Raw genomic sequence first — 72,089 nt, forward strand, 5'->3', positions numbered from 1 at the left:
GCTCTCGATGAAAAAGCTTCATAAATAACCAGCAGTGAAGGAGACTCTGCATCACTTTTGAATATACTACTCTCGGCATGGTCTCGGCACTATTCTCACTGTCAGTGCTTCTGTCGATGAAAAAAGTTCATAAATAACGAATAGTGAAGGAGACTCTGCCTCACTTTTGAATATACTATTAAAGTACATAGCCAAAAGGGACGCAATGTAAAACATAAAAAAGCTCATAAATCACTGACAGTGCAAAAGACTGTGCATCTCCTTTTAGTTTTTGTTAAAGTACATAGCCAAAAGAGATGCAATGTAAAACCGAAAAGCTTGATAAATGACCCCCAATACAGTAGACTATGCTCAAATACATAGCAAAAACGGATGCAATTTAAAACAGAAAATCTTTATAAATTACCCACAATGCAAAAGACCATACGTCACTTCTAGCCAAAATGTATGCAATGTAAATCCGTGAGCTGCCATTATCAAAGAGTTCCTAAGATCCCTTGGGAATTGTTTTCAAATATGAAAATATTATGTGAAAGAGACTCTGCCTCGCTTTTGAATTTTCGGTAGAAATACCTAACCAAAAGGGATGCAACGTAAAACAAAAAAAGCTTCTTAAATTAGCCACAATGCAAGAGACTCTGCATCACTTTTGAACTTTCTATTCAAATACATAGCCAAGAGGGAAATAATGTAAAATAAAGAAACTTCATAAATGACCCATAATGCAAGAGACCTTGTGTTTCTTTTGAATTTTTTGTTCAAATTCAAATACATAGCCAAGAGTGATGCAATATAAAACCAAAAAGCTTCATAAATGAAGCCACAATGTGAGAGACTCTACGTCACTTTTGAATTTTCTGTTAAATAAAATGAATGCATACTGGATTCTTGCTCACCCACAATGCAAAATACTCTGTGTCGCTTTTGAATTTTATGTTCAAATACATAGCCAAAGAGGGATGAAATATAAAACAAAAAAGCTTCATAAATGACCCACAATGCAAGGGACCCTGCATCTCTTTTGAATTTTTTGTTCAAATTCAATATGTGGGCAACAAAGATACAATATAAAACAAAAGAAGCATCATAAATGAACCCACAATGAAAAAGACTCTGAGTCACTTTTGAATTTTTTGTTAAATAAAATGAGTGCTTACCAGATTCTTGCTCACCCACAATGCAAAAGACTCTGTGTCGCTTTCAACTTTTCTGTTCAAATACATAGCCAAAGAGGGATGGAATATAAAACCAAAAAGACTTCATAAATAACCCACAATGAAAGAGGCCATGCATCTCTTTTTTTTTGTTAAATAAAATGGATGCTTAATGGTTTTTTTTCGCTGCGACTAAATAAAATTACCGCTTACCAAATTCTTTCAGCCTAGAATGGAATGTTCACCAATTCCTTCTGAGCATTGTTTTCTCTTAGCCAAAAATACATATACCTGAACAGGAGGAACCATAAACAGTGATTCAAAGGCAATAAAGAGAAAATAAGTGAATTTATTAAGGACACTCAATTCTACCATGCGTACAGACATGTATCAACCTGACCTCATACAATGTACACAAGATGTTTTAGGAACAAGTGATGAAGAGAAAATGCAATAACTGTATCTAATATTTCCATTATTTTAAAATATTGGTAAGTAGTAATGATGACACAAGGAAAAACAATGTTTTGTGGTTTTCATTTTTTTCTAAACTCTGTTAGATTTAAAGACACGGAACTTATGGCTTCCCACAATTTTACATCCCCAACAATGATAGAGTCATTCAATCATGATTCAAAAGGCCTCCATAGTGAGATGTAAATGCCTTAACATTGGCACAAGTGGTGATGGAAGTCATTGGATCATGCCTAAACCATAGGTATTCACAAGATCTCCCTCGTACGACATAAGTGCATAAGTTAGCATAGAATGTGGAGACTAACACAATGGTGATATTGATGGTGGAAATTTTTCTTGTGGGTTTTTTATTATTCCTTGCCACAGCAGGGTAATAATGCATTCAGAATGCATTGATTTTGACATTAAATCTAATTTGACTAAAAATAAAAATAAGTTTTCTAATGTAAGCATTAGAAAAAACTTTAATTTTTTTTTTTTTTAATTTTTTAAATTTAATTTTTCTCAATTTTGATTGGGTAATTTTCTTGGGCTCTTACTTTTCCATCATTATATTTCAATACTTTGCAGCATAGTGAATCATACTGACAGATTTCATATGAATTGTGATTGTCCTGCTAGTCAATCATGTCGTTGTGGAGGTAGAAGATGTGGAGAGTCTCCAGCATATGGGATAATTGCAACTGCGCAATATGGCATAATTGCATTCAACATTTATTTCTGGGAATCCATATTTCCAACAATTCTCGAGCGCTCTGGCATGCCCGTATTAAGTCGAATATGATGAGAGGTGATTATTGAATGCTCAATTCCATATCATGGAATGGAATATTAGTGCACCCAGATTGTGTTACAGTTCTGTCGGAATGAGGTTCCCCATGTTCAATATGCCTTGCACCACCCTCGCATTTCCCACAAGATTCCGGCACCACTGTGACCCCATCTCATGCAGGGAAATTCCCTTTTGGCTATCAAAATTGTTTCATGAGCCTTCTAATTACAATATACAAAGTAATTATATATTGTAACGTACCATCGAGCTAAGATAGCACACAAAATTTATGTCCTAAGTCTTGCTATGTACTATACAATGTTAAAATAAACTTGAATATTGGAAGGTACAATGAAAGCAGATTCTAACCAAAACAAGAAAATACCTATAGTAAAAAAAAATATGAATAGCATGTGGGGGATGCACTTTTATGCAATTTGAACTTGGGTCGCTTCGCCAAATCATTCATCGCCTCCATCTTCTACCATTTTGAATTTACTACATCACCAGAATGAGAAGAAATCCTCTTTAGCTAGGTCACTGCAATTCATTCTTGGGTTCATTTGGTAAGGAAAATAGCATTACCACATCCCTCGCCCTGCTGTGGGATCCCTTATTCCTCCTTTGGCTCCATCAATCTCTCATGCCTCAATGCTACTATTCACTTATTATAATTCAGCTCAGTTAATCTTTTCTTGAGGATTCTGACTTCTGGAGATTGTAAAGAAAAATTATCATTTCTGGTGCGACCACTCGAATTCCCCACAGGGGGTAGGAGGAGGCAGGATGTAGGAAGAGGCAGTGTGATGTAAGGTAAATCAGTGTGAAGATGCATGGATGATATCTCGCATCAAGAATCATGGGAAGTGTCGAGTGCCAACACGTGCCAGTGATACATGAAATCTATTAAACTTGAAAGATAATTTGGTGTAAACTTTGGGTAGAAAAAACTATAGGATATAAACTTCTCGTATATTCATCTGAGAAAAAATGAATCCAATGTTGATATGCATTTAACATGAGAGAAAAAATTGGGTATGCATTTAACATGGCTTGAATGAACGATTGAGGAGAGTTTATAAAAGTTCATTTATGCAAGGTTTGGTATCAAACTTTCCGCAATAAGACCTCAAACCTTATTGTGCAATCATGTTTAAAATAAAAATAATCAATTTTTATTATATAAATAAAATATACCAGCTTATGTTAAAATTTGGGATGGACATATAATTTTAAAAGTCAATGTTAGATTAATAGGTGGTCAATGTTCTATCGAAATCTATAAATCGGAAAGACATATCTTCTTTTCAAGGATTTCGACCATTTCAGGAGTGATATGAAAGGCCTAGCAAAGGCTTCCAATAACCTGAGAAGGCCTCTCACTGTTATAAAGAAATAACGTGTAGAGTACAACCGTAAAATCCTAGATATCAAATTAATAAGAGAGATATGGAGCAAGGACCAATCAGTTTGATGGATCTATGTTTTCTCAGTAATATTTTAGTAGTATTCATTAACACTGAACTCAATAGTGAAACAAAACAAAGATAAATTATAGAATTGCACTTGTCATTCAAAAAATATTTGTATTGAGAGAGATATGTTACAATTACAAATAGTATTTGTCCATCAAATTCACAAAGAAAGACAAAGCTTACAAATTTTTATTCTCTCAACTGCTTCCGTTAACCATCGAACAAATTACTGGGCTGAAATAATTCATGCCATCTAAACCTTTAATGTGCTTCCCAATCTCTCATACTGACAATTATGTAAACCTTATTACAAATTTTCATAGACGCATACCTAGTTTGTAGAACCTTGCACCACCATCCTTGGGTAGGGGAAGGTAAAATCCAAAATTTTATTAAAAATTAAAGTTTTGAGAGCTAACATAATCCATGAATTCAAGTGGGAGTTCGAATTTTGGACCACCATCCTTGACCAGGTGAAGGTAAAATCCAAATTTTATTTAATATATAAATGAATTTAATATGGTTAATAATAATTAAATTATATTTTTAAACACTAAGATAATAATAAATACAAATTAATTATATTCTAATATAATAATAAGTACAAAATGAATTATTTTAATTAGAGGATTAATAATGATCTAATTTCAATCACATAGTTAAGTTTTAGAGACTAAGCTATTAAAAAATTATAATTTTATCTTTCTTTTTTTAAATAATAAAAAAAAATGTTTTCTTTAACTACAATATTCTTATAATCATTTAATTTTGCAAAACAATTTAATAAGGTATAGAAAATAATATATTTAAAAAAAAAAACACTATAGCTATTGAAAATGTCCATGGAAATATATTTTTATATTATGTGAGGGACTAATAACTATTGTTGTGGTTGAAAAACCATAGGAGTGATCAGGGAAAAGCGAACAAAGTTCAGCGCACGTAGGGGCAGTCAAAGAACCCTATGAAGGGTGGCAGAGGAGGGGGCTCCACTCCCTCCTACAAGGAGGCCATGGCCAGCAGGGGAAAGAAGCCTCTGGAAAATGTTAGGGAAACAGGGGTGGAAGGAAAAAAAACACGGAAGAGGGAACAGAAGAACCCATAGAAAAGGATCAACATGGCACAAAAGACAAGGAGGTAGAAGACAAAAAATAGGAAACTAAAGACAAGAAACACAAGGGGCCCTGCAAACCCAAAACAGATATAACTCCCAGAGTGATTTTAAATAATCCAGAGCTGCAGGCGTACAGGGAACACATGGGGACATATGCCATCATCTGTAAGTTCATGGGACTATGGCCCACTGAAAAAGCCCTACAGTCGTGGATCAAATACCACTGGAAACCTAAAGGAAGCATAGATCTTCATCTTGGGTCCAAGGGTTTCTTCACGGTGGTGTTCACAAATATTGAAGACAAGGACAGAATATTTGAAGGAGGGCCCTACTTCTATGCTGCTGCAGGGCTCTACATGAGACCATGGATAATGAACTTCGTCCCAGAAAAGGAGACTTTTACTTCAGTTCTAGTCTGGGTAAGGCTCTACTCTCTACCTCTTGATTACTGGCAAAATGAATCGTTAGCGGCCATAGGCAATAAATTAGGTCGCTATGTTAAAGCCTCTGAAGCCACTAGAAGAGGAAAATACACTTCCTTTGCCAGAATATGTGTGGAAATGGATCTATCAGGAGCTCTACCGGAGGAGATAATCCTGGAAGTTTTTGATGAAGAATGGGTGCAAATAGTAGATTATGAGCACATTCCATTCAAATGTCACAAATGCCATGAACATGGACATCTCTTCAGAGATTGTCCGCTCAACAAATAAATAAACAAAAGCAGAAGCAATACAGTGAAAGAATCAGATGGATTTCAGAAAGTGGTTAACCAAAGTAAAGGAAGTAAAAGAGGACCGAAAAATCAGCAGCGCGAAGGACAACAGTTTAGGTAGAACAATTTTCAAGTGCTTCAGGAAGAGGAAGAGATTACTAAAGAAGATCAAGCAATGGAAGGGAGTTCTGTAGAAAAGGAGGAAGGGAAAAACCTAGAACAAACACAAAATGATGAGTACCAGAAAGAAGCCACTATGAGCAATGTTGAATAGGAAATAGATCAGGAAATGACCCAGAATGATACGGACCCAGAAGACCATGAACTACTAGAAATTCTTGACAAAGAAAACCTAGACCTAGAAGGCTTCTTGAGGTAGGGTACCACAGGGGGAGTGGATTTGCTACCTCAAGAGGAACTCAGCAGAATACAACAACTGTTTCTATGGAGATCGCAAACTGGGAAGCCAGAGCGATGTAACAACATAGACAAGCAGGACAACAAAGGAGTGAAAACGATGAAAACTACACTGGGACCAGTTAATAGAAACCCAGGCAAGAAAAGAGGCAGGAAAAAGTAGAATGAACTCTTGATGGAGTGTGGAAAGTTGATGATTGATTCAGGTAAGATGAAAGACCTAGCCAACTACTCCTTTACAAATCTTTTATAATGAAGTTGACATTTTGGAATATTAGAGGTCTAGGGAGTAAGAGAAAGCAGAGAATGCTTAGCAACAGAATGAAACAATAAATGTCAGATATAATGTTTATCCAAGAAACGAAATGTTCCATTCAAAAGGTAAGACAAATCCATAGTAAATGGCTTAGCAGCTATGAGTTTCTTGAAGTAAAAGTAGAGAATACAGCAGGGGGTTTACTCACTCTATGGAATCCTCACAAAATTGGCATTCTGGATGTTGAGGCATCTAGAAATTACTTGTCAATTGTCATTCAACTAGTATGAGAATGAGATACCTTTCTGGTTACAAATGTTTATGGTCCTCAGAGAATAGATGACAAACTTAAGTTTCTGGATACCCTGGTGGATCTCAGGAGCAGACATGCAGATATACCCTAGATCATGGGAGGGGATTTTAACATGATTAAATCCCTTTCAGAGAAGAAAGGAGGAACAATATCTCTAAGTAAAGACTCCATGGCTTTCCAAACTTTTTCTGGAAACATAAATCTTGTTGATACTAATTGGAATATTGGCCTATTTACTCGGAATAATAGGAGAGGAGGAGATGCCCTAGTTGCCTCAAAGCTAGACAGATTCTTCATCTCTGAGAATCTTATGCTAGATGGGAAAGAGGTAACAGCACGAGTTCTTCCCTTTGGAGGCTCAGATCATTGGCCAATCCAATTGGAAATCAAGGGTATAGGGACTCTGAAAGCAAGTAAGAAACTATACAGAGCTTTGGTGTACAGGGGCCCTCTGCAACCTCAGCTAGTCAATTACTTAGTCACAAATCGAATTCAGGAATGTTGTCTTCTCATATATTAAAGTGCAGTAATAAGACAAAGTAAAGCAGAGTACAGTGGGCCGATAACAACAGTCAAAATTACATCTGAAAAGCTAACTATCCAGCGTATACCAACGCGTTATTTATAAGTGAAAATGCTGCAACTAATTCCTAGATTTTATGCTGCCAAGAGACACATAAATCTCCATGGCCTGAGATCTAGCGTTATGGTCATCATGACAGTTGAATCCATGGAGTGGTGGCTGCTCGATTCAGTTCGCAGGCTGATCTACAGGTGTGCCAATACCTCCGGAAACTGAGGATCGTGCCACGCAAACCTTCATGTGGGCAAAACAGAGTCGTACCACTGCAAAACTCCTTGTTTGGCCCTTCCTTTGACCGTCGTTGACCATGACCATTTATGAGTGATTTGGATGAACTGAGGGGACACACTCCATGTACACGTCACTTGAAGCTTGCCCACGTGGCTGGTTTCTCCATTGGACACCTGTAACATAGCCTTTAACAAAATGGCTGCGGAAACTTGAGCTGGCTGCGGAAAGTGACAAGTTTCCGCAGCTGTTTGAACAAAAATCTAAATCAAACAACAGTCATAAACATAGTTAGGAAACCATTTCATAAGCTCCTTTTAGACTAATATGCAATGATTTGACAGCTAGGTGGATGAAGTAAATGGAAAAAGAAGGCTGAAAGGGTATATAGGGAAGTAAAGGTTTGGGACTCAACATACCCCCACTGTGAAGGTGTTGGATGTCCTCATGCAACCAAAATTTAGTCATTCCCCTCTAATCCATATGTTATGATGCTTCTGCTAGGACATCTAGCCCTCTTTTCTTCTTGTTTGGTGCTACCACCATCCTTGGTTTCCTTATTAGACATCTGAATTTGAGATTGATTAATGCTCTGCTCAACTTTTTGCACTTTTTCTTCAGTTTCTTGTTTTTCTTTTGCCATAGTCCCAAATGAAGCATAGTGTTATCATGAATAATTGTATCTACTTTGCTCTTCTCCTTGAGTACTTCATTTTCTTGCTTGATATGCCTGTTTAGGACTTCTAATTCAAATACCTCCTGCTTTAAGGATTGAACTTGTGCATCTAGTGGCAGAGTGGTACTTGGACCTGCAACTGATTTTTCTAATGATTCCAAGTAGTCATATACCTCCTGTTGATTGGGATCTACTTCAGGTGTCTTTCTTGGACTGAGTTCAAAATCTTGTGGAGGAGGAGGACTGCTCTCTAGCTCTGGCCGAGAAGGGCTTCCATCATGTGGAGGACTAGTTTCAATGCTTGGCTGAGGACGAGGTGGACTACGGCCAGCTGGAGGTTTCTCGGGGGTCTCTCCACGCAAGTCGATGAAGTGGGGCTATTTTATTTGTGTTTTAATCCCCTTTCCTCTTAGCCTGGTGCTTCTCCTTAAGTATGGTGGACTAGTACTCTTTTCTTGTATACTCTGTTTCCCTTTTCCCTTTTTCTTTGCTATAGCAGCCTGAAGATGTACTAATCTTTCTGACAGTGGTTGATAATCCTCCTCTATGGATGGCTCAGGTGATTGGTAGACTTCTTGGATGGTCCTTTTGCCTTTCTCTTTTCTCTGTTTCTTGTCTTTAGTTCTGTTTTCTTCTTCTTTTTGACCAACTTCTTGAGTTTCTGTAGTAGGGGAGTCTTGGACTATGGTACTCTTTTCTCTTCTCCTACTTTTTCTTGGTGTCTTTGGTGTACTACTTTCAGAGGCCTCAGATGGCTCTTGGAAGTAGTTTCTTATCAAGAATTGTTCCCAGGTATCTTTGTTTTTCTTCAGTTGGTCCTCAATGAGAATTTTTACAAGTCCATGATGATATAGATGAGGTTCTATATTGCCTATGTGTTTTTGGACTGTAATACTCATCTTCTTCAAACTCAACAGTAAGAAATAAGGAAAATTAAGAGTCTGATTCTCTAAGAAATTCATCAACAGTCTAGCATGGTACATGTACATTGAACCAAAGCGTCCTTCACAAGTGACAAATTTTTGGATAACTAACAGCAGACTGGCCCATTCTTCCTTCAATGCATGAACAAGAATTCCTTTAGTAAACACAGTGGTGTCCATACCTGGGTTTCTTAGCATAATTCTCCATGCCTGTTCATCCACGCTTTTGTTTTTGAACCATCGCTCACCTTCTTGGGGTAAGCCTGTGGCAGCTGCTACTTTTGTTTCGGTCACCTTGAGCTTCAAATCTCCAATCTCCACCATTTGACCGTCAAAAGACCGTGCAAAAGCCTTGGTTACCTCTTTATTATAGCCTTTAAACTTTTGGATGAAGCGTAACCATTCGGCCTTCTTCAACAAATATTTTGCTTGAGGGTAGCCTTCTAAATATTTCGGTCCTTCTGGCTCTACCCTTAGTAGTTTTCCCATTCCTTCCTCTGTTTTGAATTTCAACTGAGGATGCAATTGCGTGTGAGGATTTAGCAGAGGGAAGGTAGCTCGGTTGCAGGGTTTATGGTAAAATGCAGTGGCTACAATCGGTAGCAGGTAATGGGAATGCTTCAGATTACAGGCGGAACAGAGGATAAGCAGCCGCAAATAAGTTCACAAATTGAAATGCGTGTATATGAAGAGGATGATCTTTAATGAAATGGTAAGTGAATGGAGTGGAGTCGAGATCTTTTTTTTTTGAATTAACGGCTACGTATAGGATATCACATGTTTTGATGGATGGCTGCGGGAAATGCGGTGGAGAGGAGCCGTAAAGGGATTGGTCACATCTCATGAGTGCAGGTGGCAAATGAAAGTGCAGTCAACTTGAGTTTAAACCCGAAAATCAATCATGAGACCGTTAAGAAATGAATGCATGGTGTGTGGAGTAATATCGTGGAATAGGAGTGGGTAATGGAGCTATCATATCGAATCATTGCACATAGTAGAACTTTTTATGGTTTGATAACTATGCATAATCATGACTTTAATTGTTATTTGATAAAAAAAATTGCTCATACCTTTGGAAACTTTGTCATTTCTTTGCTCATAGCTTTTAACCAACTGTTCTTTCTTGATGTCTTGGAGATGCTCCATGTCTTCATGGCATTTTCTCAATTACACCTGCATTTTCATGATTATTGCACTAACATTTTGACTGTGAATTTGAAAAACAGAGTGGTGGTAGCTGCGGAAATCATTTCTAGCTGCGGAAACTGTTTCTGGCTGCGGAAACTGCTTCCAGCTGCAGAAACTGGGACAACACCCACTTAGCTGAACAAAAATGGTTAGAGAAGAACTAACTGAGTGAAAAATAGTCCTGAAAGGAACTTTTATTGATGAAATGAAAATGAAATGAGTGGAATGGAGTGAAAGTGAAGCAGAGTGAAGTGAAGCGAAAATGTGAATGAGATGGAGATGGAGTGAAATGGCAAATGAGGTGGAGTGAAGATGGAAAAAGAAGGAGAGGAGAGATTTTTTTTTTTGGAAAATATAGAGTGTCAGGTGTCCCTGATTTTCACTCTATATTTTTTGTATAAGACCGCCAATCTATGATTGGTTTTCAGGCTTATACAATTTATTTATTTATTTTTTTAACTGAAAGAAACAAAGGCTAGGCTGGTGGGGAAGAAGGATTCTTCTCCACCAGCCTTATTGCAGAATTCTCTTGGAACATCTTGACAAATTCCTCTTTTGAGAGTGGCTTATGATAAATTTTCAATAGGTGGCCATTCACAATAAGAGGACTCTGAAATTCATCAATGGTCTTGATTCTTACTGCTCCATTGTTAAAGACTTTGTCAATTTCATATGGCCCAAGCCAATGGGTCTGAAATTTACCTTTGAAGTCTTTAAACTTGGAATCAAACAGTAGCGCCCAATCTCCCTCTTGAAACTTTTTCTCCTTGATGTATATGTTATGCCACTTAGCTCTTTGATGTTGAACTAGATCAATCCTTAAAATTTCTCCTTGTCTGATCTCATCTAGCTCATTTAGTTGCTCCATTCTGTGCTTTTGGGCTTCTGATATATTCATCCCCAACTGGACTGCCATCTTGAAAGTCTTGACTTGAAACTCAATGGGGAGCAGGACTTCTTTCCCATAAACAAGTTCATAGGGAGAATGTCCTGTTGTATTCCTCCATGTAGTTCTGTAGGCCCATAAGGCTTCAAGAAGCCTTTCTGCCCAATCCCTTCTGTGTAGATGGACAGTTTTGGTGATGATGCTCTCAAGAACTTTGTTTGTAGACTCCACTTGGCCATTTGCTTGCAGATGGTAAGGAGTAGATTTTCTCTGCTCGATTTTGTATTCTTCCATCAGCTTATCCATCAAGTTAGATGTAAACTGACTTCCCTGATCTATCACAATTTCTCTTGGGACACCAAAACGAGTAAAAATATCCTCATAAAGAAATTGAACAACTGAATTTTCAGTGGCAGAAGGCAATGTTTTGGCTTCTACCCATTTAGTGACATAATCAGTGCATACTAATATATAATTCTTCTGTTTAGATGGTGGATCAATGGGTCCAATGAAATCTGAAGCCCATTTTTCAAAGGGTTCGATGAGTACCTATGGTTGTAATGGCATTTCATTTGAAAGAGTCGGTCTCCCAACTCTTTGGCAGCTATCACACCTTCTGACATATTGTTTTGCATCTTTGAAAAGGGAAGGCCAACAATATCCTAAAGAAATGATTTTATAGGCCATCCTTTTGTCAGCAAAGTGTCCACTGCATGGTTCATCATGACATGCCTTAAGGATGTTAGGCATTTCATCTTCCTGAACACATCCTCTGATCACACAATCTAGCCCTGTTTTAAACAATTCATTAGAAATCCATGAATAATTTGAACTCTCCTCAATAATTCTTTCTTTTTCACTAGGAAATAAATGTGGAGGTAGCTTTCTTGTAACCAAATAGTTTGCAATATCTGCATACCAAGGAGTCTTAGTAGTTACTGCAAATAAATACTTATCTGGAAACTTATCCTCTACAGGAGAATCTTCATTAGTATTTTGGATTCTAGACAAGAAATCAGCTACTGTATTTTGTTTCCCTGGTCTATCCAACACAGTAATATCGAATTCTTGTAAAAGTAAGAGCCATCTTATAACTCTGCCATTAGTAACAGGTTTGTTCATTAGATATCTAATTGCAGAATGATCAGTATGGACAAAAGTTTCATAGCCTGTTATATAATGTCTAAACTTATTTATTACATGAACAACAGCTAAGAACTCTTTTTCAGTCACAATATAGTTTAACTCGATGGGAGTCAAATTTTTACTGGTGTAGTAAATGGCATAAGGAACTAAATCCTTTTGACCCAACACAGCTCCTAGAGCTGTATTTGAAGCATCTGTGGAAATATGGAAAGGAAGTTTTCAATTTGGCCCTCTCAAAATGGGTGCTTCAGATATTCTTGTTTTCAAAGTTTCAAATGTAGACTGACAATCAGGATCCCATTTGAATTCACAGTCTTTTGTAAGTAATTTGAAGAATGGAGATTCTATTTTGGTGAAGTTTTCAATAAATCTTCTATAGTATCCAGTAAATCCAAGAAAACTTCTAACATCTTTTTGACAATTTGGAATAGGCAACTTGGAGATGACTTCAACTTTTGATCTATCAACTTTAATCCCATCCCCTGAAATATGATGTCCTAAAAAAATCCCTTCAGTAAACATCATAAAGCATTTTTCATGACTCAATGATAGGTTTGTTTCTTTACACCTTATAAGGACTTTTTCCAAATTCTCTAATGCCTCTTCAAACGAATTACCATAAACTGTAAAATCATCCATATAAACCTCTACACAATCATGGATTAGATTAGAAAAGATTCCTAGTATTGCCCTTTGAAATGTTGCGGGTGCATTACATAATCCAAAAGGAAGTACTAGGTAAGCAAAAGTTCCCCATGGACAGGTAAATGTGGTCTTATCCTGATCTTCAGGTGCTACCTGAATCTGATTATAGCCACTGAAACCATCCAAAAATGAAAAATAATTTTTGCCTGCTAAAGTATCTAATACCTGATAGATAAAGGGTAAAGGAAAGTGATCCTTCAAAGTTGCTTTGTTCAATTCCCTGTAATCAATGCATACCCTCCATTTACCATTCTTTTTAGGTACTATAACGAAAGGAGAAACCCATCGGCTATCTGAAATTGGATAAATGAAGTTTACATTGAGTAGTTTTTGAAGCTCTTCTTTCACTATCTCCCTAAGGTTTGGATTCATCCTTCTCTGAGGTTGTCTGATTGGTCTATTGTTTTCCTCGATGTAGATGTGATGAATGCAAGTCTTAGGGTCAATACCTTTCATATCAGTATACTCCCATGCAAATGCAATAGAATGTTTTTGCAAGATTTTGGTTAGCTCTCCCTGTTGTGATCTTTCCAAGTTTTTGTTGATATTCAATGTTTTACCTGGAAAGATCTCAATGGCGGCACTACGAAACTCTTCCATAGAGAAAAGAGACATTTGTCTAGATGATAGATACTCAATGACAGAATCTAACTAAAATTGTGTGTGGTCATATTCTGAAGATGTTTCAAAGTTTTCTAATGTGTTCAGAATTTGACTATCTTCACTAACTTCAGAAATGGTAAAGACAGGTTGTATAGTATCCTCATCATCAACCCACTCATTATCTCCTATTTCTGTAATTGCTTTTGCTGGAGGATACAGATTGAATTTCTTTGTCGAATTACCATCAAAAATATACATATCCCCAGACCTACAACTGATAAAAGCATCAGCTGTGGCTAGCCAAGGTCTTTCTAAGATGAGAGGGTGTCCTCCTAAATTACTCTTGGGAGTTAAAATCATGAAATCTACTGGATATTCCCAAGAGTCTAAGGAGACCGAAATGTCTTCTAATACACCATCTGGTTTGATAATTGATCGATCTGCAAGTTGCAGTAAAGTAGGTGTAAAAAGAATATTAGGAAGTTTCAGTTGTTCCATAGTCTGTCTACTCATAATGTTGATAGCAGCCCCTAAATCAATCAAATTATTTGGAATTTCTACCCCATTGATATGTGTTTTGACAACTGGACTACCGGGATCTACATACTTCTGCATAGTAATTTTTCCCATCATGATATCTACAATTTTTCCTACCAGGTGGATTCTTCTTGTATCTCTTGGTTTCCTTCCTGGTCTTTTAAGACTCAACTCCTTTATTATTTTTGATAGAATAGGAATCTCTCTAATGGCTTGTAACAAGGGAATATTGATACAGACATTCTTCAATTCATATAGAAAATCATAGTCAGGAAACAAGATTTGTTTTTCCACCCCTTTGTCAATTTGTAATCTTTCAGGAAAAGGAGGTGTCAATGAAGATGCAGGTTGCTCAACTATAGGAGTTGTGGGGGTTAACTCTTTTTCTTTTTATTTTTGAGTGCTTGGGTTTTGAAGAGATGCTTCAGAACCTTTATTGGCTTTAAGAGAATCTTCCTCAGAAATGCTTTGCTTTTGGGCATCTATAGAAGGTTTATCTAAAACTCTACTAGATCTGAGTTGTACATCATTAAGAGGAACAATCATATAGGTAGGAAATTGTTGACCTTCTACCATGTAAGCATTTTGAGGGTTTTTATTATTGGGGTTTGGCAATGGCTAGGAAGGATGTTGATTTGGCTTCTGTTGGAATGGAAGAAAGAGTTGAGAATTTGGATTCTATTGAGAAGGTTGTTGTTGTTGTGGAAATGGCAATGATAGTTGTGGATTTTGATTTGGAAGTTGTGGAGCTTGTTGGTTTTGAAAAGATGGAGGATATTGATAAAATTGAGCAAATCTCCCATAAGGATTTTGCATACCTTGTACGCATGATTGAAAAGGATTTTGAGGTTGGGACCAAGGTTGTTGCCAAGGATTCCAATTTGGTGGGGTTTGAAAGTTCATATAGTTGTTAAACCCTTGGTTTTGTTGCCCCTACCAAGGTCTCCTTCCAACAAAACAGAGAGACTCAATTGTATTTGGATCTTCTTGAAAGACAGCTTTGAGCCCAGGAATTGAAGGACAATCCTTGGTCTCATGATTCTCTGAACAAATCACACATGTTTCTACAACTTTTGCATCCAAGGGACATTCCCTTAGAGCATGTTTCTTTCTACATTTTGGGCAAAAGATGGGCAAAGCTTCAGCTTCTGCTTTCTACTTATTGTGTATCTTAAGGGTGTCTAGTTGCTCACTAAGACTCCCTAAGATATCAGTTTTGAATTCATCAAGCATATTGCCAATCTCAGCCCTACTTACTAATCCAGTTGCAGATTTGTTTTCTCTGATGAGAGAAGGATCTCTCAGCCCTTTTCCAGTTTTAGATTTTCCCCTTGAGAGATGGACACATAGCTCTACTATATCATGAAGTGGAAGTTGAGATATATCTCCTTTTCCCATCATGTTCAAAATATCTATCCATTCATCTCTAATGGCTTTTAATAGAAGGGATTTCAAGGTTTCCTCAACTAAGTTACTCATTTTTGCTCTTTTCAGGTTGTATTGGAATCTTTCAAGTAAATCCTCCAAGTTTTCATCCTCTCTTTGCACCATTTTGAATACTTCATCCTTGTGATTGGTGGGCATACAATAATCCAGGTATCTATCCAAAAATGTTTGTTTCATATCATTCCAAGTCCTAATGGATTGGGTGAGTAATCCCATGAACCATTTCAAAGCAGCTCCTTTCAATGTTGAAGGAAACAGTTTGAGTTTTTGAGAGTCTTCCAGATAATCATAAGTTCGACACACGACCTCAAACTCAAATAGAAATGTTTCAGGATCCTCATTTCTTAACCCATGAAAGTTTGGGAGGACAGATGGTGAAATATTTTTCATTGTTGCTTGAGAATCCTCATCGACTATAGGAAATCCGAATGAGTTATCTCCATCCCTATTTCCCCCATTGTTACCTCTACCTCCTATATTGTTTCCTCCTCCCCCTCCTCTACCTCTACCTCTACCAAATCCGTTAACTACCTCCTCTGTCATGATAGCTTCCTCAGAGACTTCAGAGTCCTCTGGTTCCTCTACTAATGGCGAATGAGGAGGAATTTCTCCCTCTTCTTCCTCAGGTGATTCTACTTCTTCAATTACAATGTGTCTCCCTGTAGAAGGAAAGAAAGGATCTTTTCCTAATTCAGATTCGATGGATGGTGTGGGAGAGTCTCCTAATTCAACTACTGCCTCTTGAATTCCAGGAATCCTAAGGCTAGGAGTATGAGTTGGAGATGATGGAGGTGTCTCTTGTCTATTCCTTGAAGTAGATGGAGTTGTGAAAATCGAACTCTTGGCTCTAGCTAAAAACCTTCCCCTAGAATCTCTTGCTCTATGCATGTCATTTTTTATTTTTCTTCAAGTCGGGCTAATAATTCTCTTTCTGATCTTCCAGGTCACTCTAGGTGCAAGAAGAGAGCATACTCAAGAAAATATTAAACCAATAACTTTCTCTTTTCTGATCCTCCAGGTCACACTAAGTGCAAGAGGAGAGCATACTCTTAGAGGTTATCAATTTTCTTATTTTTATTTTTTTAAGAAATTGGCTACCTAGTTTCACTTCCCCGGCAACAGCGCCAAAATGTTTGGTCAATTTAGTGTGTCCTAAATTGTTATTTAAAATGTCAATCCAGGAGTCATAAACTGATGAAGTGAAGTGCACTGTATGTGCAAGATAACCGTTTTCTTAATCTTTTGTCGTTTTTGAGTTTTTTAGTTTGTTTTTGGGTTTATCTTCTGTGGATTCCCTAGTATGAGATGGTGAAATTGAAAGTTAAGTATGGATGGTAATGGTGATTTCTACAATGATTTTCCAAAATTAAATTTTCTCAAAAAGAAGGTTTCAAACTGACTGTAATGAAATCAATTCTCAAAAGGAAGTAAATGTACCAAAACAGTGAACTAGTGACAATGGCCCAATATCCTTACTGCTGTATGAAAAAGAAAATAAAAACTGAACTTAAAGCAACTCAAAGACTGAAAGCAAGGCAAACTAAATCACACTACTTCAACCCACATTCTGACCCTTCACCTTTCGACTTGCTCCGGCTATAGGAAGTAATCATAAACAAGCTGAGTAATATGATATCTAAATTGCAGGAAATTAAATTGCATAAAAGGAAACTAAGATTTAACTACTCATTCATATTTCAACTCTTGAAAATGACATAAGTAATTCAATCTCTAACTTGCAGGAAAGAAAACTAAATCATACTACAACAAGTAATATTCTGATTGCTTACTAATTGAGTCGCTTGGCTATAGAAAGGAAATCATAAACAGATGAGTAATATGATGTCTAAGTGGCAGAAAAGTAAATAAGCAAAACAAAACTAAAAGAAATGACAATGCTGGAATTAAACTCAGTAAATAAAAATCAGCAGAAAGGACAAGATGATCTCATGTCAGTAGTTATCAGAAATATGTAAATTTGCCCGGGCTGCCTACAAAAAACCTGTAAAAGAAGCACTGATCAGCTAACAGTTATGGAAAAAAACATAAAGGAAATATGGACAGCAATGAACATCAGAACAGCGCAATATATATACAAGCAATGATTATAATGTTGGTATTATGATTCAAGTGTTGTCCTTGATGGCAACTCACTCAGAGGTTGGTACAGGTGCTCAGAGGTTGGTACAGGTGATGGCAACTTAATCAGAAGACAGATCTTAGTACAGCATGCCAAGGAAGTTCATATACGCAGGTTCGTTAAGCCCAAGTCGCGTGTACACGCTAGTTGGATTCAGAAAAAGCGCGTGTATGTGGAAAAGTACCTTTGGTCCATGGTGGTTAGTCCTTGGAAGTTGTGCCTATGATTTCGGACCATTGTGTCTCGACGGGCGTGTCGATCCCTAGTTTTGAAGTTGATGGTATTGTGTTACTATGGTTTTGGCTCTTGGTATTGAGCAAGGCCTAAGGCTATATAAGGAGAAGAAGATCATTAGGCAAAATCATCTTTCGACAAGGCTTGAATATCTAAGAGAGAAAGAGATCTGATATGCAGGGTCTGGGTTGCTTGATATGAGCTAAGGAGAAATCACATCGGTGGATGGAAGACTAGATCTAAGGATAACTCGGGATCTAATGGTTTGAAATGCACTATTATGATATGGTTGATTATGCGTATTTCTAGATCTGCATACTGTCGCAATATTATGTTCTGGATCTAACTGATGTCTGGTACAGCTGCAAGTTGAGAGAATCTATTTTTAGATCTGTACGCAGGTTGGCTTAGGTAAAAGCGCGTGTATACGCGGGTTTCGCTCATTGAAGTAGCGTATATCTCTTAAAGCTTGATTTTTGGGTTTGCAGTTGGATCTGTCTGTTATTACAGAGTTCTGTAGACTGCTCTGTGTTCTGGTATCTGGTGATTGACAGGGTTCAGTGGTTCAGTGATTCAAAGTTTGATAATACTAGTATTGGTTGTTTTATGCTTCAATGATCTGTTGTGAAAGTTGAATGAATTGGGGTCTACAGATTGTAATGTTGTGCTTCAGGAATATCCAGTCTGAAAATGTATGAAAGGTGGTACCTGAAGGAAAGAAGATTGTAGGTCAGCACCTACGTACTAGTATCTTGGCTAGTACAAGAGCAAAGGGGGTTGGAGCTCCCTTCCAAGGAAGTTTGGAGAACGAGAGAAGGTTGTAGCCTTCTGCAGGTTGTAGCCTGCGTACTGGTATAAGGCTGCACCAGTACAAAAGATTGTAAACTGAAGTTTCGTATTAAAGAAAGATAGAGACAACTTGCAGCAGGTGGTTTTCACCCACATTGGGTTTCCACCTTACATCTTGGTGTTCATGTGTGTGGCTTTTGATCTGTTCTGTTATACTGCACCTGTTTACTGTTAATGTGGTGAATAATGTCCTGATGAACTGAACTGAAGAATAAGCTAACTAAATTATGAGTTTTCTTCTTATACGCTGTTTTATTTAGTCACAGTAGCGTGTACACGCTGGTTCACCTAACTGAAGTAGCGTATATGTTTCTGAGCATTGAAAAAGTTTGATTGATCTGATAATACTGATTCACCCCCCCTCTCAGTATTATTTCCAACAATTGGTATCAGAGCAGGTCCTTCAGAGAAGCTTGATCGCTTGAAGGTAGATCATTCATCATGGGCAACTACGAGAAAGAAGCATCAATCAGGCCACTGATTTTTGATGGGACAAATTTCAATTATTGGAAGGTAAGAGTTACTGCATATCTTCAATCTCTTGGTATAGAAGTTTGGAACATTGTAGAAACAGGCTATGCTTTTCCTTCAGCTACTCCTACAGATCCAACTGAGAAAAAGCAGTATGAAACAAATGCAAAAGCAGTCAGTACTCTATTAGGAAGTATATCCCAAACAGAATTCATGAAGGTCATGCACTTCAAATCAGCAAAAGAGATATGGGACAAAATGATCACTAACTATGAAGGAGATGAACAGGTAAAGCAAGCTAAACTTCAAACTCTCAGGATTCAATATGAGACTCTCAAGATGTATAATGATGAAAGTGTGGCTAATTATTTTCTTCGGGTAGATGAGATTGTTAATTGCATGAAAAATTTGGGTGAAGAAATAAAAGAGACTATAGTAGTTCAAAAGATTCTAAGATCATTATCCCCCAAGTTTGAATCTAAAGTATCTGCAATAGAAGAAAAATAAAATCTCCGTGTTCTCACTATGTCTCAGCTACATGGAATTCTAACTGCTTATGAAATGAGAAAGGGAGGTCCATCTGACAGAAGGGAAGCTGCTTTTAAGGCATCAGGAAAAGAAGATTACTATGAAGCAAGCCATGTTCCAGAAGAAGAGGAAGAAGAATCAAATTTTGTCAGAAATCTTCAAAGGGGTTCTGGAAGATTCAGAGGTAAGCTACCTTTCAAATGCTTTGCTTGTGGAAGAGTAGGTCATTATGCTGTAAAATGTCCTTATAAGGATAAAGGAAAAGAACCTGCTAGATGGAACAAGAAACAAAGTGCAAATAAGAAAAGCTACTACACCCATGAAGATAGTGATGGCTTATCAAACAGTGATGAAGATGAACAAGGTAATAAATATAAGCTGTTAATGGCATTTGAAGATGATGATTATGAGGATGCTGTAGATGTGGATAATCTCTATAATGAAATTACTAGACTCAAGAGATGCATAGAAGAAAAGAGTGTGATCATTGATACTTTGCAATTTCAAATTGATGAAAAGGAAAAACATCTTGAAAAACTAGAAGGTGAAATTGTTGGTCTCAGAAAAGAAATTGAGAAAACAAAAGCTATTAATCTTAAGTTTGTCAAAGGATCTGAAACTTTGGATGAGATTATCAATGTGCAGCGGTCTCCTCTAAACAAGACAGGTTTGGGCTATAATGGAGAAACCTCTCAAGCATCCACCTCAAAAAGTTATCTTGATGCAGCAAGAAGAAATGAGCAGAAGAACAATGAAGATAATCAGGTAAATCAGGGACAATCCTTCTTAAGGGTGAACAAAAGCTACAACCAACCACAGGTAAAATCTTCTCAGTTTGGCTCAAGAATAGATGAAAATAGAAATTACAATCAGTTGGCTGGTAGATTCAATAACCGCAGAAGCTTCTTCAATGGACAATGCTTTTCTTGCCATAACTTTGGTCACAAAGCAGCTCAATGTGTTGCATATAAAACAATCATGACTAGGGAAGCTCAAAAACAAAGAAGTATGACAGGGATTACAAAGAGGACCTATAACAACTTTTCGGTTCTTGAAAATGAAGTTGAATGTTCTATTTGCAATAATTTTGGTCATAAAGACTCTGAATGCAGGAGCAGGTTTCAGGAGAAAAAGGAACAAGCCACGAGCACCAAAAAATGGAGAATAAAGGAACCTCAAACAGAAAGATGTGGGATAGCTTTTTATGCAGAAGGACAGGAAAATCTATGGTACATTGACAGTGGATGTTCGAAACATATGACAGGTGATAAAGAAAAACTTGAATCTTATTCTACTTTAGAAAAGGGAAAGAAAGTTTCTTTTGGAAATGATACTCCTGCAACTATAAAAGGAAAAGGTATTGCTCCTTTGAAAGAAAAGGTCAAGGCTGGAAATGTTTTGTATGTTGATGGATTGAAGCATAATCTACTAAGTGTCAGCCAGATGTGTGATCAAAAAACCGAGGTTATTTTCAGATCGAATGGATTTCTTGTTCGTGATCTTGATACAGGTAAAACAGTTCTCAAAGGCAAAAGAACTCCAAATAATCTGTACATATTTGAAGAAGGACAACAACAATGCTATCTTAGCAAGGATGAAGAGCACTGGTTATGGCATCGAAGGTTGGGACATCTAAGCTTCTCACAAATAAGGAAAGCATGCAAATATCAGGCAGTTCGCGATCTTCCAGATATCAAAATTCCAGACAACACCATATGCAAATCTTGTCAGTTTGGAAAGCAAACCAGAACTAACTTTCCAGAGAAGGAAGGATCAGCTAGCTTGCCTCTTGAGCTAGTCCATACAGATGTATGTGGTCCATTTAGGAAAAGGACACCTCGAGGAGAAGAATATCTGATATTATTCATTGATGATTTCTCAAGGTTTGTTTGGTTAGGGCTTATGAAGCACAAAGATGAAGCATTCGAAAAATTCAAATCCTTCAAAGCATTGGCTAAAAATGAATCAGGACACAAAATTAAGTGCCTCAGATCTGACAGAGGTGGGGAGTTCACATCAAATGAATTTTTCGATTTCTGCGATGAACATGGGATAAGTAAAGAATTCTCTACAGCTAGAACTCCTCAGCAAAATGGGGTTGTGGAAAGAATGAACAGAACTATCCAACAAATGGCTCGTGCTATGCTCGATGAATCAGGTACTCCTGCAACCTTCTGGGGTGAAGCTGCACATGCTGCTGTTATTATTCTTAACAAAACAAATGTCCGAGTAAACAGCACTCAAACACCTCATGAGCTTTGGAGTGGTAAAACTCCTTCCGTGAAGCATTTCAAAATCTTTGGGAGCAAATGTTATATTAAGAATACTGATGAGCAACTTGGCAAACTTGAACCTAGAGCAGATGAGGGCATTCTTCTTGGTTATTCTCCACATAGCAAAGCATACAAGTGCTACAATAAAAGACTTGGCAGAATTGTTGACAGTATTGATATAGTGGTTGATGAGAAGGGATATATTCCCAGGCAAGTTCATCATGAAGACATTGAAGAAGATGAAGGTTACTCTCAAAGGCGAAATGATGAAGAAGAAGAACCTCAAGAAGAAGAAGAATCTCAAGAAGAACCAGAGGAGCAAACAAGAATAGAAGAGAAGACTCCATCCAGATATGTTCAAAAGAATCATCCAGAAACTCAGATTGTGGGGCAGAAAGAAGCAGGAGTACAAACAAGAAGGACACTTGCAGAAGCTTCAAGCTACTTGGCACTACTCTCCTCCACTGAACCACAAAATGTGAAAGAGGCATGCAAAGATGAATGTTGGGTCAAAGCAATGGATGAAGAACTTGAGCAAATCGAAAAGAACAACACTTGGGAATTAGCTCCTAGACCAAAAGATAAGAATGTAATAGGAACAAAATGGGTCTTCAAGAATAAATTAAAAGGAAATGGAGAAGTAATTAGAAACAAGGCCAGACTTGTTTGTAAAGGGTATGCACAGCAAGAAGGAATAGATTTTGAAGAGACCTTTGCTCCTGTGGCAAGACTTGAGGCCATCCGAATGTTCCTTGCTCTCTCAAGCTTTCAAAACTTCAAGGTATTTCAAATGGACGTGAAATCAGCCTTCCTGAATGGAGACTTAGAAGAAGAAGTATATATTGAGCAGCCAGATGGTTTCATTCTTGGGAATGATCCAAACCTTGTATGCAGATTGAAAAAGGCACTCTATGGACTCAAACAAGCTCCAAGGGCTTGGTACTATCGGTTGGACAAATATCTTCACCAACAAGGCTTTTCAAAAGGATCAGCAGATAGCAATCTCTATATAAAAGTTGAAAATAACAAATTGCTAATTCTTGTTGTTTATGTAGATGATATTATTTTTGGCAGCAATGAAGAGACTATGAGTCAAAACTTTGCCTTGGTTATGCAGAAAGAATTCGAAATGTCACTTCTTGGAGAATTGACATATTTTCTTGGATTGCAAATCCAACAAAATGAAGGAGGTATCTTCTTGTCTCAAACCAAATACCTCAAGCAGATCTTGAAGAAGTATGGCATGGAAGAGTCAAAGCCAGTATGTACACCCATGGTTACAGGATGCAGCCTCAGTGCAAATGATGAATCAGCAGCAGTTCACCAACCCACTTATAGATCCATGATTGGGAGTTTGCTTTATTTGACAGGTACTCGACCAGATATTACACATGCAGTAGGAATGGTTGGAAGATTTCAAGCCAACCCAAAGGAAACTCATCTTCAGGCAGTCAAAAGAATCTTCAAATATCTTCAAGGGACCCAAAACTATGGCTTATGGTATCCTAGAAATACAGATCTCACTCTTCATGCTTACACAGATGCAGATTGGGCTGGAAGTGTGGATGATAGGAAAAGCACAAGTGGTGGTGCTTTCTTCATGGGTTCCAGATTAGTATCTTGGTTCAGCAAAAAACAGAGTTCGATTGCCTTATCTACAGCTGAAGCAGAATATGTGGCTGCAGCATCTTGTTGCACACAACTTCTTTGGATGATGCAGACCTTGCAGGACTTTCAAATCACTTGCACTCCACCCGTCTCTATCTTATGTGATAATACAAGTGCAATCAGCATTTCAAAGAATCCAGTCATGCACTCAAAGACCAAGCACATACCAATCAAGTACCATTTTCTTCGGGAACAAGTGCTTGAGCAGAAGGTCAAGTTGGAGTATGTTCCTTCTAAGGAACAAGTTGCTGATATTCTCACAAAACCACTGCCCAGGGAAACTTTTGAATATCTCAGACAAAAGCTGGGAGTAGTTGATGCTTCATCATACTGTTGAAGCTTGTCTGTTCTACAGAAAAGTTGGTATACGCAAGTTACGAAAGGTATATACGCGTATACACGCGGATTTATGCTGGGAAAGTCGCGTGTATGGTGTACGCATGTTGCAGAGATTATATCCGCGTCCATACGCCGTTTCATGCAGGAGGAATCGCGTATATGAAGTTCTGAACAGCAAGGGCAAACTCTGGAGTTCTGAACAGCAATGGGTATGTCAGAATTCTTCAGGCACGGTTTCAGGAGGTGCAGCAGGCACAGGTTCAGGGGGAGCAGCTTAAAAGTCTCATAAAGTATTGTTGGCATTCAGATGTTTTGGTTGTTGATTTCAGGAAAAGGAGCTCGGAAAGAAATCCTGGTTGCTGATCTAAAAAGATGTTTATCATATGCTGCTGGTGACTTTCATAAGTCTTGGTCTAGATCTGTTGTCTCTATGTCATGTATCTCTCTTGTCATATCTCTTTTATGGTGTCAAGGTCATGTAACGGCCTATGTTGGTTTCCCCACTATGCCTGGGATGAATGCTGTAATATAATTGGTTGTTTCTGATATGTCCCCTCTTGGTAGGGAGTATGGATGTATGTATGGAGTCTTTTGGTGATAGGAAGGTCCCTTATGGTGTATAAGTCTTGGTTCTTGTTGAAGAACATCTTTTGCAGATCTGGCCTACTGTCAGGGGGAGCATGAGTCAGCACAGCCAAGCAGAGGTATCAGCATGTCCTCAGGGGGAGCACAGCCCTTTGTCCTTGATGTCAAAGGGGGAGAGTGACTTGGTGTGGTGGTTGCCATCAAGTCCAAAGGGGGAGATTGTTGGCATTATGATTCAAGTGTTGTCCTTGATGGCAACTCACTCAGAGGTTGGTACAGGTGCTCAGAGGTTGGTACAGGTGATGGCAACTTAATCAGAAGACAGATCTTAGTACAGCATGCCAAGGAAGTTCATATACGCAGGTTCGTTAAGCCCAAGTCGCGTGTACACGCTAGTTGGATTCAGAAAAAGCGCGTGTATGTGGAAAAGTACCTTTGGTCCATGGTGGTTAGTCCTTGGAAGTTGTGCCTATGATTTCGGACCATTGTGTCTCGACGGGCGTGTCGATCCCTAGTTTTGAAGTTGATGGTATTGTGTTACTATGGTTTTGGCTCTTGGTATTGAGCAAGGCCTAAGGCTATATAAGGAGAAGAAGATCATTAGGAAAAATCATCTTTCGACAAGGCTTGAATATCTAAGAGAGAAAGAGATCTGATATGCAGGGTCTGGGTTGCTTGATATGAGCTAAGGAGAAATCACATCGGTGGATGGAAGACTAGATCTAAGGATAACTCGGGATCTAATGGTTTGAAATGCACTATTATGATATGGTTGATTATGCGTATTTCTAGATCTGCATACTGTCGCAATATTATGTTCTGGATCTAACTGATGTCTGGTACAGCTGCAAGTTGAGAGAATCTATTTTTAGATCTGTACGCAGGTTGGCTTAGGTAAAAGCGCGTGTATACGCGGGTTTCGCTCATTGAAGTAGCGTATATCTCTTAAAGCTTGATTTTTGGGTTTGCAGTTGGATCTGTCTATTATTACAGAGTTCTGTAGACTGCTCTGTGTTCTGGTATCTGGTGATTGACAGGGTTCAGTGGTTCAGTGATTCAAAGTTTGATAATACTAGTATTGGTTGTTTTATGCTTCAATGATCTGTTGTGAAAGTTGAATGAATTGGGGTCTACAGATTGTAATGTTGTGCTTCAGGAATATCCAGTCTGAAAATGTATGAAAGGTGGTACCTGAAGGAAAGAAGATTGTAGGTCAGCACCTACGTACTAGTATCTTGGCTAGTACAAGAGCAAAGGGGGTTGGAGCTCCCTTCCAAGGAAGTTTGGAGAACGAGAGAAGGTTGTAGCCTTCTGCAGGTTGTAGCCTGCGTACTGGTATAAGGCTGCACCAGTACAAAAGATTGTAAACTGAAGTTTCATATTAAAGAAAGATAGAGACAACTTGCAGCAGGTGGTTTTCACCCACATTGGGTTTCCACCTTACATCTTGGTGTTCATGTGTGTGGCTTTTGATCTGTTCTGTTATACTGCACCTGTTTACTGTTAATGTGGTGAATAATGTCCTGATGAACTGAACTGAAGAATAAGCTAACTAAATTATGAGTTTTCTTCTTATACGCTGTTTTATTTAGTCACAGTAGCGTGTACACGCTGGTTCACCTAACTGAAGTAGCGTATATGTTTCTGAGCATTGAAAAAGTTTGATTGATCTGATAATACTGATTCACCCCCCCTCTCAGTATTATTTCCAACATATAAAAGAAGTAAATGAAAGCAAGTAAGAAACTATATAGAGATTTGGTGTACAGGGGCCATCTGCAACCTCAGCCAGTCAATTACTTAGTCACAAATTGAATTCGGGAACGCTGTCTTCTCATATATTAAAGTGCAGTAATAAGACAAAGTAAAGCACAGTACAGTGGGCTGATAACAACAGTCAAAATTACATCTGAAAAGCTAACTATCCAGCGTATATCAACACATTATTTATAAGTGAAAATGCTGCAACTAATTCCTAGATTTTATGCTGCCAAGAGACACGTAAATCTCCACGGCCTGAGATCTAGCGTTATGGTCATCATGACAGTTGAATCCATGGAGTGGTGGCTGCTCGATTCAGTTCACGGGCTGTTCTACAGGTGTGCCAATACCTCTGGAAAATTGAGGATCGTGCCACGCAAACCTTCACGTGGGCAAAACAGAGTCGTGCCACCGCAAAACTCCTTGTTTGGCCCTTCCTTTGACCGTCGTTGACCATGACCGTTTATGAGTGATTTGGCTGAACTGAGGGGACACACTCCATGTACACGTCACTTGTAGCTTGCCCATGTGGCCGGTTTCTCTATTGGACACCTATAACATAGCCTTTAACAAAATGGCTGCGGAAACTTGAGCTGGCTGCGGAAGGTGACAAGTTTCCGCAGTTGTTTGAACAAAAATCTAAATCAAACAATGGTCATAAACATAGTTAGGAAACCATTTCATAAGCTCTTTTTAGACTAATATGCAATGATTTGACAGCTAGGTGGATGAAGTAAATGGAAAAGGAAGGCTGAAAGGGTATATAGGGAAGTGCAGGTTTGGGACTCAACAGACTCCTAGAAATAAACCCTTCAGATTTGAAAATATCTGGCTGTCACACCTAGACTTCACAAGCAACATTGAGAAATGGTGGTCAAAGGACTTGCAGATTCAGGGAACCAGAATGTATCTTCTTCACAAGAGACTAAAGCACATAAAATGTCGGCTTAAGGAATGGAATAGGAAGGATTTTGGGAATATTTTTGAAGAAAAGAGAGTAGTTGAAAACAAAATGTAGGTTCTCAACCAAGCTCTAATCAAGGAAGGCTTTGATAAAAATATCAGTGAACAAGCAGATAAACATTATCAAAAATGGGAGGATCTATGTAAACAAGAGGAAATATTTTGGAGACAAAAATCCAGAGTTCAATGGTTAAAAGAAGGAGAGCGCAATACTAAGTTCTTTCATAGAACCACCATGGCCAATAGAGTTCACAATAATATCTCTTCAATCAAGAATGAAGCAGGGGAACTTCAGATATCCCATAAAGCTATAGAAGTTGTGTTAATCCACCACTTCCAAGGTATAACATAGGAAAACATTTCAGACAGAGAGCAAGCCATCAAGGAGATTACTAGAAACATACTGAAACTGGTATCCAAGGAGGAAAACTTCAACCTTAATAGACCAGTAATCAAAGACATGCAGAATGGCAAAGCACCGGGCCCGGACAGTTTCAATGTGGACTTTTTCAAAACTTGTTGGAATATTGTTAAGCAAGACATTTTGAATGTGGTGGAGGATTCTAGTTCAAATAAAACCATTTTGAAAGTTGTCAATACTTCCTTCATAGCCCTGATCCCCAAACAAAAGATTTCTCTTACACCAGATAAATATAGACCAATAGCCCTATGCAACGTAATCTACAAGATTATACCAAGGTTTTGGCTAACGGACTCAAACCTTTGCTTCTAGTCCTAGTTTCTGGGGAGCAATCAAGTTATGTGGAAGGCAGACAAATTCTAGATAATATCATTCAAGCGCAAGAAGTGGTGCACTCTTTAACTAGCAAGAAGCAGGCGGGTACGATCATGCAATTAGATATTGCCAAGGCTTATGACAAGGTAAACTGGGTATACCTTAAGAAATGTTGATTTCATTTGGATTTGATCATATCTGGGTTAGATGGGTAATGGCACTAGTGACCTCCTCCAGCTTTTCTACTTTGATCAATGGCTCCCCCTCAGAGATCTTCAGTCCTTCTAGAGGCCTCAAACAGGGAGACTCGCTCTCCCCTTTCCTTTTTATTATTTTGATGGAAGGGCTGGGGAGAGCTATTAAGCAGGTGCAATCTTTAGGAAAAATTAAAGGCCTGCAGCTTACTGATAATGGGCAAGCCCTAACTCACCAACAATTTGTAGATGATACCATGCTTCAGGGACTCCCCACAGTCCAAGAAGCTTCAAACTACAAAAGAATTCTGAATCTTTTTGCCTCAGCTTTAGGTATGGAAGTAAATCTCTCCAAATCAAAAATCTTTTTCTTCAATACCAATATTGCTATTCAGAAAAACATCTCCAGAATTCTTGGCTTCCAAAGGGATTCCCTTCCTTCAAAATATTTAGGAGTCCCTCTAATGGAAAAACCAATGCACAAAAGTATATGGGAACCTTTGATCAACAAGTTACAGGATAAAGTCAGTAAATGGACCATCAGATCTTTAAACCTTGCTGGCATACTAGTTCTTACAAAAGAAGTGCTTCAAGCAATCCCCATCTTCATGTTATCAGCCCTCCCAACTCCAAAAGGGGTCCTTCAACAATTTAGAGATATTCAAAGAAACTTCCTTTGGGGTAGGGAGGAGACTAAGAGGAAATGGACCGTAGTGTCTTGGGATAAAATTTGTAAGCCCAAGAACCATGGAGGGCTAGGATTGGATGATCAGGAGATTCTCAGTATGGCTCTAGGGGCCAAACTTTGGTGGCGTTGGGTCCAACAACTAGTTACTCAATGGGCAAAGATCTAGAAAGAAAAATATGCTAATTCCTGGCAGAACAATGATCTTATAAGAATGTCAGGAAATATAAAAGGTTCTTATATTTGGAACAAAGCTTTGGAAAATAGAAGACTAGTACAAGAGAATAGCTTCTGGGAAATCAGAGACGGAGATCTTGCTCTTTTCTGGGAAGATAAATGGCAGCAAGAATCAATTCTGGTAAAAGAAGATTTCCTAGATCTTAAACAAGAGTCAGATTCCAAAGGTTTAATAAAGGTTAAAGATTTCTAGATACATTCTCAGCTTACGGAAAAGTGGAGAATCTAGAGAAACATAGATTGCAGAAATAACAATCTCCTGGAAACTAAAGCAGAGGAGCTCAGGAAAATAATAGAACAAAGGAAGATCTTAGTGGCAGAGGGACAAGACCAACTGAGATGGGGAGATAACAAAGAGGGCACCTTTAATCTTAAGGAAGCAAAACACATTCTCCTTGAGCTGGAATCCCTGGTTCCGGATAAAATTTGGCAAAACCTTTGGAAACATCCAGGGTGGATGAAAATCAAACCCTTCATGTGGGTTGTTTATCACAAGAAAATTTTGACTTGGGATAACATAAGGAAGAGAGGTGTACAGGGACCTTCAAGATGCCTGCTATGTGAAGCTCAAGAAGAAACCTTGGAACATTTACTTAACAATTGCATTTTCACATCCTGGTTATGGGATTTATTTGCTGCAATCTTTCAACAATCTGATAGGGACAGAAGGAGCATCATTAGTACCCTCATCAATTGGAGGAAAAAATTTTCAGATAATGAAATTCTTAACTCAGCGTGGGCTCTTATACCAAGCTTCATCATATGGAACGTGTGGAAGGAGAGGAACAAAAGAATTTTTAAGGGAGAAAAAAAACCCCCTCAACACCTGCTGGAGTTAATCCTGAAACAGCTCAAGGAGACTATGAGAACCACTATTCGCAACTTCCCCAAAAATCCCCCCTCAGACGCAGATTTAAAAATTCTCAGGCAGCTGGGGTTGCAGAGGCTCACCCTCCTTGGCATTGATAGGAGGATCATTTCGTCGGATACGGAAAAGGAATTTTGGCATCCTCCTCCGGAAGGCTATTTAAAATACAACATTGATGGGGCTTCAAAGGGGAACCCGAGAATAGCAGGGTATGGAGGTGTACTCAGAAATTCAGAGGGAAGTATCGTTAGCATCTTTCATTACCACCTAGGTACAGCCACCAATAACATGGCCGAGCTAATGGCTATGGAACAATGCCTGGATTTGCTGAAGTAGGACAACTATCAAAATGTCATGATAGAGGCAGATTTAGAGTTAATTATCAACTCTATGCAAAAAATTCACAATGGAACTGCACCGAATAAAGTCTCTAAACATTGGAAACTAATTCGAGTTTTCCAAAGAATTCAAAGCCATCTTCAGGGCCTGCGCACTATCAGTTTCCACCACGTTCGCAGACAGGAAAACAAGATGGCATATATTCTAGCCAATCACGGGGTAAAGCCATCTTCAAGGCCTGCACACTATCAGTTCCCACCACATTCGCAGACAGGCAAACAAGTTGGCGAATCTTCTGGCCAATCACGGGGTCAGCTGCACAAGGAAAAATGGGTTGACGAAGTGGTAGGAGTTGAGGCCTAGTAAACTGAGAGCTCTATGCTGCGAATAGGCAGAAGATGATAGGGAGGTGTTTAGACTCAATACCATGGGGAATAGCTCGATTTGATTTTCCCGTGGTTGAACCTTCTTTTTGGGTAATGTTTGCGGAAGAAATAGAACCCTGTCTGGTAGACCAGACTCAAGGTGTAAGGGTGGTGCAGATCTCAGATGTTTCTCTTAAGTCTCGGCTCGATGGAACACTTTCACCCTGGCTTTTTCCCAATCCAAGGTGAGGTTGTTCTGCATTTGCTAGAGGAACCAGGTCTTTCGGCAACTGGGGGTTTCAGTCTACGGGGTCCAGTTTGCAAAACCACCTTCCAGGTGGTTTCGGACTGATCGCGCGGCCCTCAGAGTGGGAATGGTTTTCATGTTTCTGCAGCGATCCCATTCATACTGCGACATGTGGTAGGGTGTGGGGGCGGAAAACCACCCTCCATCGCGGACTAACTTTCCTCCTTTTTATCCGTCGTGATATCCTTCTCATCCGTTGGATTCGGGGGCTGCAAATCAACGGTGGTCCGACAAAGTGCAACTTAGTGGGGCCAGTTTGGTAATTTTCAGGCTCTTTTGAGATATTTTATTTTCTTGGCCGATGATCTTCTCGTTCTGATGGGTCGGTTTGTTGGGTAGGGGTTTTCGGGAGGGAAGCCGCGCGATAGCATGCGGGCTTTCCATAGGTTGGGCGAGGGTCTTATCAGTAAGGTCTTAGGCTTAAATTGTTTATACGTAATGCTGTATGGGGTAGCCCTTGGAGGCTTTTGCTTTTATTTCCTTTCTGTCTCTTCGACATCAAGTGGACGGTGGTAAATACTATACAATATTTTTTGACTCAATGATATAGAAGGATCCATAATTGCTTAAGCAAAAAAAAAAAAAGACTATTGTTGTGGTTGAGTAAGATTAGATTCTCCATTGTCACAATGAAGCATTACAATTAACAAAATATATCAATTTACCAATTAGTAAAGGCCTAGTCTAACTTATAGACGAAATGGTTTTTTTTCACGATGGTTAACTTTAATCAAAATCTGACAACATTTTTTAAAAACTTGAGTTTAAATTGATTAATATGCATAATTGGAGTGCCCTAAGGTTTCAAGGGTTCTTAATCGATATATGCATTCAAAATTTTATTTTAAAAAACAACAATCTTGAAATTGTATTGCTGGATTTTGGTGAATTCTGGTGAAAAATACTTTTTCGTCTATAAGTTAGACTAAGCCATTAGTAAAACCTAAATTTACTAAATTCTAAATTTTAACACTAACATGAATTCAATGTTTTTACTTTAATTTAGCTAAATTTAAACTAAGCGACGGGTACTACCTACTATATAACATTTGTTTTAATTAAATTTCAAGTAAATTTTAGCTTGTAACTTTTCAATAAGCATCAAATTATAAAACAATTATGAGTATAATATTAAAAAAATACATTAATGTGTTTCCTTTTAACAAAAAATCATGGAATACAAAATTCCAATTATATTTGTAAATAAATAATATAGTTGCACATGGGAGAACATGCTAAGCATATATAAATGTTCATTAATGATGAAGAGCACGAAATAATATGTGCTGGCTCCAACGATTTCAGTAAGTATTAAATAATATGAATATAACAAGAAAAGAAAAGAAAAGTCTTCTTTATTTTTACACACAATCAATGAGGGAAAATACATTTTAAATTGGAGCTCAAATATCCAAATATATGTCACAAATACTTGGTTCATATCTTTCAAAATTCAATAATTAAACTAAGGCACAGGGAACGCTAGCTATGCGGCCTTGTTATTTACCATCACATTGTCAAAGGCAATGCTATGGATACTATCGATATTTACATATTGTATTAGATATCATCATATTGCGAAAGGAAATACTATATTCAATGTAATTCAAATACCATGAACACTACCCATACTTACATACGACATTAAATTTTACACGATTGCGTAACACAAAACTATTATGTATGTAATTCATATATGACTGAGACCAAAAATGGGCAACACTAATTTCAACGTAATCAAAAAATGATGAGACCACAAACTCCATCTAAATACTTGAGACTTCACCAACTCACTAGAGAGGAGTTCTACATTGTATCAATGTGCCTCAAAAGGGTCTTAGTTTAAACCCGTCCTATCAACCAATGAATAACTTCTCTTATTTTTCCTTTTCGAATTTAGTTCCGAGTCCTCGAGTTCGTCGGAGACAATGAGAGGCTTGTTAAATGGTCATAATTACTTCAAAGAATTCAACACATATTTGGGACTTTCTATATTGCTGGGAGAGAAAATTTAACGAGGTAGGTAGTAGTTGTTTTGCACCCTTGTTTTGTTTTACCATATTAGGGGAGAAACTGTTTAACTTTCTATTATCATCTCTGTGATGTTTTTAATGTAAAAGTAATTAATGTTGTTTTCATTGTTTGTGGTCGGAGCAGATCGACCACTGCATTATTAGCGGTAGTGTCTCAATTTTCAACAACTTTATTCAAGTTTAATAGTAATAAAAGACCACATAGATAGCCTTTTTATTCAACTTTGAATAGTAATAGGAGACCACATTGACAGAAACTCCGAAGACTCTATCAAAGAGCTTATTCATTACATTCACAAACAGATAGATTTATACATAGATTGAGCTTGACTTCCATTTAGTTTTCACCAACACTTGCCGAATGACATTGATGACTCACCAACTATTGTTGTCATATGATCAGGTGTGATTAATGTTCTAACACCTTACCTTAATCAGGGCTACCTAAAATTTAACTTTCCTACTGGTCTGAGTCTCAACTAGGCTTACAACAAAACATTTCATTTTTGCCTTCTTGCTAAAGGGTCCATGCTTGTTCATTTGCTGGTGTAGTTTCATCTTCACTTTTCTCACTTTCCTTATGAGCTTCTTCTGCTCCTTGCTTAGGTACTTAACATCAACAACCTCATCTAGATCAGGATGTAAGGAAACATCCCAAAGAAGGTAATCCAATTTATGCTCTCCCCACTTTCTATGAGGAGCCACCAAAATTCACTCATCTTCGAACATGAGCGACCTCTGAACATCATCCATGGTCGCAACCATCTTATAAGTGGATCCAATCAAATTTATAACAATTGGGTTTAGGGACAAGCAAATTTTTCTCTCATGTGGAATGGACTCTAGCTCTAGATATTTATGGTCATCAATAAAATCATTCTGTTGATCTAATAATTCTTGTGACTCAAAAATACTACCTGAATAAAAAAATATTACCAGGCCCAAAAGTACTTCCAAATGAGCTCTCTAAAAATGCATCATCAAAAATATCGCTATCAAACATTATCACACTCATTTTCCTCCAATTAGACCGGTGACTTCCACACACGGAGGCAGCCACGACCAAATCATCCACGGTAATATATCCACACACGGAGTTGGATATCAGGCAACAATGTTCATTTCCTTTTTCAAGCTTCACAATCCCACGAGCTTTTGGCAGCTTCGTCAAACGGTATCCACGATAGAATTAGTCCTCTGCACTACAACAGTTCAACTAAAAACTCATCAGCTTTCACGCCTCACTTCAGATCACAACCAATAGTGTCTTCTTCAATTGACAACACAACTCTAGGTCTTCTCTAGTCTTCAATTTGTAACTTGACTTTAGGTATTCACAAGTAGCACATAGCACACTTCATTTGAATTTCCACTGTCTGCTTTAACAAAGTCTGCGGCTTTGAACAGATCTACCCACTGATCTACAAAGATTTCATTGGAAGCCTCTTGGAAACAAATTTAAAAAAACAATAGATCACAAGTCTCATAAATGTTTTGCACTCTAGGGGTCATCAGATTATCTATGATCGTCCACAATTTATTGACAACACTATATCACTCTTCCATGCCGACTCTTAACACCAGTGAGCCCGCAGAACCCAGTTTTATACAAATTTCTCAGCTTCACACAAATTACACCAACACACCAGCTCATGACTACCACTCACGTCCTCTTCTTTGTCTGCACTAGGCCTCCACAATCTCACTATTAATATAACAACACACTCTCACTCTCAACACAACAGCTTAGCACATCCATGCTCCACCATGTATCCAAGCTTTGGGCTCCACTATTCAAGTGGCTCACACTCAAAAACTACACATGCAGTCAATGCTTCTATACTACACTCAACTCAACAGGCTCCACGAACTTACTTACCATCTCCACCATCTCACAGTGCCAAGTCAACAATTCACCACACCAACAATTCAATGCCCCTTGGCTGGCTCCTTTCTGACAACAACCATATAACTAACAGACTCGGCCCTTGGCTTTATTCCATAGTGGACCCTCTATATTCAAAACACAATGAATTAGCAACACAACACACAGAGGATCTTTCATCCACACTCGCAGCACCATGCTACACCTTAGGCAACAACCTTCCCGTTTCAAACAACTCTCACCAATCAACACCAACAACACAACACACTGTCTCACAACTCAAAACAACACATAACACTTCCTCCACACCACACTCGGCTCTTCTCCAAGCAGCTCACCCGGCGCCAAATGTTAAGTCATAGAGAGCACACAACTCCACAACATTCCCACACTTTCGACTATGCCTCCACACAACTATTACTCCACACAACAACGTCTACTTAACAGTCACAAGCGCTTCCAACTCCAGGGGATCTACTATTCCTATCACATCGCTTCCCCTTTTAACACTGCTTAGTCACTAAGGTTCAATTTATAGAGCTTGCTAATAGAAATGCACTTGGCGGCGTCTATTAATGGCATAGCGAACTCAAAAACAACACAACCTTTGTTCCAAGATTCACAACATCCATAACAGGCACAACAATCCGCTCAGCGCTGCAACACTTTTGTTCTTCAACACTTTCAGCGACTCAAGAAAATGAACAACTTAAGGTTGATCAACACAGATTCCTCCATGCTAAAATATAGCCTACAACCGCCACAACAATGCATGCCTCACCTGAGCTCTGTCTCCTCACAGCTCATTTGAGCTTTGATACCATGACAGAAACTCCAAATACTCTATCAAAGAGCTTATTCATTACATTCACAAACACATAGATTTATACATAGATTGAGCTCGATTGTCATTTATTTTTCACCAAAACTCGCCGACTCCCACCGACTGACATTGATGACTCACCTACTATCACCGTCATACGATCAGGCATGATTAATGTTCTAACACACATAGCCTTTCTATTTTAGCTTTCAATCTCGTAGAAATTGCGAAACCATCGAAAAATATAGAATTAATCATTTCAATATTTTTAAATTAGTCATTGCAATTGAGAAGCTTAACAAGCATAACAGACTCACTATGTATTGGAAATGAGGGTGCATATATCCTTATAATGAGGAAAATATATTTGAGAGGCGTTCATAAATCAGTTTAGCAATCTCACAGTTTCTGAAACCATGAGATGTAGAAATAATATTATTGAGAAACTTTGAACCCACAAGGATGATTGGGCACGGAATGACCATGCTTATAACAGACTCCAAACGATACGAATGGTGCCTTATTATCTCATTGTTGTTGAATTCAGGGATATTACATTCACCAAATCATAAACATGCAATATTCAACTACATTCATCTCTCTTATGCCTGCGGTTCACAGAAAATAATGTGATTAACCTCCAGACGAGTAAATTAATGGCATCATTGTGCAGATATACAAGGAATTGCAGTAAGAAAAGCAAATGCAAGAAAAAAATTCATTACCTTGTATTTCATCACGAGCTTCTCTATAGATTGGCGATGGAGAAGTGTATTTGTAATGGTAGGGAGAAGGGGGCAGAGATGTGTACTTGTAATGCTAAGGTGAAGGGGAGTGGGACGGTGGCGGTGGAGACTTGTACTGATAGGGAGGTGGAGGAGATGGGGATGGTGAAGGTGGGTATTTGTAGTGATACGGGGGAGGAGGAGATGGTGAGGGAGGTGGCAGGGACATATAGAGATAGGGTGGAGGAGGAGATGGGGATGGTGGTGGGGGAAATTTGTAGTGATAGGGAGGAGGAGGAGATGGGGATGGTGGAGGTGAGGATTTGTAGTGATAGGGGGGAGGAGGAGATGGTGAAGGAGGTGGGGGGACTTATATTGATAGGGAAAAGGAGGAGATGGGGATTCTCATGCCCATGAGTCATGCGTGTGATGTGCGATGAGGTGGGGCAATGCGCCCTTGGTTAAACACAACGAGCTGGCATGCGACGAGCTGGTGTGCAACGAGTCAGTGAGCGGGCGAGTCAGTTGTGATGAAAGGTTGCGATGAGTCAGTGAGTGGGTGAGTCAATTGTGATGAAAGGTTGCGATGATGGGATGAGTTGGTGTGTGACAAGTTGGGTGGTTGGTTAAATGTGCCCAAGATATGTGTTGCGACGAGCCAACATGGAGATTCGAAAAACTGAAAAGTTGAAAACTTGGTAAAGTATGGAGATTTGCAATGGTGAGATTATACGGTGCATGGTTGGGTAAGTGGACCTAGCGGGGCGACGAGATGGGCGAGCCGACGTGAATTTGGGGCATGGTTGACCAAGTTGAGAGGTTGGCTTGGGCAGGCCAACCCATGTTATATCCATGGCAGAAGCATATATATGGAGGACGCATGGGTTGAGGAAAATCAATCATTCAAGGTTCAAGCATCTAAGGGGTGAAGTCTAAGTGATGGTGGACGAGCTTAAGGTTGGGCGAATGAAGTAGGGTGAGGCGCAAGTGACTCTAGACCATATCACAAAGCCTAGGAAGAAAACACAATGCATTTCAGGTGGACAGGTCGCAGGTGGGAACGTATGCCCTTGCGGGCAAACCGGATAGGGCATCGATACACGGTGGGGCACGTCTGCCTGGCAGGCGACCCACAGAGGGTGTCACTGCACGAAGAGGGCGACCTTTCCTGAAACAATGAGTTGATACGGTTAGATTGCGGTAAGGCCAGTATAAGGTGCAGGTGAAGTGCCTTAGAGTTGGGCCAAGTTGCGAACAGGCACCAGGAGCGTGACACGCCGTGAACAAAGCGCTTAGATGTAGGTAACTAGTTTGTGCAACAAATAAGTGCGGAGGGCGACCCAGGTAGGTCGCCTCCACCCGACGAGTTGGGCGACTCAACCTGGCATGGGTGGGCACTCTTGAGCGACAATTGGGCACTTCTGAACAGTGCAGGCCGAATTATGGTGTTTTGACAGAATTGCTAAGAAGAAAGTTGGGGTTCCTTCACAAAGGTTGTACTTGTATATTTACTTGTAAAAAGATTATTATTATCATTATTTGGGTAGACTCTAACCAGGGAGTTTCCCCCCCCATTAAATGTTGTATCCGCTATGCATATGTTTATAAATGATGATGATGAATGTATTTCCATTGTGTTAAAAAGATGAATGCTTAGTAAAAAGTGAAAAATAATCTAAGTGTTGAATGTTAGGCATAGTCTATACTTGAGAGTATTGGTGAAAAGAAATCAAGTAGCGGTGCCACACCTGCCTATGTGTGATTGAAAGACCACCACTAGGATAGGGGCGTGACAGTTAGTATCAGAGGTACTGATACTTGAAGAGAAACGTATCCCACTACACTTGTAGTTGGTTTTAGAGCACGATTTGAAGTTGATCTCATTGCACTTTGTGACAAGGATCAGAGCTTGATTCAGAGAATCGAGGTTTTCATAAGTGAAGTGTTATTACTACACTTCGTGATGCGTTTAGCAAAGGAGAAGCATTGTGATTGGGCCAAGCTGAACAACAATACATGGAAAGTTGGGAACAATGCCAAGGGAGGTTCTTGCTGAACTTATATAGGTTGAAGTAGATGAGAGAAGAGAACCCACAGATTTGAGATGAACTTGAAGGCTTGGAGAGAAATGTTGAAGACGAACTTCTTCGACTTGGTTGGGCAATGGAGTAGGATGTAGCTACAAATTGTGATGATGAAGAAGAGCAAGTCATGATGTATGAAGATGTTGCAAATGTGAAAACGATGGAGGAAGGACTTGAGACACTTCCAATTGCTCAAGTTGGACCAGGATCATGCATTTTACAGACATTGATCGATGAGGATACTCACATGGAGGAGCCTCATGATGAAGTAATTATTTCTACTTGTGTTTCATTAGAGCTTTTAGAGGATGGACCATATGCAGGGAAGGGCAAAGTCAGTTTGCCAATGCGATGGACAACCTTACCATGGATGTTTACGATGAGACCTTGTATGGAGAAGCAAGGAACATTGATTGTTGTAGGGATTGTTGGAGAAATTTGTGACCTCATGGCAGGGGGTGAAAATTATCGTGACAAGGGAGGAACATGATGATCATTGTGGAGGATGGTTCATGCGGCTAAGTGCCTGGCATGACTCACGGACAGATTGGAGAAAGGGCACACGCTTGGTTTTGATGATACTTGGGTGGACTTCTTCATGGTCGAGACCAAGAGGCAGTCTTGGTGGACCCTTTAGTGGGGGAGCTATGATGGAAGGGACTTATGTGACGATGATATATATTGTTTGGTGACCGAGGGCACTGAACTTAATTAAGGACTAGGATGGGATGACCGATGTTGTGATCGTTCTACTTAGTTGGACAACATGGGCAGCTTGATTCATGGACATGGAGTTGGATAGATGGAGAGGTTGTGCACTTTTGTACAATAAGGCCATGGACTAATTGGATTTGTGAGCAGACTATGAGAGCATTCCTACTACATGGAGAGTTGAGGTATCTTGCAATGACCTTTGGGGCCGAGACATGTATGCTTGCCGAGATGTTAGAGGGAGATGATTCATGGAGCTCGTGATGACATGAGATTGTTGCAGCCATTGGAGAATTCATATTATAGTGGGCTTGGAGGATTTGATGCAAGGAGCTGAGGTCAGTGGTGTACTTGATTTTGATGTAGTATGGGGTGCATACTTTTGAGCACATTTATGGGGTGTGCTTGGGAGAGTGACTTGATGGGGATGATTGATATTAGACACTTTGGAGTTGATGGAGTTGCAGCAATGATGATGCCTTGGTGGCAACACTTGGTTGAGGCGATACTTGACCACTTTTGATACATGGGAGCTGATTGGCTTCTGACCATGGGTGGCACATGGATGATGAGATAGGTGTATACTTGTTTCTTTGGCTGACTTGAGGGATGGCACATTACAGATATGATGAAGGTTGCTTCATGGACCTGGATGTGATACATTAACAGTCGGTTTGATGAGAGGATCTCTTCATTTTGAGGAGATGGATCTTACATAAACATATGGATGATGATGTTGGGATAGATGCGACTGATTGACATGCAACACATTGACATCAACATTATGGACAACATGTTGCAGATGAGATGGAGATTACTTCATGGACCTGGACATGGCTTATTTACACTTTGATGGAGATGGGATGGATTCTTGATCGAATTGATGTTGTGACAGGATGTTGAGAGAAACAACCGATGATGGCATGAGGAGGTGCATTTTCATGGTTTGAGCATGACAGTTGGACTGATCACCAAACTACACTAAGTCATGGAGGCTACCAGTGTACTAAGATATGTTAGAGTTGGGTTGGAGTATCATGGAATTAGTTCACATGATGATGATACATGATGGAGATGACACGATATATTTTGCAGTGATAGCATGTAGCTTGAGTTAGAGGGACCAGCCTTCCACAGTGGGGTAGCATGTGGAGTTGTGACAGATGTAGTTGATGATCATGGATTAAGGGGGCTTTCCTATTCATGGATACATGAACCTTGATGGTTTGTGCAATGGCAGAGAAGAGATAGGAAGCATGGATATTTTGGATGTTGGAGCTAGCAATAATTTGCGATGTCAGATGATGGTGTTGTCGAGGACGACAACCGTTTAGAGTGGAGGATTATGTCATGCCCATGAGTCATGTGTGCGATGTGCATCAAGGTGGGGTGGCGCGCCATCGATTAAACGCGACGAGCTAGTGTGCGACGAGTTGGTGTGTGACGAATTGGTGAACGGGTGAGTTGGTTGCAACGAAATGTTGCGACGAGTTGGGCGGTTGGTTAAATGCATCTGTTATGAAACCAGCTCAAGAAAAGATAGAAAAGATAGATCAACGCCTTAGAATTCAACCTCTTTGAGGGGGCAACCTCCTTTACATTACATAAATGAACAATTCTTGAATGATACAAATGAAAAGACCTCCTTTCTATATATAGGAGTCTAAGGGGTCATAACATAATCAGAGCCGACATAACAATAATAATGTAAGGGCACAATAATAACAATAGTGGGCTTCTATGGGGCAAAATAGTAACAATATGGGCACTACATGGGTACATCAATATAATAAGTGGGTTGTACTAATAACAATAAGGAGTTACACTAGTAGTATAGGGGCCTAACATGCCCCTCTCCTTCAAAAAGCGTTGTCCTCAACGCTTGAGTAGTTCTTGATGCTTCTGTATAAAATTCTTGTCCTCCCATGTGGAATCTTCAGTGGGTAAGTTCTTCCACTTGATGAGATACTCTAAAATTGATCGATTTCATAGCTGTCGGGTTCTTGTTTCAGTGACTGCTCCAGGTTCCAATATGATTTTTCCTTCCTCTTCAATTTCTGGCAATATTGTTTGAATTGGGATCTTTTGCAACTTTTGAATAAGTGGCCATACTTCTTCGTCCTTCTTCCATTCATTCCTTGCTTCGTTTATCCAATCTCGTTGCATAATAGAAATAGCACAAAACAATGCTTCCACATCCCATCCTTGAAGAGTCTTCCCATTCAGTAAGGTCGCCATTTTTTAAGTGCATGTAGTATTGCCAACATTTCCTTCTCATAAATAGCTTGCTTGAGATGTAGCAGTAAAAATACCCAATCACCTACATCAAAACACTTTTCACTACAATGTTGATCTACCTGTTGTTTCGTTTGATTTTGCACCGAAGTGGCATTATCCTTTAAAAGCTGGAGAACTTGTTGTTGATGCTCGATGTGATCTTTCACTGCTTGAACCTTTTTCTTCTTGATATGTCCTTCTATCTCTAGAGTTTGAGGAGTGGTAATTTCTTCCAATCCTTTACAAGATATGGTCGAATTCATTTCTTGATGCTCAATGTGATCTTTCACTTCTTGAAAATTTTTCTTCTTGATATGTACTTCTATCTTGATAGTTTGAGGAGTGGTAATTTCGACCAATGAATTACAAGATATGGTTGGATTCATTTCTTCTTTCTCGATGTGATCTTTCACTTCTTGCACATTTTTCTTCTTGATATGTCCTTCTGTCTTGAAAGTTTGAGGAGTGGTAATTCTTGCCAATGCTTTACAAGATACGGTCTGATTCATTTCTTCTTTGTCTGGGGTGGGGTCCTGGCGTATATCTTCTTCTTTTGATGTTTCTTGATCCTTTTCTTCCTCCTCTTCATATTCTATGTAAAATAATTTCTTCTTAGCACACTTAAGACATTTAGTGCATTTACTATCACAATTGTAACAAAGCCCATTTTCTCTTTTTTCTACCAATTGTTGTGGTGTAACCCTTGTAGGTTGTGGAAGGCTAAGAGAAACAACACTTCCATATTTATAGTTGTGAGGGGTATGCTTCCTGGTTTCCATAATTTTGCTTTCCACTATGTCACAAAGCCCTTTTACTCTTTCCAATTGTTATGGTGTTACTCTAAAGAAGGTGTTGCTCTTTGTATCCTCATAATGTGCTATCATTTCCTCCGTGAAAACTGACCACGTAACAAGTTGCTTACGAGAACAAAGCCCTTCATACCATAAAAATTGATCTAGTTCTAAATATGAAGATGCAATACATGCCTTTTGTAACAGTGGTACACCATGTAGATCAAAATATTGCTCCATCTGAAGTATCCAATTTACCGGATCCTTGCCATCAAACTTCCCCATCTTGCTTTTTCTTGATTTTAGGAGCTCGATCTTGAAACGACTGTAACTCTGTACTTTCAGATCTTTAAGTTCTGAAATTGCAATCTATAGTAGACCTTTGTTTCCTCTTTCCAATGCCACAAGTCTGATTCAAATTGAATTCTCCAAGAAAGAGTTATGCACAATCTCCCAAGATGACCTGATTATAGACCTTTCCAGAAGAGCAAATTTGTATGAAGTGCAACGTGTCACTGTTTCGAACTTTAGCTTTGAAAAATATATAAAAAAAACTATAGTTCGTTCTCTTTCTGTATCTTCTTACGAAATTTCAATCTGATTCTCAAAGAGAAAGTTATGACGATTTTCCCCAGGTCACCTGTTTGGAATGAAATTCAGGAGTCTACAAGAAGACCAACTTCCTTAGATCATATCTTCGGAAATATAACACGAACAGCTCTGAACTTCGAACACGAGATTCAGCACGATTTCTTCTCAAATGGGTTTTTTTTTAGCTTCTGAAACGTCAGAGAAACAAAGTTATAGCAAAAATGCCACGATGACCTGTTTGGAGCAGCGAAACCCTAGAATCCAAAGTTCTCATACAAAATGTTATGAAACCAGCTCAAGAAAAGATATATCAACGCCTTAGAATTCAGCCTCTTCGAGGGGTCAACCTCCTTTACATTACATAAATGAACAATTCTTGAATGATACAAATGAAAAGACCTCATTTCTATATATAGGAGTCTAAGGGGTCATAACATAATCAGAGCCGACATAACAATAATAATGTAAGGGCACAATAATAACAATAGTGGGCTTCTATGGGGCACAATAGTAACAATATGGGCACTACATGGGTACATCAATATAATAAGTGGGTTGTACTAATAACAATAACGAGTTACACTAGTAGTATAGGGGCCTAACAGCGTCTGAAACACAAGTTGCGATGAGCCAACACAGAGAGTCAAAAATTTGGCTAAGTATGGAGATTTGCAATGGTGAGCTTATACGGTGCACGGTTGGGTAAGTGGACTCAGTGAGGTGACGAGATGGACGAGCCGATGTAAATTTGGGGCATGGTTGGTTGAGTTGAGAGGTCGGCCTGGGCAAGCGGAACCATGTTATATCCATGGCAGAAGCATATATATGGAGGACGCATGGGTGGAGGAAAATCAATCATTCAAGATTCAAACATCTAAGGGGTGAAGTCTAAGTGATGGTGGATGAGCTTAAGGTTGGGCGAATGAAATAGGGAAAGGTGCATGCGACTCTAGACTGTAGCACTGAGCCGAGGAAGAAAAGAGAATGCAGTTCGAGTGGATAGGTCACAGGTGGGCACATATGCCCGGCATGTGAACTAGATAGGGTGTCGCTGCACGGTGGGGCACGTTTCCCCGACGAGCGACCCGCGGAGGGTGTCGCTGCATGGCGAGGGTGAACCTACCTGAAACGACGAGTTGTTACGATTAGACTGCCATAAGGCTGGTCTGAGGTGTGGGTGAAGTGCCGAAGAGTTGGGGGGAGTTGTAGATAGACGCCAAGAGGGTGACACGTCGTGAACGAAGCGTCGAGCTGCAGGTAACTGCTTTGTGCAACAGATAAGTGTGGAGGGCAACTCGGGTAGGGCGCCTCCACCCGACGAGTTGCTCGACCCGACCTGGCAGGGGTGGGCGCTCCTGAACGACATTTGGGCACTGTTGAACGGTGCAAGCCGAATTGTGGTGTTTTGACAGAATTGTTGAGAGGAAAGTTGGGGTTCCTTCACAAAGGATGTACTTGTATATTTACTTGTAAAAATGTCATTATTATCATTATTTGGGCAGACTCTAACTAGGGAGTTGCCCCTCCCATTAAAGATTGTATCCATTGTGCATATGTTTATAAATGATGATGATGAATGTATTTCTGTTGTGTTAAAAAGATGAATTCTTAGTAAAAAGTGAAAAATAATCTAAGTGTTGAATGTTAGGTGTAGTCCATACTTGAGAATATTGGTGAAAAGAAATCGGGTAGCGGTGCCGCACCTGCCTATGTGTGGTTGAAAGACCACCGCCAAGATAGGGGCGTGACAGTTAGTAGCAGAGGTACTGGTACTTGAAGAGAAACTGGTCCCACTACACTTGTATTCGGTATCAGAGCACGAGTTGAAGCTGATCTCATTACACTTCGTGACAAGGGTCAGAGCTTGATTCAGAGAATTGAGGTTTTCTGAAGTGAAGTGTTATTACTACACTTTGTGACAGGTTTAGCAGAGGAGAAGCATTGTGCTTGGGCCAAGCTGGATGACAAGACATGGCAAGTTGGGGAGAATGCCAAGGGAGGCTCTTGCTGACCTTATAAAAGTTAAAGCGGATGAAAGAAGAGAACCCACAGATTCAAGATGAACTTGAAGTCTTGGAGAGAAATGCTCAAGACAAACTTCTTCAACTTGGTTGGGTAATGGAGCAAAATGTAGCTGCAAATTGTGATGATGAAGAAGAGAAAGTCGTGATGTACGAAGATGTTGCAGATGTGACAATGATGGAGGAAGGACTTGAGACACTTCCAATTGCTCAAGTTGGACTAGGATCATGCATTTTGCAGACATTGATGGATGAGGATACTCACATGGAGGAGACTCATAATGAAGTAAGTATTTCTACTTTTGTTTCATTGGAGATTTTGGAGGATTGGCCATGTGCAGGGAAGGGCAAGGTCAGTTTGCCGATGCGATAAACAAACTTACCATGGATGTCTATGATGAGACCTTGTATGGAGAAGCAAGGAACAATGATTTTTGTAGGGCTTGTTGGAGCAATTGGTGACCTCATGGTAGGGGGTGCAAATGCTCGTGACAAGGGATGAACATGATGATCATTGCGGAGGATGGGTCATGCTTTAGCCATATGGAGAAATTGGCTATGTGCTTGGCATGACTCATGGACAGATTGGAGAAAGGGCACAGACTTGGTTTTGATGATACTTGGGTGGACTTCTTCATGGCCGAGACCAAGAGATAGTGTTGGTGGACCTTTTAGTGGGGTAGCTATGATGGAAGGGAATTATGTGACCTGATGATATATATGGTTTGGGTGACTGAGGGCACTAAACCTGATTGAGGACTAGGATGGGATGACTGATGTTGTGATGGGTCTACTTAGTTGGAAAACATGGGCTACTTGAGTCATGGACATCAAGTTGGATAGATGGAGAGGTTGTGCACTTGTGTACAACAAGGCCATGGACTGGTTGGATTTGTGAGCAGTCTATGACAACATTCCTACTACATGGAGAGCTGAGGCATCTTGGAGTGACCTTTGGGGCCGAGACATGTATGCTTGCCGAGATGTTGGAGGGAGATGATTCATGGAGCTCATGATGACATGAGATTGTTGTAGCCATTGGAGAATTCATATTATAGTGGGCTTGGCGAATCTGATGCATTGAGGAGCTGAGGTCAGTGGTGTACTTGACTTTGATGCAGTATGGGGTGCATATTTTTGAGCACATTTATGGGGTTTTCTTGGGAGAGTGACTTGATGGGGATGATTGAGATGAGACACTTTGGAGTTGATGGAGTTGCAATGATGATGATGCCTTGGTGGCAACACTTGGTTGAGGCAAGACTTGACCACTTTTGATACACAGGAGCTGATTGGTTTTTGACCATGGGTAACACATGGATGATGAGACAGATGTATACTTGTTTCCTTTGCAGACTTGAGAGATGGAACATTACAAATATGATGGAGATTGCTTCATGGACTTGGATGTGGCACATTGAGAGTCGGTTTGATCAGAGGATCTCTTCATTTTGAGGAGATGGATCTTACACACACATATGGATGATGATGTTGGGATAGATGCGATTGATTGACAAGCATCACATTAACACCAATGTTGTGGACAACATGTTGCAGATGAGATGGAGATTACTTCATGGACCTGGACATGGATTATTTAAACTTTGATGGAGATGGGATGGATTCTTGATCGAGTTGATGTTGTGATAGGATGTTGAGAGAAAAAATCGATGATGGCATGAGGAGGTGCATTTTCATGGTTTGAGCATGACAGTTGGACTGATCACCCGACTAGTTCAAGTCATGGAGGCTAGAAGTGTACTGAGATATGTTAGAGTTGGGTTGGAGTATCATGGCAACAGTTCACATGATGATAATACATGATGGGGTCGACATAATATATGTTGCAGTGATAACATGTAGCTTGAGTGGGAGGGACCAACCTTCCACGGTGGAGCAGCATGTGGAGTTGTGACAGATGTGGTTGATGATCATGGATTGAATAGGTTTTCCTATTCATGGAGACATGATCCTTGATGGTTTGTGTGATGGCGGAGCAGAGGTAGGAAGCATGGACATTTTGGATGTTGGAGCTAGCGACACTTTGCGATGTCGAATGATGGTGTTGTCGAGGATGAAAACTTTTTAGAGTGGGAGGGTATGTCACACCCATGAGTGTTGCGTGCGATGTGCGATGAGGTGGGGCAATGCACCCTTAGTTAAACTCGACGAGCTGACATGCTACGAGTTGTTGTGCAAAGAGTCGGTGAGCGAGCAAGTCGGTTGCGAAGAAAGGTTTCAACGATGGGACGAGTTGGTGTGCGACGAGTTGGGCGGTCAGTTAAACGCACCCAAGACATGAGTTTCAATAAGCCAACACGGAGAGTCGAAAAACTGAAAAGTCAAAAATTTGGCTAAGAATGGAGATTTGCGATGGTGAGCTTATACAATGCACGGTTGGGTAAGTGGACCCCACGGAGCGACCAGATGGGTGAGCCGACATGAAGTTGTGGCATGTTTGGCTGATTTGAGAGGTCGGCTTGGGTAGGACGACCCACGTTATATTCATGGCAAAAGCATATATATGGAGGACACATGGGTGGACGAAAATCAATCATTCAAGGTTCAAACATCTAAGGGGTGAAGTCTAAGTAATGGTGGATGAGCTTAAGGTTGGGCGAACGAAGTAGGGCGAGGTGTAGGTGGCTCTAGACCATAGCACGGAACCAAGGAAGAAAACATAACATAGTTCAGGTGAACAAGTCGCCGGTGGGCACGTCTTCTCAGCGGGCGAACCGGATAGGGCGTTGTTGCACGGTAGGGCACGTCTGCCTAGCGGTGACTCGCGGAGGGCGTTGCTGCACAACGAGGGCAACCCTACCCGTAACGACGAGTTTCTGCGGTTAGACTGCCATAAGGCCGGTCTAAGGTGCGGGTGAAGTGTCAAAGAGTTGGCGCGAGTTGCGGACAGGCACTAGGAGGGTGACACACCGTGAATGGAGCGTCGAGCTGTGGGTAACTAATTTGTGTGACAGAAAAGTGTGGAGGGCGACCTGGGTAAGGCACCTCCGCCTGACGAGTTGGGCGACCCGACCCGGCAAGAGTGAGCACTCCTGAACGATATTTGGGCTCTGTTGAAGGTGCAGGCCGAATTGTGGTGTTTTGATAGAATTGTTGAGAGGAAAGTTGGGGTTCCTTCACAAAGGTTGTACTTGTATATTTACTTGTAAAAAGATTATTATTATCATTATTTGGGCAGACTCTAACCAGGGAGTTGCCCCTCCCATTAAAGATTGTATCTGTTGTGCATATGTTTATAAATGATGATGATGAATGTATTTCGACTGTGCTAAAAAGATGAATGCTTAGTAAAAAGTGAAAAATAATCTAAGTGTTGAATGTTAAGCGTAGTCCGTACTTGAGAGTATTGGTGAAAAGAAATCAGGTAGCGGTGCCACACTTGCCTATGTGCGGTTGAAAGACCACCGCCAGGATAAGGGTGTGACAGGGATGGTGGTGGGGGTGATTTGTAGCGATAGGAAGGAGGAGGAGATGGGGATGGTGGTGGAGACTTGTAAATAGTAGTAGTTAGCCTCAACAAGAGGCATTATTGTTGTTTCCGTGAAGCAAAACAATGCCATAGTGAAGAGCACCATTGGAGGATTCTCATCCATACTTGAGTAGCTAGACCAAAGCCTACGTTTATATATAGAGCAAGGTGAGACATGGATGGTGGTGGGGGTGATTTGTAGCGATAAGGAGAAGGAGGAGATAAGGATGGTGGAGGTGGGGATTTGTAGTGATAGGGGGAGGAGGAGATGGTGAGGACTTACAGTGATAGGGAGGAGGAGATGGGGATGGTGGTGGAGACTTGTAATAGTAGTAGTTAGCCTCAACCAGAGACATTATTGTTGTTGCTGTGAAGCAAAACAATGCCATAGTGAAGAGCGCCATTGGAGGATTCTCATCCATACTTGAGTTGTTGGCCATGAGAACCCAAGCCTTCGTTTATATATAGTGCAAGGTGAGCTTCCACGTGTCTCGATAATGTGGCCTATATTTAGCCATGTCATGAGTATGAGTCTTCTACACCGTTAAAGTCTTTGTAATAACTTTAGCAGTTGTCTATAACGCGACTTTTTGAAAGCTTTTCCGGCGGATTTTTCCGGTCGAAATCCGGCAGGAATTATTGGAATCGCAAGTTTGATAGCTAGTTTTTGCACAATGAAAGCGTCCCAGGGGTTTTTCAGGGTGCTGAATCCAAATATGCAGTTAAAAAACCATTTTAACTGCAAGAAATCAAGATTTGACGTCAATTCTTCCGCCGGATTCCGTCACCGGAATCTTCAAAAAGTCGCATTATAGACAACTCCATAACTTTATAATGACAAGCTTTTCTCTAAATCTTTCTCATCCGCCTCGTAGATTTGAGTGGATGTATATCCGACTTATCTCCACGTATGGCCGATTATTATAATCATTCCCATTGACTGCCAACGAACGTCACCTAACTAAACTATAGACTGGCAGGCTATCGTGACATATTCCTTCGTACGGGAATTTCGTCAATCGTCATAAATGTGAGTTGGGTGACAAATAATTTTGTATCATTGTCGACGGAATCCCTTCCCGTTGAAAAGTCGACCACCCCGAGTATACACGCAACTAAAAGGAGACGGATTGCAGTATGCCAAGCTGGAAGCCATCTTAATAAGCTCGTCAGCAGCAGAAGCAATATAGTTTTGGCAGGGATTTTCCATGCACGATACTGAAACAGTATTAAACAATATAGAAAGTTTGTTCTCCATCGCATTCCATGCAATTGGCAGGTTAAGATATGATAACGATGTCGTTAACGACAGTAAGACATGTTGAATAGTGGGCATTGCCTGCACACCAGCTGAAACTGCGGCATCATGTAAGGAGGCCACATACTGTGTAACTACTATGACTTTGTCTATGAGTTACGTTATTTGTAAAATAGTGGTTCAGTATTGCGACAAGTGTTTTTATTACTCGAGAAGCAGAAAAAATTAAAATGAGTAGAATGCAGCCAGAGACTAGTCCAATGAGTGGATAGGTATGTCGGATGGTCTATGAATAACGTTGGAATCAAATCTCGTACCATTATTGATCACTGATTACTATTTTCATGAGAGTGGGAAAAATCCAATATGGCCCGGAGAATGAAAACTCACACATTATACCTTGAGAATAGAAGGTCTAAGATGAGCTTAAGCTAATGTTGGGTGGTTTTGACACATTATACCCCAGAATGGAAGGTCTAAGATGAGCTTAAGCTAATGTTGGGTCGTTTTAATGATGGTTCGATTTAATAGAAATTTGAAAAATAATATAATTTTTTTAATTTTTATATATTTTAAAATATTTATGTAATAAACATTTATGAGAAAATGATAAATAGAAAATTAAATAAAAGTTTTCCCGAATGGTTTTTATAATCTAAGTTTTTTTATAACTATATTTTAAAAATATATATGATATAGGTTAATATTTAAGTTTTTTTAAAAATATATGATATAGGTTAATATTTAAGTTTTTAAATAATAAAATTAAGATATAAAATAGGTTTGGATTTTGGGATATATATATATATATATATATATATATATATATATATATATATATATATATATATATATATATATATATATATATGAAGTAAGGCATTTCACATTACTTTAAAAGGGTTATATAGACCAAAATTTTATTTTATTGGTCTTTCCAATGGAAAACTAAACCAATATTATAAGTTTAAGATTTTCAGATTGCGAAGACCTTGTCTATTTAGAGCATCTTGTAAGTAAAAACTCATATAAGCAGTTGGTTGCCATAGACCTTGTCATACCTTAGCATGGCTAAACAAAAAAAAATTACTAGAACTATAAAGAAAAAACCTTAACAACCAGATTGTTCATCATCCACTTTGGCTTAGTCATTATCCTTATCTGAGTAGAAGGAGATATTGGCTAATCTCTTGGCCATAATGATCAACTTGCACCCTATATTTTCAATTTCTTCTTTGAGTTCTGTAAATCTCATAGAATTCTCCTATTGAGTGTGTACACGATTGCTGAGGACTTTTACAATGAGAATTTTGGTGTGCTAGTAAACGTTGGCTTCTTTCATATACCACGAACAACTGATCGAGTAGAAGTCCATATATAAGGGATCTAGTCATGAGTAGCAACATCAACATGGGGATGAAAAATAAAACATTGTTGCACAAAAGACAATGAGAAGGTGGGAGGTTAGTGCAAAGGAGCACAAGAGTTACGAATGGCATGACAGGGTGGCCAGGAGGGAGAGGGGACGATAAAGGATAGAGACAACCTAGGATAGGTGGTTGAGTAGTCACCAAGAGAGTGAAGTAGCAAAGCAAAAAGGTGAGAATTGGTAGCCAAGATGGAAAGGTAATTTGAGGTGGAGAGAGAGATAAACAAAACAAATAGAATAACAGAGAAGACAAGGAGGGAGAATGACCTAGAAAAAAGGGTGAGGGTTGACAAAAGAAGGTGGGGCACAAAAAATGGAGCCTTGCCATAAATCCCAGGAAGGAAGTCAAGCTAGGAAACCAGTAAACCCATAATTTAGAAAAAATAAGCAAAGATAGATAGATAAATTATAGGGAATAACTTTACCAAAAGAGGAGAGACATCCATAGAGAGGTCAAGTACAAGAGCTTTGATGGAGACCAGTGAGGAGTAGTTGGTGTATAAAATCACAACTCCAACAATTATTGTCATGATCAACCTTTAGTGCAGTGCATGCTTTAGATTGTAAAGTGTTGCTAAGGCCAAGGATTTGAGCATCTTTTGGATGATGATTTGAAGGCCAAAGGTAGTAACTTCATTTGCAGGAATGACCCCAAGATAGACATTGGAGCCGATAATGCTAGAGGGATTGGATTTTACTCGAATTTTGAATACCATATAATAGTGTAGTGATAGTTCCCAAGTTTGGCGTCATGCGTTCAAAATGATAGCTCAAATCCAGACCCACTTCCATGTCAATTATGGTTTGATCATGGTAAGGAGTTGTTGTGAATTCCAACTTAGAGCTCTTGTAATTACCTATATTGCTTGCAATGCTCAAGTGACGTTTAACCTAGTATCGACTTCATGCCATGATCAGTGTCTTGACTAATGAATTGACTAAAGTGCATGCAATGTCCCACACATAGTGGGAGCCACAATCACCTTTCATTTAAGTTGTAATCATATCAAGGCCCAGGGTAATTGCTGCTCGTGAACACCCTCCTTGGGCTAAATATAAAAATCTAATATTAATATAATTTAAATGGTTAAGATATTAAAAATTTCAACTACAATATATTGAATATATATTTTTTAATTAACGAAATATATGGTAAGAAAATAATAAAGATACATGAAATTGATAAAATATTAAAAATCTTTAGGAAAATATATATTTTTTAAAATCTAATTATTAAAATATATGACCAAAAAAAGCAAAAAAATTCTTAAAAAAAAGATTTCTAATTTATAGAATTATATCTATGTACTTTTAAAAAAAAATCATGTTTATGTATGTATTTTCGTCAACTATTAATTATGTCATAGTCATCTATATTTTGGAATAAAGCTTCTAGAATTTTAATTTAATTATTAATAATTACGTCGTAAGGTGTTCCCTCTGAGAAGAACTTTTCTCTCGCCCACCTGTTATCACTATGGGCCATTGGATTATATGTTAGACGATTGAAGCATGTTGAATCATTCGATTAGGTGAAGGTAGTTGGAACACCCTCACCACCTTACATGCACAAATTCGATCCCTCCGGAATAGTTTCAGCTTCGCGTTGTCAATTTCATGTTGTGGGGGCTCACCCACTACCTACGGGGAAACACTATGGAGCCATCTATCATAGTACTCAGACCACAATTTTTTTGAATTGCTAAAATCAAAATTGCAGTCAATAGCAAAAACAATCTCTATAAATAGAGACATTGGAAAGCAATCTGTGTAGAACTTCTGAAACCCTTTTATTGAGAGTAAGAATCGGCTTAATCCTTTCTCTGGGAGCTTGGCACAAAAAAATTTCGGTATGGATACAAACTCCCTCAATACAGTCTACCACAACTAAATACTATCCGTGATTCTAAGCGTTAGTGTAACTTCTGATGATAACACCATTTGTTGTTCCTTATACAATTACAAACAAGGGATCTGCATTGTTGGAAATTGGTAATTTCAGCAGCATGTGCAACAAAAAACTATTTCTTATATGCAACTGCAAACCAAAGTCGAAGAGGTGAAGAAAACATAATTCTTGCAGGTGGCACAAATGTTGTGATTGTGACGATATGAGTGGGTAGATTTATTGCCCTTAGGGCTCTTTCATAGAGAAACCATGACCCACAGATAGCATTAATACTGTGGGACAAATATCGTGATGGATTTGTGAAGGGTGAAGGTGTTGGCGTGCTTGTAAGTTTAAGATGAATTCAAAAAACATACCTTGGTCATTGATCCCACTGACTAATCTAAATGATCTAGCTTGTTAAGATAAAATTTTAACCAATGATTTTAGTTTCAAGGAAATATTTGCATGGAATATCCCATTTTGAGATATAACTTTTTCAAATGTCATTTGTTCTAGAAAATTTGGGTTTGATTTAGATACAAATGATATTTAAAATATGAGTTCGGACTTTGAACAATTCAAACTATAAGAACATATGCTTTTCTCCAAAACGAGGTTATTGAAAGTCTTGAACATGTAATAAATCGAGGAGCTCCCATGGTAGTCAAGTACCTTGGTGGGGTTGTCACTTGTGATTCTTTCCACATGATTGATCTACACTCTACTGGAATTGGAGTTTAAATGTTTATTCAGAAAGCTCTGGAAGATGCAAGCATTTTACGAGAGGAGGCCAGTGTTTTTTATTTTTTAATAAAGGATTATCAGTGTTGTAGAATTACTACAATTTAAATATTTTATTGAAACTTTCAAATGCTTAATGACTAATTATCGTATCTTCAGAAATAATGCGGGTCAACTATATCAATGCACATGCAAACTCAACCAAAGTAGGATATCTGATAGAGATTAATGCGATCAAGAAGGCTTTTAAGAATACTTATAGTATTAAAATGAATGGAACAAAGGCGAAGAATTCATTGGAGAATAGATGCTTGGGTTGATAGCGAGGTCCTTTCCCTCATTCTTCATTAAAATCCCCAGCTTTTGTAACATAGGCCATAGTTGATCATTCTCACCATTCATGCAAATGTTGAGGGTCTGCCTTATGGGATCATATACAAACTGAACAAAGCCTCTCTTGCAGGTAGGTTTAATCCTAAATTCTTGCATAACCATATTCTTGTATGAGTGTCAAAATAATTTTCTCCCCATAGCCTCTCCATCATCTTCATTTCATCGCACCCAAACTTCTTAGCATACATTTTGGTGAAGTTTGTCAATGTAAAAGCCCACCCATGAAGCCCAACTGAGAATGCAATTGTTCCTTTCTCTGGATAAACTTGAACATCCCCAAGCATAGCATCCTCGTAAGTAGCCATGACCACATTCACATTCTCAATAACCCTTGATAAGGTCTGATAAGCATCCACCCCATCAACTTGTAACTCAAGGAAGAGCCTATCAATCTTATTGAGAGTAAGAATAAGGTTAATACTTTCTCCGAGAGCTTGGCGCAGAAAAGCTTTGGTCTGGACACAAACTTTTTGGATTAAAACACATATTTCACTAGATTTGGAATTAAATAGTGGATATAGAATTTCAAAATAACTAAAAACCTCAATTCTAGTGATTTCCTTGTAATAAAAATTTTCCAATTTTAATGAAATATGTGTTTTAAGCCATTTTTTGCTCCTTATACAATTACAAATATGGGATCTACATTGTTGGTAATTGGTAAATTTGGCAGCATGTGTAATGAGAAATTACTTCTTATATGCAACCGCAAACTATATTTGCATAGGTGAATTAGACACCATGCTTATAGGTGTCACAAATGTTGTGATTGTGACGGCAGGAGTGGGTGGATATATTTCCCTTAGGGCTCTTTCACAGAGGAATAATGACCCACTGATAGCATCAAGGTCGTGGGACAAAGATTGTGATGGATTTGTCATGGGTGAAGGTTCATGCTCGTAGGTGGCACAACTGCTACGATTGTGCTAGAAAGACTAGGTGGATTTGTTTCCCTTAGGGATCTTTCCTAGAGGAATCATGACCTGCAGACAACATCAAGACCGTAGGAAAAATATTGTGATGCATTTTTCATGGTTTAAGGTGTTGGCATGCCGGTGAGCTTAAGATGAACTCAACAATTATGCATTTTTCTTCTATGTTACTGTTTGCAGAAAGTATAAGATTTTGTTGGAAATAATATTGAGAGGGGGGGTGAATCAGTTTTATCAAATCAATAATTTAATTTTAAAAAACCGATTTGTATACACTACTTAAGTTCAGTGAACTAGCGTGTATACATGACTGTACTTAATGCAACCAGTGTATATGCATAGATCTTTTGATTTACCCAAGTTATCATGTATTGAACTTTAATTAGTATATCAGGAATTCATTTGACAATGCAGTAAAAACAGATTAAAGTATCACACATAAGGAACACACATGAACACCAAGATATAAGGTGTAAACCCAATGTGGGTGAAAACCACCTGCTGCAATCGTCTCTGTCTTCTTTTAATAAGAAAATTCTGTCTACAATTTTTGTACTAGTGCAATCTTATACCAATACGCAGGCTTCTACTTGTAGAAGGCTACAACCTTCTCTAATTCTCCAGCTTCTACTGGAAGGGAGCTACAACTACCTAGCTCTTGTACAATCTGATATGATTACTAGTATGTAGGTGCCGACCTACAGAAGGCTACAACCTTCTCCTTTCTTCCAGGGACCACGTTTCATAAATTTTCAGACTGGATCCATCAACAACATCATTCAATCATCAAATATATCTACATCAACCAATCTCCTATTTAACCAACCACAACCAAATTAATCAATCACTTTGACAACCCATCAATCTGATCTTTTAGAATGTTGTCACCAGAATACAGTAACCAGAACCCAGAACACTGCAACAAAAAACAACAGTAACTAAAACATTGATTATAAGGTATACACTACTTTCTTTTGCCAAACCTGCGTGTATACGTGCTTTCCTCAAAGCCAACCAGCATATACATCTGCAAACATTAATTCATAATTCTGCAACTATACCATACTTCAGTTATACCCATATCATATCAATTTACAGAATAATATATGCGTCAGTATTCAGATCTAGAATATTCATGAGCAAAAACACATAATGATAGTTCACTTTACGCCTTAAGATCTCGATCCATCATTAGATCTTATCCTCCATCAACCACTAAGGTTCTTCCTTGGTTCAGATTTAGCAATGCACCATAACCCAATAACTTGCATACTAGATCTCATACTTCATCAGATATCCAATGCTTGTGTGTACTGGTCTAATGATCTTATCCTCTTTATATAGTTTTAGGCCATTCTAAATACCATGGACCAAAACCATTTAGGACCAATACCTTGGATCAAATACCTAGGGTCAATACCTCGGACCAAATACCATGGACCAAAAGCTTAGTTTCCCAAGGTATACACTCTTTCCTTTCTGTGAAAGTGCATGTGTATGTTATACGCTCCTTTTGTTCTGTTAACTTATGTGTATACACGGCTTGGTCAATGGTGAACTTGCATATACCTATCTTTCTTCATTTTGTGAAGACTGATCTGTCATTCTTTGCTGTTTACCTGCTATACTATGATCTTTCATCTAATTGAGTTGCCTTCTAAACTGATTCCTTGAAGATGCCCTGCATTTCATCACATCTGTAAACACTATTGTCATGCATTCTGTCATAGCTGATATCTCTTCTATAGATTCATCTAGTTACCATATACAAGTGAGTTGTTCTGCTATAAGTGGGTTTCCATCAAGTAAAACACATACATCATAATTCCAACAATCTCCCCCTTTGGACTTGATGGCAACAACAACCACACCAAATCACTCTCCCCCTTTGACATCAATGGTAAAGGGTCCTGCTCCCCCTGAGTGCATGCTGAATTTTCTGATATGATGAAATGTGTTGATTGAGCTCCCATGATCGAGTCCATGCTCCCCCTGAGCATAAGCAAGGTCTGCAAAAATATCTTCTAAAAGAAGAACATGACTCTATACATACATCACAAATGACCTTCCTATCACCAATGACTCATACATACATCCATCTCCCAACCAATTGGCAATATACCAAATTTGACTCATCCACCCAACCAAGTGGGGATATACCAATTGTTTATACATGTCAAAACAAAAACATTAAATCATCCATCCCATGCATAGTGGGGTTACAAATTAGGTCTTTTCATGACCTTTACATTAAAAGATGTACATGACATATATAACATAGACCAAATATCTTAAACAAGACCATGACAGTCATCAGCAACTATCATATGATCTACACCATCAGCAACATCTGTCAATCAACATCCAGACCAGCAACCTGCATATGTCCATCATTAGTTCCCAAACTATCATCAACCAGGTTCTCCCCCTGAATATGTTCTACCTGTTCACTGTCAGGTTTGATCATTACGTATGTCAATAGGAGATATCAAAGCATCATCATCAATTAGATATACATCAAGTTATCAACAACTTTATGAGAACCAATATATTTCCATATGTTATCAGCAAAGTGAAACCAACATCAAAAAGAGTAGATAATCGACAGAACCATGGCAGACCCCTTTTTCCTGAGTCTGGCCCACTGCTTTCCTTCAAACCAATATACACGTGTTTGTGCCCACAGAAACCTGCATATGTACGTGAGTACGCTTTATGAAACTCACATATAACCACCTTTCTTTGAAGAAAATAGGATTTAACAACAGGATGATGCAGCAACTACTCCTAGCTTTTGTCTGAGATATTCAAATGTCTCTCTAGGTAGTGGTTTAGTGAATATATCAACAACATGTTCTTTGGAGGGAACATATTCCAGTTTGACATTTTGTTCAAGCACTTGTTCACGTAGAAAATGATAGTTGATGGGTATGTTCTTGGTCTTGGAGTGCATGACTGGATTCTTTGAAATACTGATGGCACTTGTATTATCACATCGAATGGAGATAGGTGGAGTACATGTGATCTTAATGTCTAGCAAGGTTTGCATCATCCAAAGTAGTTGTGTGTAACGAGATGCAGCGGGCACGCATTCTGCTTCAGCTGTAGATAATGCAATTGAACTTTGTTTCTTGTTGACCGAAGACACTAACTTGGAACCCATATAGAATGCACCACCACTAGTGCTTTTTCTATCATCAACACTTCCTGCCCAATCTGCATCTGTATATGCATGAAGTGTAATATCGACATCTCTAGGATACCATAAACCAAAGTTCTGTGTTCCTTGAGGATATTTGAAAATCCTTTTAACTGCCTGAAGGTGTGTTTCCTTACGATTTTCTTGTTATCTTCCAACTATTCCCACTGCATGCATGATGTCCGATCGGGTACCTGTTAGGTAAAGCAGATTGCCAATCATGGATCTGTAATTTGGTTGATGTACTACTGTTGATTCATCATTTGAGCTAAGACTGCATCTTATTACCATTGGGGTACATAGTAGTTTAGAATCTTCCATGCCATACTTTTTCAGGATCTATTTGAGATATTTGGTTTGTGAGAGAAAAATACCATCTTTATTCTATTGAACTTGTAGACCACGAAAGTAGGTGAGCTCACCAAGCAAGGAACTTTCAAATTCTTACTGCATTACTGAGGCAAAATTTTGACTCAAGGATTCTTCATTGCTACCAAAAATGATATCATCAACATACACAACAATTATTAGCAATTTATCAGTGTCCATATTTATATATAGATTTCTATCTGTTGACCCCTTTCAAAAACCTTGTTGGTGGAGATATTTTTCAAGACGGTAATACCATGCTCTTGGAGCCTGTTGTAGACCATAAAGAGATTTTCCAAGAAGGAATCCTTCTGGTTGTTCAATAGAGACTTCTTCTTCTAAGTCTCCATTAAGAAAGGTAAATTTTACATCCATTTGGTATACTTTGAATTTCTGAAAACTAGAAAGAGCAAGAAACATTCTTATGGCTTCAAGTCTAGCAACAGGTGCAAAAGTTTCTTCAAAATATATACCTTCTTGTTGAGCATATCCTTTGCAAACAAGTTTGGCCTTGTTCCTAATAACTTCTCCATTTTCGTTCAGCGTATTTTTGAATATCCATTTAGTTCCTATGATATTCTTATCATGAGTTCTAGGAACTAATTCCCAAGTATTATTCTTTTCAATTTGCTCAAGTTCTTCATTCATGGCCTTGACCATACATTCATCTCTACATGCTTCATTCACATTTTTAGGTTCAGTGGAAGATATTAATGCTAGATAACTTGAGTTTTCAACAATAGTTCTTCTTCTCAGCACACCTGCCCCTTTTCCCCCCAAAATTTGAGTTTCTAGATGATTTTTCTGAACATACCTAGACAAAGTCTTTTCTTCTATCGTTATCTCTTCTTCTAGTGCTTCATTGGTTTCTTCTTTAGAATCAGTGTGATTTGATGTGGGAAAGTGATCCTCATCTTCTTCATTGTCATGATCTTTGGTTTTTATCTGTTTTGGATTTTTGCATGCGTCATCAACTACAACATCAATACTTTCACTAATTTTCCCAAGTATTTTGTTATAACATTTATATCCTCTACTTCGGGAAGAGTAGCCAGAAGAATACCTTCATCTGCTCTAGGTTCAAACTTACCAAGCTTTTCATCAGTCCTTTTGATGTAACATTTGCTTCCAAAAACTTTGAAGTACTTTACCGTAGGAGTTTTACCATACCAAAGTTCATGCAGAGTTTGAGTGTTGTTTACCTGAAAATTTGCTTGGTTGAGAATAGTGATGGCAGCGAATGCAGCTTCACCCCAGAAGGTTGCAGGAGTTCCAGATTCATCTAGCATAGCATGAGCCATTTTTTGAACAATTCTGTTGATCCTTTCTACCACTCCATTTTGCTGAGGAGTCCTTGTGGTGTAGAACTGCCTTTTTATTCCATGTTGTTCACAGAAGTTAAAGAATTCATCCGAGGTAAATTCCCCTCCTCGATTAGATCTGAGGCATTTGATTTTGCAATCTGCTTCATTTTCAACCAAATATTTGAAGGCTTTGAAGTTTTCAAATGCTTCATCTTTATGATTTAGAAGACCTATCCAACACATTCAGGAAAAATCATCAATGAACAATATAAAGTATTCTTCTCCACGAGGTGACTTTTTCCTTGATGGTCCACATAAATCAGTATGAACAAGTTCAAGAGGCTTACTAGCTGATCCTTCCTTTTCGATGAATTGAGATCTCGATTGCTTATCGAATTGACATGATTTTCATACAGTATTGTCAAGAATGTTGATATCTGGAAGATCTCGAACAACCTGGAATCTACATGCTTTTCTTATTTGAGAAAAGCTTAGATGTCCCAATCTTCTATGCCATAGCTAGTGTTCATCATTTTTTCTTAGATAACTCTGTTGTTGTCCTCCCTTGAGTATGTATAGGTTGTTTGGAGTTCTTGTACCTTTAATCACGATTTCTCCTGTATCAAGCTCACGAACAACACATCCATTTGATCGAAACACTATTTCATTTCCTTGATCACACATTTGACTCACACTCAATAGGTTATGTTTTAAGCCATCAACATACATGACATTTCTAGCTTTAACTTTTTCTTTCAAGAAAACAGAGCCTTTACCTTTTATGACAGTAGGAGTGTCATTTCTAAATGAGACACTCTTTTACTTTTGTAAGGCATTATATGAGTGTAGTTTTTCTCTGTCACCTATCATGTGTTTTGAGCATCCACTGTCGATGTACCACTGGATTTCTTGTCCTTCTACATACAAGGCCATACCACATCTTTCTGTTTGTGGTTCTTTCTTTCTCCATATTTTTGGATTTAATGGATTTTGCTCCTTTTTGAGATATTTGCCGAAATTTGCTCCTGCATTCAGATTCTTCATGGCCAAAGTTGTTACAGATTGAGCATTCTATTTCATTTTCAAGCAAAGAAAAGTTATTATAGGAACTTTTCTTGATCCCTATCACATTCCTTTGATTTCGTGCTTCTCTAGTCATGATGGTTTTGTAAGCAACATATTGAGCAGCTTTGTGTTCAAAACTATGACATGAGAAACATTGATCATTAAAGAAGTTCATGCGATTATCGAATCTACTGACCTGGTGATTATAGTTTCTATTAATATTCATCTTTGAGGTAGATTGAGTACGACTTACCTAAGGTTGGTTGTGGCTTCTGTTCATCTTTGAAGTAAATTGAGCCTGATTTACCTAGAGATTTGCTTTATGCCTTTGCTGACGATTATCAAATTGTTCACTGCTCTTTGTTGCATCAAGATAGCTTTTAGTGGAGGTTGACGGCTTTTGTGATTGAGATGCTTCTTCAATATATCCAAGAACTATCTTTATCAGAGGAGAACGTTGCACTTTTATAATTTCATTTAAGGTTTCCGATCCTTTAGCAAATCTAAGATTGAGAGCTTTTATTTTCTCAAGATCCTTTCTTAGACGCACAATTTCACATTCTAGTTTTTCCTTGTGTTTTTCTCTTTCTGCAAGTTGGTATGTCAAGGTATCTATAACCGTATTCTTTTCTTCTAAACATATTTTGATTTTAGAGATTTCTTCATAAATGTCATCTTCATCTAAAACATCCAAAAAATCATCATCTTCATAAGCCATCAGAATTCTATAGTCATTACTATTTTCATCTTCATCACTATTTGATAAACCATCACTATATTCATGACTATAGTAGCTCTTTTTACTTACAATTTTTTTTCTATTCCATTTTGCATATTCCTTCCCTTTATCATATTTATCTTTATGAGGACATTTGGCAGCATAATGATCGACTCTACCACAGGAAAAACATTTGAAAGGTAGTTTACGTCTGAATCTTCCGGAACCCCGTTGAAGGTTCTTGATGAAGTTTGCTTCTTCTTCTTCTAAAATATGTCCTGATTCATTGAGTTCTTCTTTTCCTTTTGTTGAAGCTTTAAATGTGGCTTCTCTCATATTTGATGGACCTCCTTTTCTCATCTCAAAGGTAGTTAAGATTCCATGAAGCTATGTCATAGTAATAGTCTGTAGATCCTACTTTCCTTCTATAGCAGATACTTTTGATTCAAATTTAGCAGACAAGGATCTTAAAAAAATTTCAACTAAAGTAACTTCCTTTATCTCTTCACCCAGATTCTTCATGCAATTAACAACCTCATCTATATGTAAGAAGTAACTAGCTATACTTTCATCATTGTGCATATTGAGAGTTTCATATTGAATTATGAGAGTTTGCAGTTTAGCACGTTTTACCTAAGAGTCTCCTTCGTAGCTTAGAACGATTTTGTCCCATATTTCTTTGGTGGATTTGAGCTGCATAACTTTGACAAACTCTGATTGTGACAGACTTCCCAATAATGTATTGACAGCCTTGGCATTGGTTTCATATTGCTTTTTACCTGTCGTATCTGTAGGAATTGCTGATGGAAATGTATATCCTCCTTCCACGATTTCCCAGAAATTTGTTCCAAGTGATTGAACATAGGTTGTGGTTCTTACCTTCCAATAAACAAAGTTGCTCCCGTCAAAGATTGGCGGTCTAATGGATCCCCCGTTTTCTTGATTACTCATGATGATGGATCTTCCTTCAAGCGATCAAGCTTTTTCTGAAGGACTTGCTCTGATAACAATTGTTGGAAATAATACTCAAGGGGGGGTGAATCAGTATTATCAGATCAATAATTTAATTTTCAAAAACTGATTTGTATACACTACTTAAGTTCAGTGAACTAGCGTGTATATGTGATTGTACTTAATGCAACCAGTGTATATGCAGAGATCTTTTGATTTACCCAAATTATCATGTATTGAACTTTAATCAGTATATCAGGAATTCATTAGAAAGTGCAGTATAAACAGATTAAAGTATCACACATAAGCAACACACATGAACACCAAGATATAAGGTGGAAACCCAATGTGGGTGAAAACCACCTGTTATAATCGTCTCTGTCTTATTTTAGTAAGAAAATTCTATTTACAGTTTTTGTACTGGTGTAGTCTTATACTAGTACGCAAGCTTCTACTTGCAGAAGGCTACAACCTTCTCTCATTCTCCAACTTCTACTGGAAGGGAGCTACAACCCCCTAGCTCTTGTACTAGCTAATATGATTACTGGTACGTAGGTGTTGGCCTATAGAAGGCTAAAACCTTCTCCTTTCTTCCAGGGACCACATTTCATCTGGATCCATCAACAACATCATTCAATCATCAAATATATCTGCATCAACCAATCTCCTATTGAACCAACCACAACCAAATCAGTCAATCACTTTGACAACCCATCAATCTGATCTTTCATAACGCTGTCACCAGAATACAGTAACGAGAACCCAAGCCAGAACCCAGAACACTGCAACAACAAACAACAACAACTAAAACATTGATTATAAGGTATACGCTACTTTCTTATGCTAAACCTGCATGTATACGTGCTTTCCTCAAAGGCAACCAGTGTATACATCTGCAAATATTAATTCATAATTTTGCAGCTATACCATACTTCAGTTATACCCAGATCATATCAATTTACAGAATAATATATGCGTCAGTATTCAGATCTATAATATTCATGAGAAAAAACACATAATGATAGTTCACTTTATGCCTTAAGATCCTGATCCACCATTAGATCTTATCCTCCATCTACTGCTAAGGTTCCTCCTTGGTTCAGATCTAGTAATGCACCATAACCCAATAACCTACATACTGGATCTCACACTTCATCAGATATTCAATGTTTATGTGTACTAGCCTAATGATCTTCTCCTCTTTATATAGTTTTAGGCCTTTTTCAATACCATGGACCAAAACCATTTAGGACCAATACCTTGGATCAAATACCTAGGGTCAATACCTCGGACCAAATACCATGGACCAAAAACTTAGTTTCCAAAGGTATACGCGCTTTCCTTTCTGTGAAAGTGTGTGTGTACGTTATACGCTCCTTTTGTTCTGTTAACCTGCGTGTATACACAGCTTGGTCAATGGTGAACCTGCATATACCTCTCTTTCTTCATTCTATGAAGATTGATCTGTCATTCTTTGCTATTTACCTACTATACTGTGATCTTTCATCTGAGTGAGTTGCCTTCTGAACTGATTCCTTGAAGCTTCCCTGCATTTTATCACATCTGTAAACACTATTGGCATGCATTTTGTCACATCTGACATCTCTTATGTAGATTCATCTAGTTACCATATAAAAGTGAGTTGTTCTGCTATAATTGGGTTGCCATCAAGTACAACACATACATCATAATGCCAACATATTTGCAATACTAATCACAGTGAAGCCTCAAATTTACAATTAACTATTATCCTGGTCATTGATCCCACTGACTAATCTGAATGACCTAGCGTGTCAAGATAAAGGTGTTACCAATGATTTTCATTTCTACGGACTATCTACATGGAATATCCCATTTTATGAAATAACTTTTTCAAATGTCATTTTTAATGGGAAAATTGGATTTGATTTAGATACAAATGATATTTAAAATATGAGTTCATACTTTGAACAATTCACACTATAAGAACATGGGCTTTTCTCCAAAACCAGGTTATGGAAAGTCTTGAACATGCAATAAATCGAGGAGCTCCCATAGTAGCTATGTACCTTGGTGGGGTAATCACTTATGATGCTTTCCACATGACTGATCAACACTCTGATGGACTTGGAGTTTCAATATGCATTCAGAAAGCTCTAGAAGATGTAAATGGATAGTTTGGGTTTCATGATAAATTTAGCATCTAATTGACATTTATATGTGGTTTGTGACTAATTCCTCATGCAAGGTAGGGGTGGGAAAAAACTATCAGTTCTACAACAATACCAACAAAAAGTTGGGTATTACATGTGTGCATGTGTTTAGAAGAATGGAGACAACGTACAAAGAACACTAGCTTTGTTTGTCTTGACATTGATTTGTCTTCATGAATACAATATACACCTATGCTCTATCTTGATACCAAGTCACAAAGTAAACTAAAGGTGTGTTTCTTTGTATTCAGGTGGATTTTTGTATTGGTAGAAATGGAACAAATTTATGCATGTTGTGACAAGTTCCTTGTTCCTGCTCACAATCTACTCTGATTATTTGTCTTCTACTGGCAAGCAATTGCAATGTCCTGGTAAGAATAAACCTGAGAAGGGGAATAATAGTTTGGAAGATGACTCAAAAAATGTGAGAAGTAAATTCCACAATTGAAGATAAGGGTGATAGAACAAGAAGTAGAATTAAGATAATGAAGAGAAAAATTGTCTCAGATCAGGAAGCGATTGGAGATTAGAAAGGGAGAGCAGTATGGAGGACAACAATGGTTTATTATTGGATGATGAAGCTCCTTATCAAAATTCTCATCCATGTTTTAAAATGTTGAAACATGAAATAGTATAGTGAAGCAATACACTACATAAGGAACCGCATTACCCTTGTAGACTCCCTACTGCCCAGAAAGGAACCACTTGCCATCCTTTTTGCCATTTTGATCTATAGGATGATATCTAATAATAGTTTATGCATTCTATATTTACAATGTAAATGGGAATGTTATATAAATATTGCAACACAATCTACCAACTTCAGATAAACTAGCAAGAATTCTGTTTATCATTTTTAGATGGAAGTAGTCAAGAATAGATAATATAGAAAGATTGTATATACATATAAAGAATAATTGTGAGGACAAATCATAAAGAACATTGTAAGCCGTCTCTAAACTATCTCAGGGTGCATAAGGAAATCCATCGAAATTGTTTCCATTTGTTAACTCAAAGGTATAGACCAATGATCTCCTAAATTTTATCTAAGAACCAATGTCTTCTTGGTGAGTTACGATTATTCACTATGATAATTCAGTTAGTCTAAGAGATAGAAATACTGAATTATTTTTCAGTCTATTGGCTAAAACCTTTCTTGCAGGTTGATTAAATATTGGTTGACAATCCAGGGGCCACAAGTTACATGGTAGGGTATGGACTAAATTATCCTTATCGGGTCCACCACGAGGATTCCTCCATTGTATCATACAAAGGGGATTCAACCTTTCTTAGTTTCAAAGGAGGATATTCTATATGGTTCAATTTCTAGTGAAATGAACCTAATGTTTTATTTGGTGTTGTTTTTGGAGGACCTAATAACAATGATAACTTTGCAGATGCAAGAGATCACTATCAGCATGCAAAACCTACAACCTACAATAGTAGCCTTATGGTGGGAGTTTTTGCCAGAATCCAGGGGGGGAATCACTAGAAATGAGCAAAGTCTTCTAAGTAGCCTTCTCTTATAGGATGCAATTAATTTGGTTTTAGTTTGTTTCAGTGATGTTGTTGTTCTAATGGTTTCCTCTTGCAGTTTTTTTTCCTAATCCTGGATCCAGTTCATGATCCCTTGCTCCAACTCATGATATAACTCAAAATCCATATCCTAAGATAGATCCCTCTCCAACAAGTAGGAGTTATACACAAATTGATTTCTAATGGTTATGTTTATAGAGAGAGGATTTGATTTCTAGTGGAAGGCCATAGTGATAAGAGTAGTTCCTCCTAATTGTGCTCTTATCTTGTTGCAAAGAAGAAAATAGAGGACAAACACTCTGCATTGGAAATTGTTGCACTATCCACACCCTTTAAGATTTCAAAAATTAGGTCACCATTCAAAACCATGATCCCTAAAAGTTCTTGAGAATTCAATCAAAAGGCCAACGTAAGCTAAACTCAACAACCATGTATTTTTATTCTATGTTATTGTTTGCAGAACGTATAATATAAGAAATACTAATTATGGTGGAGCCTCAAATTTACAATGAACTTCTACCCTGGTCATTTATCCCTCTCACTAATCTAAATGATCTAGCCTGTAAGGATAAAAGTATTAACAATGATTTCAGTTTCAAGGGACTATCTACATGGATTAGCCAATTTTATGAAATAAATTTTTTAAATGTCATTTTTTATGGAAAAATTGGGTTTTATTTAGATACAAATGATATTTAAAATATCAATACAGAATTTGAACAATTCAGATTATAAGAACATGGGCTTTTCTCTAAAACCAGGTTATGGAAAGTCTTGAACATGTAATAAAGCAAGGAGCTCCCATAGTAGTCGAGTACCTTGGTGGCGATGTCACTTGTGATGCTTTCCACATGACCTATACACACTTTGATGGACTTGGAGTTTCAATGTGCATTCAAAAAGCTCTGAAAGATGCAGGAATTTTATGAGAGGAGGTAAATGGATAGTTTGGGATGCATGATAAATTTAGCAGACAATGAAATTTATATTTGGTTTGTGATCAGTTCCTCATGGAAGGTAGGGGTGGGAAAAACATAGCAGTTCTGCAACAATACCAATAAAAAGTTGGGTATTGCATGTGTGCATGTGTTTAGAAGAATGGATACAATATACAAAGAACATTAGTTTTGTTTGTACAAAGAACACCCATGGTTTATCTTGATAACAAGTCACAATGTGGACTAAAGGAGTGTTTCTCTGTATTCAGGTGGATTGTTGTACTAGCATAAATGGAACAATATGCATGTTGTGACAAGTGCCTCCTTCCTACTCACAATCTACTTTGATTGTATGTCTTCTGTTGGAAAGCAATTGCAATGTCCTGGTAAGAATAACCTTGAGAAGGGGAAAAATAGTGTCGAAGCTATCTCAAAAAATGTGAAAAGCGAATTCCACAATATGAAGATAAGGGTGATAGAACAAGAAGTATAGTTAGGATAATTAAGATAAAAATGTTCTCATATTAGGAAGCAGTTGGAGATAACAAAAGGAGAGCAAGACAATACATAAGGAACCAGGTTACCCTTTTAGACCCTCATTGCCTAGAAAGGCACCACCTATCATCCTTTTTGTCATTTTGACCTATATGATTATATATAATAGTAATTTATGCATTCTATATTCCCAATGTAAATGGAAATGTTATATAAATATTGCAACACAATCTACCAACTTTAGGTAAACTTACTAGAATTTTGTTTATTAGTCTTAGATGGCAGTACTCAAGAATCAAGAATATAAAACAATTGTATATACATATAAAGAATAATTGCGAGGACAAATGAGAGAGCACATTGTAATTCGTGTCTGAATTATCTGAGGGTGCACAAGTAAATCCATCTGAACTATTAACATTTGTTAAGTCACAGGTATAGACCAATAAGTTTGTATCAGAATGGGAGTTTCCTGGACTCTTTGAAACTGATGACATTCAGTTTTCGGTCACCAGGTAGTGATTCTTATTCTCATAAGATATACAAGTTACAAGAAACCCCTTACAATATATTTCAATGTTCTACATAGTTAAGGGTCCTTTACTTCTCCAAATTTGGTTTTTCTTCCAAACATCTAATTTCACTACCAATCCTTAGCTCATATTCAGAAATCCTAGTGGGCAATGTGCACATGTTTCTTAGCATCCTATGTACTCTTGTGTAGGTAGAATATGTAGACACAATGCGATTTTGTTGACATATGACAATTCTCCATTTCAATTTAGTTCGATTGATAAATCAAGCATGTAAGCAGCGATACTTGCCACCAACAATCTGATGATAATAACATGGATGAAGTCAATAAGATATGAGGCATAGAATTAGATATTATAACACAAATATCATATATGATAGCAAGAAAAGAAAGTTCAATGTCGGTTCAAAAACCGCAGTGAGGCAACTAGCCTAATACAAAAGAGCACAAGTTGAAAGTTGAACCCATGAGACACATGAGAAAGAGAGCAAAAATATTCAAATGAATGTAAGCCATTTAGCCTACTATTAAAAGCTACACATCAATGAGTTCTTAGGGCACAAAGAATTTGTAGTTCTCTATGGATTTGAAACAAGTCATAGAACATTAGAATCAACCATTTATTTCTTAAAAAACATTGAAACAACTAATGGAAAATGCAGTAATTTCACCTAGAACACAAATTGTAATAATCAATCTTTCATTATTCATCTTCTCAACCTTCAACTATCTATCCTTTCAAAAATTGATGATAATATGTTAAAACGTTTTTGTAATTCATTTTTCTGTGACAACTTAGAGATCTTTTAAGGATGAGCAGGTTGTTCCTTCCATCCACACGTGCACCTCCCATGTCTTCCAACCATATGCCAAGCTAGGTTAGCTTCAAGTTGTATGAGAACCATCTCCAACACAATTATCTAGAATTCTGCACTTCATCATAAGAGTACCTTGAACAACCCAAAAAGGAAAAATTTTATGAGCAGTAAGTATAGAACCGAATAACAAAAGGAAATCATTGTTAGTAGGCCAATGTTTTTTTCCTCCTAAAGGACTCTAGCTTGAAAGGTTTATTGTTTATTTTACCATTCTATCCACAAGGATCCAACTAATATTATTTTGTTCCAAATATCTCTCCAAATTTTTCCCATCTTCCCTTTCCCTCTCAAGAGATCTCATTGGTGGCAACCCTGCTGCCAAGGAGATATTAGCCTGACTCTCTCCATTCTCGGTATTATCAAAACTATGTAGACACAATGTGATTTGGTTGATATACATGACAATTCATCTCATATCAATCAAGTAATTCTCTAATTCTTGAAAATAAGGTGCGACATGAACATAATAATAGCAATGCAAGAAAAAAACCCAAACATAAGAAATACTAAAGATGTATTGTACAGTTGTACATAAGCTATATTCTTTGGAAGAACATGATAGGAGAATGTGGCTAAGAGTCAACACATCAGTATCAATGAATGGAGATTACTAGCCATGGTGAGAATAAGGGTGTTCAATAAATATGGAGTTACATTTCACCAACTCAAATAAAGAAAAACCTAACATCAAAATTTGAAGAAAATAATCATAATCAAAATTAATGATTATAATTAAGCTTGAATTAAGGAAGCCATTCTTGCTAACCATTCAAATATTCTTTCAATGGAATCTCAAAACTGAAACTATATTTAATCTCTAAATTTGATCTAACATCCATAACTACCTAGAAATTTCACACCACTACTGCCAAAACAAAATCTAGTCTTTAGGGATAAGATGCAAGGGAACTCAGACATAAATTTTTGGTGTCCTTATTGATTGGTAGTTCTCCTTTTCAAGTTCCACAGATAAGTTCTGAAACAAAGTTTCAGATAGAAGAATTCAAATCCTTGTATTCATTCTCATTAATAAATTCCAAATATTTGACTTGTGACTCTGAGGAATGTAGCCTTCATCAAGACTTAAAAGACCTAGACTCCTTGTAAGGTACCTTCCTATCTTCTTTCTCTCCTCAGACATTTTTGAATTTTCTCCATGGGTGAAAGTGTAAAAAAAAAGAGTAGCTTAGTATCAACACACTTTCCTTCTTATGCGACTCATGTAGCATTTTCATGTTGTAAATATTACAAACCTGTCTGATGGGTGTTTTACATGAAAGAAACATTACAAATCCTCTAAAAGGGGACTCCCTTATTGTGAAGTCTCTTAATGGGCTCCTAATGTAAACAAGAATTTTAACATTCCACTTTTTCAACTCCCTTTGTTATGTATGGAGTATGCTTTTGGGGTCAATGATTAATGGTTTGCAACTCGAAACAAACTCAGATAACTTTGTAGGAAACTTATAATCGTGAGTGATTTTATTGTCCTAGGAGCATGAGTAATAATGAAACCTCCAACATAATAAATGCATGATGATGCCTCAATTCCATCCGGGATTAATGAACTAATAATGTTTCTCCACAGGAATTCAAATCCCTATTTTTGGTGAACATTCATTTTCGCTTCCAACTCTGAATTATTTTCCATACGAAATTGGGCTTCTCAGAAAAATCATGAGATTGGAAGGATGGGAATCCTTTAAGTAATCAAAAATAGGAATTTCCATGTCTATAGAGAATTTCCCTAGAACTATACATATGATAAAAAAGAAATTCCAGTAAAGAAGAAAATTGCATAAATTTTTTACTTTCTTCTTCTATGCTATTGTTTCATATGCTACCATCTTATGACGTTTCCTTTGCAACATGTGGCGCAATTTCTAGTTATTAGGTGGATGGTAGAGATTGAATCTCCATGAGATATTCTAGAACATTCTTAGTAGTATACAAAAATAAAAAATGAGATCTATCTCTAAAGTAGTTATGCCCTTTTGTTCTTTTAATTAAATTGATTAATTAACTAAATTCAATATGATTAAGTGTTATATGAAGCGAGTTATGGTTTTTTGGGCTTGTGATATTGATAAGCCATTGTATTGCCCCATGTTATTGTAAGAAAGCCTACATATATATCGAGAATGTTTATGGTAAAATGGGGATAAATCTCCATGGATATATATGCTTAACTTATAAATTAATACTAATTTAAAATAAAGTTACAATTTAGTTATTTTTTATGAATTTTTTAAATTTAGCAACCTGAAATGTACTATGAAGTGTTTTCATGCTTATTGTGAATTGATGTTTTTCGACATTTACTAGCCATTTAATTTATATCATTGCACTAGTTATTAGATGGATGGTAGGAATTTAATATTCACATAATATTCTAGAATATTCTTAGTAGTATGCACAAATCAAAGTTTGAGATTTGTCTCCAAAGTAGTTATGTTGGTTTTTCCCTTTTAATTTAATCAATTAATAAAAATAAATAGCATATGAACAAGTGTCATATGAAGTGAGATATGTTTTTTTGGGAATGTGGTATTAATAAGCCATGGCATTGTAACAAAGTCTATTTACATATTAAGAATCTCCATAGTAAAGTGAGGGTAAATATCCATGGATAAGAAAGTTGTTCTATATGTTTCCAAAGGTGTATATGTTTAACTTAT

This window comes from Pinus tabuliformis, chromosome Q (genome assembly GCF_031772625.1).
Source record: "Pinus tabuliformis cultivar Carrire ecotype Pingquan chromosome Q, CPIR1, whole genome shotgun sequence".
Classification (NCBI taxonomy): Eukaryota; Viridiplantae; Streptophyta; class Pinopsida; order Pinales; family Pinaceae; genus Pinus; species Pinus tabuliformis.